The sequence below is a fragment of the Chenopodium album genome, chromosome 24 (assembly GCF_948465745.1).
Source record: "Chenopodium album chromosome 24, dcCheAlbu1.1, whole genome shotgun sequence".
NCBI classification, from domain to species: domain Eukaryota; kingdom Viridiplantae; phylum Streptophyta; class Magnoliopsida; order Caryophyllales; family Amaranthaceae; genus Chenopodium; species Chenopodium album.
In genome coordinates, this window is record NC_137857.1 from 7,052,961 (window position 1) to 7,125,049 (window position 72,089).

Consider the following 72,089-nt stretch of genomic DNA (forward strand, 5'->3'; position numbering starts at 1 on the left):
GATAAGCAACTGCACCTTACTTGGAACTCCCAACAATAATTTCTTTCTGCACCTCATCTTATTATCCAGCTAATACCCAAATAACCACAATATAATAGGCTACATTACTTATTATCCACACCCCTTTTACAATGGAAGTTTTTTTTGAAACCAAAGACATACAGAATACAAATTCATCAGTAGTACATATATAACACAAAAATATTAATTAATACCAAGCCAAAATTCTAACAAAATCATTAGCAATTCTATAATAGCAATGTTAAGCAATTCTCTAACAGCAATGTTAAATGACATACAATAAGAAATTCTCGACTGATAATAAATCAACAAGACCATGCTAATCAAACTATTTAAATTATACATTTGACAAGCACAAGCAATATTATATAGTTATGCATCAAAACAACCATAATGAGATAATATTGAGATGAAGATTTAATACAATAGCAGAAAAACACGTATTTAAATCATTAGCAATAGTATAACAGATTTGAATAGATTTGATTAGCATGGTAATCATGGTAATCATTAGCAATCTACAATGTGTAAATCATTTTATACATTGACAATCAAACCCAACATCAAACCCAATATTAATATGCAATTTGATTCAAGATTACAAGCAAAACCAAAATCAGAAGTACACAAAAGATATCAAGAAATTAGTAGCTTTCTCTATGCACTAATCCTAAGCTAAACTTGATTGTCTCCATAAACCCACGTGTAAACATCTTCAATCTACCACCTCTTCAACTTGTCACCACACGTGTATCTCCATCACCTGCCAGCACACCAAAAAGTGTTACTTTTTTGTAAAGAAAGAAGCAGCAAGAAAGCAAAAGGGCAAAAAAGGAAGAGAACTATTGCAGCAGAACAAAAAAAAAATTGTGGCAGGGGCAAATCCGTCCTCACACTGTTCATAAGGAAAATCCTAAAAGTAAAAACTCCCCACCCCAATTTGGCTTTTATAAAGGGTTATGGATTTCTATTTTTTTTAAAAAAATAAAGTTTTAATTAATATTCTTGGTCCAAGGGAGTGACCGGAGCCATGTAACGCATTAATGTAGACGAGAGTTAACATCAAGTTTTGAATGTAAATGTTATTATTCATTCAAGAATTTGTTATACGAGTAGTTTATTATTAAATGGTATTTATTTGTAATATTTTTTTGAAAATTTTGACAATTACCACCTTCTGTTATGTCCATTTTAGCAATTGCCACCTTCTATTTTTTTTTTTGAAAATTACCACCTTCTATTTTCAAAAAATCAAAAGTTACCACCTTCTTGCCCCCCAACTACCACGTGACGTCATTTTGGACCCATTCTTTCCCTTTCCTCCCTATTTCCCTCACATTTCTCATTCCTATTTGGATTCTCATCTCCCCTTTCACTTTTTTTCCCCCAAACCACCAATAATTGTTCGTCAATTTTGATTTGGAGGAGTGAATTGAAGTGTTTTTGATTGTTTAGGGGAAAAGAAGTGAAAGGGGGGATGAGAATCGAGTTAGGAATGAGAAATGTGAGGGAAATAGGGAGGAAAGGGAAAGAATGAGCCCAAAATGACGTTACGTGGTAGTTGAGGGGCAAGAAGGTGGTAACTTTTGATGTTTTTGAAAATAGAAGGTGGTAATTTTCAAAAAAAAAAAAATAGAAGTGATAATTGCTAAAATGGACATAACAGAAGGTGGTAATTGTCAAATTTTCCTTTTTTTTTTTTGAAATTTGAATTAGAACCCGACCGTTATGTGAGTTTGTGTTAAAAGGAAATTACATGTAAATAAGTAAAAATGGCAACAAAATTTAGAAGTTGGTCAAATTACTTCAGTTAGATTTCAAGTTGACTAAATTTTTTTAAAATTTAGAGTGTGTTAGAGTATTTCTATCAAAATTCACCACGTGCAATCTTCGTTACCATGTCTAAATTTTCAATACAATTAATCACTCACAAACATTTTTTTTGAAGGAATTAAACACTCATAAATTAATAACATTACTTTTTATCTATTCTTTAATAATTGTTTGAAATGTCTTTGCATCTTCTTGACAAAGCTCTATTAATATATAGTCATGAAGGTAACAAAATTTGATTGGTCCTCAAGATTTATGAAAAAAAAAAAAAAAAAATCTATCAAATTTACAACTAATGATATACCAACAAACACTTAATTCAACAAAATTAAGGTTGGTTTGTTTCAAAAAAATAAAAAAAAAATTTAAAAAAATTAAAAAAAAAATTAAAGGTTGGTTACATGAACAAAAAAAAATTATCTCATGTGGTTATATAATTACAAATACTTGTTTTAATTATCATTATTTACTTCTATCTACGCTAGTGCTATTGCAGCGTACTGGCAAAGCCAATTATTTATTATTATTATTATTATTTTTTAAGATAACATGATCCTACTAAACCGACCCCTCTCACATGTTAAGCTAACCAGCTCCACAGGTTAATACTTTAGATTAGGAGGGAGGGGGGGGGGGTTAGAAAATCCCCCTACTCCCAAGCATATGTAATTAGTGAGATTCGAACTCGTGATCTCAAAGTTACAAGGTGAGCTATCCACCAACTTTACCAAGCTTTGCTTTGTAAAAAGAGCCAATTAATTAAAGACCGTGCAAGGGAGACAATTGTCCCCGCCTTTTTTTAAAAATATTAAATTCAATTTTATACAATTTTTTTAAAAAAGAAAATAATTTATTTGATGAAGAAATGATTGTACACTAAAAAAATGAAACTCAAAGATGCAATTGTATAAAACATCTAAAAATTTCAATTACACCTGTGTGCATCATGCATGCACTATCCAATATCCAAAGATATTTTTGCTCATTTAATATTCTTTTTCTCATTTTAAAATATTTAAAAAAAATATCAAATGAGTAAAAAAAATCACCTTAAACACCTACCTCTATGTACATCTGAGTATATATATACTTCCTCCGCTTTATTAATATTGCAACGAGTATAAATTTCGCATCCCAAAACACGTTTTATATGCTAAATATTTATAATTGTATAAGAGTAAAAGTTATAAAAAGTTGATATTGTGAAACTATTTTAAGAGACGAATCTAACAAGATCCCACATGACGGTATTTTGTTTAACGTATACATCATATTGTATGATCAACACAAGAGTGAACAATAGTGCTAATTGTCCATTGTTGCAATATTATTGAAGTGGAGGAAGTATATATTTTTTTTGAAGCCTCCGAGTGTATATAAATAGTAACGATTAGTGTTGAGCCCATGAGAAAACCCACATGCGAGTAAAAGTATTGTCCCACATTGAAAGAGTGTAAATTGTGTGGAAGTGTATCCTACATTGAAGAAATAAGAAAATCGTGTCCACTTTATAAGGCTAAGGGGCTACTTCCCTCATCATGCCATATGGTTTTGAGTTGGAACCTCCTTGGTCGTATAAAGTGGACACTTATGGCGGGTGTGGCCCAGACTTTTTTATCAATTAGCTATATCAAATGAATATTTTTATTAATTCTTAATTTGTTGAGCCCATGAGTAAACCAACATGTGAATGGTGTGTTGTCCCACATTGGTTGAATTTATAAATTTGAGTTTGTATTGGGATGTGTATCCCACATTGAAAAAATAAAAATGTTATGTCCACTTTATAAGGGTTAAGGGGCTACTCCTCTCATTGCCATATGGTTTTGAGGTGTAACCTCCTTGATCGTGTAAAGTATACAGTTATGTTGAGTGTGGCCCAGGCCCGTTTACCATAATTCCATGTCGGTTTGGGCATATTTGAGAATAATAGCTAACTCTTTCTTTTCTCTTATCCTGTATCACTATTTTAATATTTTTACAATTAATATCTTCAATTGTTTAAAAATTATAGTGACACTCATGTATGTCACATTAAAAATAATGGCATTGGCGTGCAACACGTGGACTACGCCTACCTAATAAGTAAACTAATAAAATCCCACTAATAGACTTTATTAGATGGTGATATCCGACTCAAAGAACAACACTTTTTTTTTTTTTTTTAATAAATGTTGCTTAATTAGTCATTCTCAATGCGTGGTTAAAGGAATTGAATTAAGAATAGGGTGCAGAGTTTTTACCAAGGATGGCAAAGTCACCAAAGTCATTTAGCATGATAAACTAACGTGTTATGAATTTTAATTCCAATTGACACCATTTATTAGTATGCACAAATAGCTCATGTAGAGTAAACCTAGTGTTGTTTGTGAGTTGTGACAATGGATATAGATTATAAGTTTACTTGATGGAACTCAACCTGAAGAACTAGACATGGATGAATATCTTAGCTTAAAGTGTATGTATTTGAAGGATTGGTGTACGTGAATTATCGATCTATCGTTGTAGGTTGCTTTTAATTTAAAACTTTTATTTAATAAATACTAAACAATAAGCTAAGTTTTGTTTAAGGTGGATTTTCATTAATTCTATTAAAATCCGGTCATCAACTGATGGTAAACTTACTTTAATAATTTTTGTTATAACTTTAAGTCTTTAACCCATTAAAGGCTAATTTTTAATTTGTAATAATAATGAGTTGATTGTAGTTTAGTGTGTATTTTATCATAGATACATATTAATTACATAGGTTAATATGATTAATATAATATGTTATGTGTTTTTAAGTGGTAATTTTTATAGTATATAAGGATAATTTTAACTCGTACAAAGTATTACAATAAGTTAATAAAAGTCATAAAATCATAGATTGGTTCAAAAATTTGTGAATATCAAATAAAAATGTTTGATTGGTTCATAAAAAATAAACACTTGGTTATAAAATCATAGAGGTGTAGGCCAGGTTTAGATCTTACCTCAATTATTTGATCAATTCATCCATTTAAAAAAACAAGTTTCTGCCAATTATTCAATCATGCAGTTAAATAAATTATTTTTTAAGCTCAACTATTTAAAGGTAGGGCTACATTTAACGTTATTTTATTACATTATTGCATAGATGTGTTATTGTGTTACAAGTTGAAGTTTGAAAATTGATTGAGCATTATTTTTATTATTATCCCAATAATATATTATCTGTATCTCTATTTTAAATTATTTGTAATGATTAAACATTTTCTACACATATTTTATGTTACATTGTTACAAATAATTTAAAACAGATGTAATAAACGCCTATTAATAAGTGTGCAATAGATAGCTTAACATCTATTATATCCCATCATTCCCATGAACTTTACAATTAAGCAATGGAAACTCTACTTCAATACCCTCTCTTTATAATTTTTATTTCTACCTTATTTTTCACCTACGTCATAAAATCCATGCAAAAACCAACATCAAAATTACCTCCATGCCCTCCAAAACTACCCTTTATAGGCAACCTCCACTTACTCTCTTCCAAAAATACCCTCCCCCACCGCCGTCTCGCGGAGTTGTCTAAGAAGTACGGCCGAGTCATGATGCTACAACTCGGCCAAGTACCGACAATTATAGTCACATCCGCCTACATGGCTAGGGAGGTGATGAAGACTCATGACGCGGTGTTTTGTAACCGGCCTGAGCTCATGGTAGGTAAGGAAGTGTTCTATGATTGTAAGGACATTGGGTTGGCACCCTATGGTGAGTATTGGCGCCAAGTGAGGAAGATTTCGACGCTCGAGTTGTTCACCGTGAAGCGAGTCGAGTCGTTTAGGTTCATAAGGGAGGAGGAGACTATGAACATGTTGAAGGCAATTCGGAAGGAGGTTGGTTGTGCTGTTAATCTTAGCAACAAGTTCTTTGTCCTTGCTTGCGATGTTATGTGTAGGTAAATATACTAGCATGTGATAACTTTACTCGTTCCTTTTTATTGGTTACGCTTTTTTATTTTTATTTGTTCTTTTGAGTCGGTAATATTTCTATCTCATTTATTCTAATCTCACACTTTTATCCCTCCCTATCGTGAAAAATTCTACCATAGTCATTTAACTACAACAATTTTGAAAGTTGGACGTCTGTGATTTAATGATTTTGAATTATTTAAAACTTTTAAAATTAATTAAAATTCATTTTTTTTTCATTTAAATATTTGAAAATTAATTATTCTAAAATTGTAACGAGTTATTGTTTCAGAGCAACTTTTGGTACTAAAGGCAACGAGCAAGCAGCATTAAGAGCATATACAGCAGGAGTAACTGAAACTTGCACAGGATTTTGCCCAGCAGACGTCTACCCTTCAATTAATATTCTTAAAACAATTAGCAGGGGTAAATTTCAGAAGTTTACTAAGGAATCTGATAGAATTTTAGATCCTATAATTTCTGATCATCAATTTAAGAAGAAACAGGGCAAACATGAAGAAGATTTGGTTGATGTTCTTTTGAAATATCACAAGGACAACGTTGATGATCCCGACGATTTTTCCATGTCAACTGATAACATTAAGGGAGTTATCGTGGTAAGACGATCGTTTATTTTCTAAACTTAAATTAACTGTCTTAATGTTGCTTGTTTGTTATCGTTTTTTGTTTTTTTTAAAAAAAAAAAACCATAGTTGTTACTTTTTATGTCAAGACGTGATGTAAATAAGTTTGACTAATTTTATTGTCAATTTGTAATTTAAGTATAAAAATGAAATTAGCTCGTTGGTATACAGAGATTAAAAAGGCTTAAATGTGTGTGTTTATAGGAGCTTTTAGGAGGTGGAAGTGAGAATTCATCAGCAACGCTAGAATGGGCAATGTCCGAGTTGCTAAAGAACCCGAGAGTAATGGAGAAGGCACAAGCTGAGGTGCGACGAGTGTATGAAGAGAGTGGAGTAGTTGATGAGACGAAGCTCCATGAGCTCAAGTACTTGAAACATGTGGTAAGGGAGGCTTTAAGACTACATCCTCCTGTCCCTCTTTTGGTACCTAGAGAATCCATGGAGAGATGTCAAATTTATTCCTATGATATACCAGCCAAAACTCGAGTTGTGATCAATGCATGGGCTATTGGAAGAGATCCTGAATATTGGACCGACCCTGAAAAATTTAGTCCTGAAAGATTTGAAGATTGTTTGGTTGATTATAAAGGAAATAATTTCGAGCTAATTCCTTTTGGTGCCGGAAGGAGAAGGTGTCCCGGTATGACACTAGGGGTGGCTAACGTCGAGCTAGCATTAGCCGCATTGCTCTACCATTTTGATTGGAAGTTACCTAATGGAGCTCAACCTGAAGAGCTAGAGATGGATGAATCTTATGGCTTGACAATGAGAAGAAAAAACAATTTGTTTGCAATTCCTATTCCTTTTCATTAGTTGGTTTATCGTTACACGTACAAGATGATGTTGGAGTGTTTTCTATTAGACATGTTCATTAGAAATCAATATATCAATATCAATCAATATGTATTATTCTCTCGGAGTCCCTCCGTTTCATAATCTAGACATGTCTCATGTACTATTTTGGGCGTTTCAAAAAGATCTACCCATATTATTGAATATAATCTATTTTTAACTTAATTTTCTTGGAATTGATTGGTTGTGGTCGTTGTGGATTGATGACATGACTCTAAGTAAGGAAATCTCTACCTTGAATTATTCGATATAACCTGTGCTTTCCCAAAAAAAAAAACAAAAAAAAAACTTAAATAAGGTAATTTTTTCATTTCTATTATAGAAGAAAATAAGCTTATATCTCTAGCTCCTCTAGTTGGTTGTGGCCAACAACAAATAACGATTGTCCATGCTCCACGGGTTGTGGAGTATATATTCTTTAGCATTCTTCCTCTATCTCTTGGGTTCTCTTGTAAGTTGTAACCCCCGATATTAAAGTGAATGATTATATGGTGATTTAGTCAACTTCATTATTCCGATTTAGTCACCCTTACGATGTCTAGATTCATCCTCTTGAAACTCCATCCTTGCTTATAAAATTGGATGGATTATTCTTCATCTTTTATATATGGACATCATTCTACACAAAATACAAAGAGCTAAAGTGCTAAACACAATAATGTGCTAAAAAATTTTCTAGCCTTCTTAGGCATAGGTTTATATGGCTCTACCTCTCACCAATAAAAGTGTTTTTGAGTGAGAGTGGTGAGTAGCCTTCGAGAACATACCAGTGTACCACAATGTGCATCCCGGTTGTGCCGAAATTCGTTTTCAAAGTTACTGACGAAATATCAAGCCATACCATCTTCCTTTGATCAAACAAACACATTATTCATTATAGTTGCAGTCCTTAAAACACTTATTTTACAACAATTACTACCTTTTGTGGTTCTATACATGCTAATTAATGTAAAAGATATTAAGGTTTGAAGATTAAGTTTTGATTAATATATTTATTTATATGAGAGAGAGTGTACTCTATAATGATAAAAATAATGTTAAATGGAAAAATAATATTATAATCAGGAAAAATTGGTTTTAATAATGTCAACTTTAACTCATTCGTTTTTAGTTGATATAATTTTGAATTGTTATAATAATTTGAATGTTATGGTATATTTGCTTTTAGTCCCAAGTGATCAGTAACCTGTTAGCCCTGTTCACTTCACCTTAAAAAAAAATATTCAGTATACATAAATTTTGTTCAGTAAAAATAATTTCAGTTTAGCAAAAATAAATTTAGTTTTTAAATAAGTTCAATTCAGTATAAATAATTTATTTTCAGTAAAAATCAGTAACTGTACAGAAGAAATATAACAGAAAAACAGTAAAAATAATTTCAACTCATCAAAAATAATTTCAGTTCAGTATTATTAATTTAAGTTCAGCAAAAATAATTTCAATTAAGTAAAAATAATTTTATTTTATCAAAAACAAGGTGAAGTGTACAAGGCCTTAAAGATGTTTTTTTTTTGTTTAACTAGTTTAGATCCCGTGTCATGCATAGTAATTTTTAAAAATTAATATCGACTTTTATTATAATGGGTTATTTTACAAAAGTTTTAAAGATCTTTAAAAAAAATAAAATAAAAATTATGCACACTATTTTGATGTGAATTCTAATCAATAAATAAACAGCTATTTTTATTAGGGAAATATATGAATACTTTCTTGAAGTAAATCAAAGTAAGTCACAAATTATGTTAATTCTTTTTATTATAGTCATAAATTTTTGTGTGGAAAGGTAAATAAAATCGTTTTATTTCAAGTAATTATCTTTGTTATTAACATATATAAAAAAATATTATTTTTTGTATTGGATTATTTTATTACATTATAATATAATTGACTTTTTTTTTAAAAAAAATACTAAGGACATACCAGAAGATGACACGTGTCATTGATGGTGTGTCTTTTAGTATATAGTTATTATTGATTGATGATTGCTAGCATAGTGCCCGTGCGATGCACAGTTTATAAATCAAATATTAATTATTAATCCTGTAGGGAAAAAAAGCTAAGATAATTCAATTAGTAATGAAAGACTCATTTACTAATGGTTGATAAAAAAAGTAAAGGAATGTAATTTAAATAAGTTATTAATATTTTTTTTATAATTTTATTTTCCGATCTAGTTTTTTTTTTTTTTTTTTAAAAAAAAATATTTTTCATATTTATGAGATTGCATTTGTTATTTTATTAGTTGTACGTACTATATCATTTTCCCCGTATTTGTTTTAAAATATTAGATAAAAATCCTAATCTCAAAAGATAATATTTCGTATTTAATTAATATAACCATTAAAATTTCATTGGTCAATTATATTTATGTGGCACTTGAATTATTTATTGGTTATAACTATAATTTATAGTCCTACGTGGCACGTTAACTAATCTTAGGTGGCATAATCCTATTGTAGCGTTTTAAAAATATGAATCCTATGTGGCGCTCTAATAATATTTTCAAAATAAAAATCCTACGTGGCGCTCTAAAATCTCGGGAAAAAACTCCCCTTTATATATATTAGATTAGATTGATGAACTAGTTTCACCACGTGATTGATTCAAAAAAAAAAAACTGAAAAACACTATTTTTCTTTAATAAAAAAGAAACCAGCCCACCCAAGCCACTACCCCCCGAGGAAGCCCCAGTTAATCTCCGAGATTAACATTCCAAGTTAATCTCCTCTCACAACTTTATGCAATTTTTTCGTGCCACTTTACTATTTCACTTTTATTATTTAAAAATAAAAGGTAAAATAATATATTGTGAAAGGAGATTAACTTTTCATGTTAATCTCAGAGCTGAGATTAACTTGAATTCTCCCCTACCTCCCTGCTTCACCCACCAACTGTATGTTTGTATCCCCCCTCCACAACCCTCCACCACCGGAACCCCCTCCCACCCATCGAAACTGCCCCCTTCTCGCAACCACCCCGATTCCCACCCCCACCCCATTCCCCCCAGTTCCCACCCCAAAACCTCCTTTCTTCTATGCCCTAGCGTTTATATTTGTTCAATTCATTCCCCAACAAACATCTCAGTACACCCAAACTAACATATCACTATATCAGTATACCATCACTGTCTACAATAAAATCCTAAAGTTAGTCAATTAAAGTTCACATAAATTATTTTTGCATACAAGCAGTGGCGGATCCAGAAAAAAATATTTAACGGGGTCATAATACATTTAGTTAATTTTAATGGGGTCATTTGATATAAAAAATAATTAATTTTATTGAAAAATAATTAATTTTATTAAGAAAATTTCTTTTTTTTAGACTCAATTGGGGTCATGGGACCCCACTCAAGCGGCTTAAATCCGCCGCTGCATACAAGCCAAACTACTATTCCGTAGTGGCTTATTAATTATTACTACTCGTAGTAGACTAGTACTTCGTAGTAGTTAGTGAGTGTGACATGGCTGACATCCCAGTGTGAGACTAGTATATGTCGCTAGACTATGTATGTCCTTAGCCTAGCCTTTCAAAATATACGACTTTTTTTTTCCCAATCTTATCTAGAGAAATGACATAAGCGTAAGAATAATCATGAGGTTTATAATTTCACCGTTTCTATAAAAACTTTCTTGTTACTAGGAAGGTGTTAAGAATATGAGACCACGATAAACAGGCCTGGGCCACAGCTGCTACAAGTGTCCACTTAACGCGACTAACTTGACACGATTAAGGAGGTTCCACATCAAAATTATATGCAATGAGGGGAGTAATCCTTAGCCTTATAAGATGTATATAACTTTTTCATTTCTTCAATGTGATGTGCATCAGAATTTCTCTATTCTGGGTTTCATTGTTCTGGGTTTCATTGTTCTGGATTTCAGTGTTCAGAGAAAACCCACATGTGAGTGAGAGTGTTGTCCGATATTGAAAGAGTATAAAAAGTAAAGAGTATATATTGGGATATGTATCCCACATTGAAATTCTTGAGTGAAACCCAGAAACAGAGATATTCCAGGTCACGTGATATCGGCTAAAACGTACAAATTCATCGTTCCCTCCCGTATCTCCTCTAGCAACTAGGTGAGCTACCGTATTGCAATTTCTTTTGAAATGCGAAAATAAACACACATTAAACCAAGCTCTATCCTTTCTAATTTATCAATTATTTTATTATGTTCTAAGGAATTTTTTTTTTTTTTTAAAAAAAAGGTGTTTGGCGGTAAAATTTTTATTGTAGACGTGACACGTGTACTTCTAAAATAAACTTGGTGATTACTTTAGAATATATATAGTATAAGTATATAGTATATGATATGATTTTTTTATTATTATTAATTTTATCAACAATTTTTAAACTCAAATTAAGGAAATAATATTATGAAACAAACAAAAAATCCATCTTAATAGATTATTTATATTGCACACACACGCATTGGTGCGTCTCTTAGCTTATTGTAATAACATAAGAATCATACAATATTTTGTAACAGGCTTTTTTTTAAGGAATCGAAGTAGGAAGACTCCAATTGAACAGTATTAACTATTAAGTTGCGTCAAAAAAGAATAGTATTAACTAAAAAAAAATGACTTAGAGAACAAATGAAAAGAAAATTATGCAACTAAAAGTCTGAAACAACGCAAATCTAAGGGCTTGGTTGACATTGTTTTTTGTTTTCAATTTTCAGTTTTTTGAAAACCAAAAACAGGAAACAAAAAAAAAGGTGTTTTCACTTTTATGTTGTCAGTTTTCAAAATTATCCTGATTTTAATAAGTTTGACTACTTTTTAATGCATTATATGATATATATCATATGATTTTAAAAACAAAAAACCAAAAAACAGAAAACCACAGTTATGCCAAACGAACCCTAATACTTCGGGGGTTTTTTTATTTTTTTTTTCTTAAATTTTTTTTATTGCAACCGTAAAAGAAAAGAAACGGAAAGGAAAGTGTACTGTTTTTCCAATATTTGGTTAATGAAGGGAAGGGAAAGAAAATTTAGTATCTCTTTCCAATTGAACTCCTCCAATTTTGGGAGGAAAGGAATGAAAGCTAAAAATTTGTATGGAAGCTTTCCTCACACTTCCCTACTTCATTTGAATTCTTTTTTTTTTTTTTTTGACGGGTACTTCCTTTGAATTCTTATGTTATTAATTCAACCAAGTATGAGAACATGATTAAAATTCTTTCCTTTCTTTTCTTTTCCATCCAAATCCTTTCAATCAAAAAGGGTCCGTCTGAAATTTTATGTTTATCAAGCATATTTTATATCAGGAAAAATTAGTTAAAAAAAATCCCAATTTTTAGGGCCTGTTCTCTTACGTTGAAATTCAGTTCAGTTCAGTTCAGCTGAGTTCAGTTCAGTTCAGTTCAGTTCAGTTCAGTTCAGCTCAGTTCAGTTCAGTTCAGCTCCTAATATCCTTCTCTTATAAAATATTCATTTCATTTCAGTTCAATTCAGTTCAGTTCAGTTCAGCTCAGTTTAGTTCAGTTCAGCTCAGTTCAGTCAATGAGAACAGGCCCTTAGGCATTTGCTTTAAATAATCCCAACTTTGATAATTATTAAATAACCTGAACTTTAAGGGTCATCCTTTTTTCACATACCGCCGGAATCAAGAACAATATGTGAAAGGAGGGCACTTCTGTATATACAACTAACCCCTACATAAAGGCAAAGAATGTTGACTATAGGCGTGTTTGGCAAAAGTAATTGTGTGAATAACTGTTAACTGTCATAATAGTTGTTAGCAATGAATGTTTAAATTATTAGTAGGAGTATCAGCCTATCCGGTAAATTATTTGTTTTTTTGACAAGACGGTAAATTATTTGTTGAGTTTCTAAAGATTTATAAATTATAGAAAACTAATATTTTATTATTATACAATTATAATTATATTACTAGCCATTTTTTAATAACAACATTTAATGTGTGGTTTACAAAAGGTACACAATTTCTTGAATACTCTGAAATACATGTGAAAGGAGAGTTTTCAAATCTTAAATAAGTATTTCCATTTGCTTAATAAACAAAAAGTTCCATTCAAAAAAAAAAAAAATAAACAAAAAGTTACTCATAATGAAAATATACACAAATCTTTTTATTAAAATAAATAATTAAGGAATCCATTTTTTTTTATTTACTTTGAAATGAAGAATGGAAAACAAAATAATGTTTGACCATGTCATCTTTTCATATTTTCAATTTTGAAGGATGATTTATTTACAATTGTGCCATTTGATAAACAAATTTTGTTTATCAAATTGATAAACTTGAATTTTCCCTAATAAAAGTCAAACTAAGCAAAATAAATGTGAAAATAGGGAAGAAAGAGATAATAATAGTGTGATTGTAAGAAGATTATGTAATGATGGTATGGTGTGAGGTGAAGAAAGAGGAATCAATATATACCCTTATTTTGGGGGTAGTAGTTACACTAGAGGGGAGGGTGGGTAACTATTACCCTCATTATGAGAGTAATAATTCCTCCATCTCTCTCTTTTCCTCATGGCACAACTATCTTATTTTATTTGTAAGCACCATGTCTCCTATAACAACACTACCTTTAATTACTTTTGTTTTTTCAAGTTTGACTTTTATTATCCCTTTAATGTATTACCCTCAATCCAAGCATGCCCTAAGTTTGAATAATATTTAACAAGAGTACTTTTAAGTTTAAATAATACTGCCTCCGTTTCTTTTTACTTGACACGTTTTGACTTTAACATTATTCATCCACCTCCCTTTGACCGTATTTTGTGCTTTATACGTAATGAAAAATATAGTCATGTGGGATCTTGTTAGATTCGTAACGTGACTAAAGAAACGTGTCAACTAAAAAGAAACGGAGGAAGTAATATAAAAAATGAAATAAAAATATATGGGGTAAAAAGAGAAATAAAGTAGTATACTTGTCCCGTTAAAAAAAAAAGTAGACTTGTATACTTTACAATTAAGTAGGGAATAATGACATAAAATGCTTGAAAACTTTTGAAATATCTATTTCAAAAATAAGAAGTTATAACTAATGAATGTTTATTGCTTGTCCTCAAAAAAAGAATGTTAATTGCTAATAAATATTGAAAATGTCAAGGGATGTAGGGGTAAATTTTGTAAATATTTAATATATGGCGTTGTCAATATATTATTTCTTTGAGTTCTAATAATATCAATAATCAATCGATTATCTAAGGCCCTGTTTGATTCACCTTAATTTTGTTGAAGTGAAATTATTTTTACTGAACTGAACTTATTTTTACTGAACTGAACTTAATTTTACTAAAATGAACTTAATTTTACTGAACTGAAATTTTTTTTACTGAACTTAAATTATTTTTATTGAACTGAAATTATTTTTACTGATTTTCTATTATAATTCTTCTTTAAGAAAACTGAATTTTACTGAACTGAACTTATTTTTACTGAACTGAAATTATTTTTACTTAACTGAAATTAATTTTACTGAACTGAACTTATTTTTACTGAACTGAAATTATTTTTACTGAATATTATTTTTTTAAGGTGAATCAAACAAGGCCTAACTTAGAACTAAAAACGAAACCCGTGATAACACATGTCATCCATTGATTGAAGATTTTTTCCTCCAATTACCTTTTTATTTTTTTTTATTTATTTTTGTCTATCCTATGCAAAAAGTATTTATTGTCTAATATTCACTTTCCACTTTGGCGACCTACTACAATTTTTATATAGTAGTCATTTTTTAGTACAAAAAGCTATTTTTACCATACACACTCAAACAAAATATTTTTATATGTATATAATTTATATTAAGTTTTTTTATTATAAAAATGAGCATAAATAAATTGTATATTATATTAGGATACTATAATTCGTTTTTTAAGTAGAAAGTTAAATTAATATTGTACTCTCCTATAAATTAAGTAAAATCCGTACATTGCACGGGACTTTAATTAGTTATATATATATATTTTTTTGCAAGTTACCAGTTGTCAGATTCTCATCTTTGACTTTAAAAAAATTCAATGTTGACTAGTCACGTGTGGGTCCGAAAATGCTTGCCCAAAACGGAAAAACCGTACATAAGATAAGATCGTCGGGCCAAAAAATCAATTATTCCCTCCGTGTTTTAATAAGTGTTGCGATCAAATCCGGCCGTGTTTTAATAAGTGTTACACTTCCTTTTTTGGAAAAAAAGCTACATTAATATATCTCTCTTCTTTCATGGTCCCGCCCAAACTCACTACTACTTTTTTTTTATTATTATATCTTTTCTCTCACATTCAATACTTTTCAATAAACTATTAACCCCACTATCTTCCTTTTACAATTTTTAATACTCCAACCATCCCACTTACCTCTTATTTTATTTAAGTCAATTAATTTGCCTAAAACTACATTTCGGCCAAAATGTAACACTTAAAAAAACATGGAGGGAGTAGCTTAAAATAGTTTGGTCATGTATAGCTCACCCAAAAAATATATCCTTGGCCCAATCCATCTTTAGGTCGGATTTTTACGTTAAAAACCCACCTAAGGCCGCCCATCTAGCTTAATCATCTCTAAGGTCTTGTCGTTAATTCTTCAATCGCAATATCAGCGGTGAATTGCAATTTGCAAATAGCTCTATTTAAAAAGATGTGAATACATCAAAAATCATTAATCATGTTAACTTTGGAGCGGGGGAGTATGCATTGTACCGAGAATGAAGAAAAATATTACACCGTGAGTAATTGTTTTGATACTAAAACCAACCTTTTTCAACTCAATGTTGAAAATTTATGGACCTAAATACAACTATGTATGTGGAGTATATGGTTATAACTGTATTTATACGTCACTGCGGAGCCAGCGTGGAACAAGGGGGACAGTTGTCCGCCCACTTCCCAAAAAAAATTAGCTTTAAATACAGTATTTTGTGCGAAATGTAATAGATTATAGTAATTGGCGCAGCGGTTAGAGTTTAATTGATAGAGCAACGTGGTCTTGACTCTTGAGCTAAAGTTCAATTCATCTTATAGGCATTTTACTTTTTTTTTTTTTTTTTTTTTTTTTTTTTTTTTTTTTTTTTTTTTTTTTTTTTTGTTTAAAAAGAAACTTATAATTTTACTTCAATTTATTTCTGAATAATTACTTCATATAAGTATTTAAGTCATAGTAATTATAGTTTTGCATGAACATTAACTCAAATTACATACGATTGTAGTAGGTAATTATGACAAGTATTACAATTAAATAGTTATATTATTTATTGTTCGAAATTTCAAAAAATTATGAACCTCTAGTCAAATTTGTTTATGGAGGAAAATTTTGTATATGATGTTTGATTTTTTTGACTAAGTACTCCGTATTTATAATTTTGAGTATAAAATTACACTTTAACTTTTTAAGTATTTTTTGCTCCAATATTTTTGTCAAATAAGTGATGTTCATTTGTCCCCCCTTAAGAAAATTCCGGGCTCCGCTACTGTTATACGCTGTCATATACTTTTTCTGTTTTTTTTAATTGACATTGTTTGCCTTTTGCACTATTCACAGACTACACTTTGACTCGGTTATGTGACTTATAAATATAATAAAATATAGTTATGTGAGATTATTGAACTTATTTGAATCGTCTATATGTATATTAATGTCCACTTTTTATAATTTTATAGTGTTGATGATTATTGAAGTTATTAAGCGTTAAAAACATGCGTTGGCAAGCGTGATAATAGAAAGGTGTCAGTTAAAAACAGCAGAGGAAGTATTGTTTAGTCCAAATAAGGTGATCGAATTCGGTAATTATTATTGGTAGGCTTATTTACCTATTTTATAGGGTATGAGTTTAGTTTTATGTGTAGCAACCGTTGGACCTTTTCTACTACATGATGGTCAGATTAGGGAAGGAGTTTATATGAATAGACATCTAGGGTTATGGCCCTATAGTAGTATTATATCTCATCAATAGAGAAAACCCCACAGTGTGTATCTACTATAGAAGACACATAATGAAGAAGGACTTGATCAATTACCATAGAATCAGGTACGCTTCTGCAAATAAGATTTGTTGATTAATTATTTGATATGAATATTAAAGTATATTGTAGGAATTAATCCTACCACTCAATTAAGGCGAATAATAGTAATAGGAATCACATCACAAGATTCACAACTCACTATATATCTAGCTAGCTAGTTTACACTAAATTTGCAATTCGTTAGACTAGTCTACTATGCCACTTAAAGTCAAGACTAAGCTCCACAAATCCCATGTATATATAGAGTTGCCAGTAACTCAATAAAATCATACAATTCAATAATTTAAAGCTCTTAACACTACTACAAAATGGAGGCTCTTTGGTTAGTACCAATACTCTTCATCATTTCATACTTTATACTTTACATTTTTAAAAACCAAGCACCAAAAAATCTACCACCAGGACCTCCAAAGTTACCCTTAATAGGCAACCTTCATCAGCTAGTATCAAAAACCACTCTCCCCCAACGCCGCCTTGCCGAGTTAGCAAGTGTGCACGGCCCAATCATGCACCTCCGCCTAGGACAAGTTTCTACGGTAATCATTTCCTTGGCGGAGATGGCAAAAGAAGTGCTGAAAACTCATGATGCTTTACTTTGTAGTAGGCCTTCAATGTTACTGGGAGAAGTAGTGTTCTATAATTGTGGTGACATCGCCTTTTGCCCCTACGGGGATCATTGGCGCCAACTCCGTAAAATGGCCACCCTCGAGCTCTTTACCACCCGCCGTATCCAGGCGTTTCGGCCCATATGAGAGGAGGAGGTGGTGGATCTTGTCAAGTTTTTAGCTTCTAAGTCTGGCTGTGTGGTTAATCTTAGCAGCCGGATTTTTTCCCTCTTATTTGACATCACTTTAAGGTAATTTTTGTTAGAGTATGCCCTACTTCACTTTATTTTTACTCAATTTAAATTATTTTTGGTGAACCTAAATTATTAATACTGATTTGATATAAATTTTTTTTAAAAAAGAGATTTAAATCTAATAAATAACAATCAAATCAAATTAAAAAAAAAACTTTTAGCAGCTACGATCGTTAATGCAAATCATACATTTTTCATACCTTCTTTCATATTGCTGTGATTCACAACCTTTTTGACGAGGGGTTCTATCGATCGGTTGCAGTCGTGGAGAAATTTTTCGTCTAATTCATCTAATTGTAATTGAAGGATTTACATCTGTTTCGATCTTGAACAAACCTTTACCCATGAAACAACTTGTATCATACTAAACTCATATATAATACTAAAACAAAACTAAAACAAAGGCTACTATAGGGCACTGACTACACTCAAACCCAAGAGAGAAAAAGAGAGAAAACGGCTAGCTGATACTTTTTTTTTTTCTTGATAAACGGCTAGCTGATACTAATTATATATAATTATTTTTGCTAAATTGAAATTATTTTTACTATAAACTTATTTTTATTTTACAAAATTAAAATTATTTTATTAATTTTTTTAAAGGTGAAATAAAAGTAAAAGTTTTTTTTTTTTTTTTTGAAATACTATATTTTTGGCTATTTAAACAGTAAAAAAAAAATTTCTTAAACTACAAGTTTCATATTTGTTGGTTTTACGGAAAAAATGCTAAGGTAGATTATTCATTTTGAAAATTATCCTTCTATATTTGTGTTTTTTTTTTCTTGTTACATGTAGTGCTTGGATGTTCCGTAGTTATTTCAGTTTATAAATTAGCCGATATCTAATAATTATGTTGTGTAACAACAGATTAGGAATGAACAAGAAAGGCAAAGATGGTGAAGAGTTTAAAACACTTATAGGAGATATTACAGAGATTGGTTCTGGCCTTTTAATTGGTGACTTATATCCGTCATTGAAATTTATAAGCACCATTAGTGGGATGAAAGGGCAACTTCAAAGGATAGTCAAGAGAATTGATAATTTTGTTGATCCTATAATTGAAGAGCATTTGTCTAATAAAAAACAAGGTATATATTGAAGACCAAGATATGATTGATGCTCTTCTAAAATTTCATAAGGACAACGTACGTCTTAATACCGATTTTACTCTTACTACCAGCAACATCAAAGCAATAATATTGGTAAGTTGGACTAAACATCAATTGTTTGTTTGTTTGATATGTATAACTAAAAAGAATATTTGCAATATTTAACATTTGTGATTCTTATTTCTCTATTTTTTTTTGACAAAAGGGTCTAAAGTTCTAAACATCTTTATAATGTTTGTGCCATAGTACATCCCAATATTTCACTTGGTGTACATTTTAATATCTACTCCGTAGTAAAGATAGATTAATTTAAGATGATATTCTTTCAAAACTATGCAAAATTAATGAAATTCTCAAAAAATATTTAATTAAAATTACATATAGGAGTTATTTGCTGGTGGGAGCGAAACATCTTCAACAATGATCGAGTGGGCAATCTCTGAGTTATTAAAGAACCCTAGAGTAATGAAAAAGGCGCTAGATGAGGTGAGACAATTATTCAAAGGAACAGAAACCCTTATCAATGAGGTAAGTTTGGACAAGCTCAAGTATTTGAAGCTTGTAATCAAAGAAACTTTCAGGCTTCATCCTCCGCCTTTATTCATCCCAAGAGAGTCTATGGCAAGATGTGAAATCGGTGGTTATGAAATACCTTCTCAAACTCGAATTTACGTTAATGCATGGGCTATTGGAAGAAGTCCAACACATTGGATTGACCCAGAGAAATTTTATCCTGAAAGATTTGAAGAGTCTAAAATTGATTACAAGGGAATGCATTTTGAACTCATTCCATTTGGTTCCGGAAGGAGGATCTGCCCGGGAATGGGACTAAGTATTGCCATAATCGAGCTCGTGCTAGCCATGTTGCTCTACCATTTTGATTGGAAGTTACCAAATGGAACTAGACCCGAAGAATTGGACATGGATGAGACCTCTGGCATAGTGACAAGGAGGAAGAATGACTTGAAAGTAATTCCTATACTATCTACTTTCTCAGGTTTCAATTAATATAAACATCAAGTCAAGTAGCAAAAAGTGTGATCAATAATGATGAGGATGGAATTTTCCGTTTGAATACCATCATTATTTGATTATGAATAATGTTTTTATTATTGTAACGCATTATCTTTCAAATAAATGATCGTTCTTGTGATCAATTATATTGCTTGTAGTATTTAATGATGATTAAGGGTCTTTTGTTCCATGTTCCGAATCGATCTTATCTTTTTTTTTGGACTAAGTAAGTTTTCATGAATTCAAATCAAACAAAATAATAATGTTAACTAGAATTAATTGATCTTATGTCTAGTGTATCATCCCAAAACATTAACCTATCAAACTAATTAACTGTTGATATCTCTAAATTAATGTTTATTATGTCATATTTTTATAGTAACTAGTTTTTTAGCTGGGCAATGCCCCATGTTGTAATGTGTATTACAATAATTGTGAATGGTATTCATGTTATAACATGTATTACAATAATTGTGAAATGTATTCATGATTCAAATATTGCATTATGATGAACATTTATGATTCAATCCAATTTATATTATTGTTTTTTGGAAAATTCTCATTGGTAGCCTCGTACTTTTGCCTATTTTCATCGGTAGCCACTTTTTATATGAATTATCTTTTGCAGCCTCAAACTTTTAAATTTTACTTCTGTAGCCAATGTGTTTTTTTTCATAAAGATGTTTAGGGTCGAAATACTCATTTATAAATTGAAAAATTGTTAACAGGAATTAAAAACCTACAATAAGAATACTCTGGTTTCTTTTACATTTACAACAATTTAATTTTAGGTCTGCCAAAATTCATCAGCACAGGTACAAAATTGATTAATTTTAATTATATTGCTTGGAATATTTAAGTGAGGGTAAGGCAGTATGTTGGTGTATGGGAGAGGGAGTTAGAGGAGTGTTGTAGAGTGTCGTGTGTTAATTAATTTTCTTTATCATTGATTCGTCAGCTATTTTTTTATATTTATCATCACTCTTATTTATTTCCTTTCCATCCCATTTTCATATTTTTCAACAATAACTCCATTGTTCTCTCTATATGGCCAGTGGGTTTTTAAGATTAGCCATCTTTGTTGTTTCAATATTTTTTTTTTTTTTTGGTGCATGGAGTCATATTATAGAATTATAGTGAGGTAACATGACGTGGCGGCGTTTATCTACTTGGTACATTGTAAGGCAACAAGCCAACAATGAGATAGATTCATTTTATTTTTGCCTAATTTAACAACAAGCATACCGGTAAATATTAAGGGGCCGTTTGGTTGGGGTATTCAATAAAGCGAAAGGCATTTAATTACCATGAATTCCTTTTTTTTTTTTTTTTTTTTTTTTTTTTTTTTTTTTTTTTTGTGCATAAGAGGGGCAAGTCCTGGGAAAAAAAAAATAACAAAACATAAATTAAGGAGGGATAGAACAGGAAACGCTTTTCCTACTACATCATCATATATATAAAATACGATCAAACTCTAAGGTCGAGATTGATCAACTCTACTGTAGTTCTGGGACACTCCTTAGTTAGCTAACCAATCAGCTATGCGCACGCGATTCCTTCTCGGTACACATGTTTCACCTCTACTTGTTATCTTATGTCTTCTATAGCTTCCTTGCAACAGTTAATGATGTCAACATACTCACCCCCATATGCCTCATCACTAACAATAGCTTGCGCCATTACTTGGTGGTCAAGGTAGTTAGAAAAGTGGTCAAGGTAATAATTGAATCCCTTTGCTGTTGTTTGATAAGCAAATTAAATTATTACCTTGACCACTCACCCCTCCTATTACCCATTTCCCTCTATTTTAACCCTACCCCCCAAGGGATTCATTTAATACCCCAAAATCCTCTTCACCCAATCACCTTGACGACTTTTCTAATGTTCCCGTATGCAGAGCGTTCCCGTTTGATTGTTGATTATTGATAGGTGCGAAAGAAAGACATTCACATTAATATGTTTTTGAAAAAATTGAAAGCGACATCACTAGATATGCATCTTATCGACTTCAACTAATAGACGAATTTTCAATCGCAACGTTGTATCTACACGCTGTTGTGATCACAAACATACTACACACTGTTCTGATTGTCTTCATTGTATCAATGTGTATATTGAGGTCAAAATTTCAAGTCTCAAAATGATTTGTTCATGTTCGTTCCATTTTCGTTGCATTTTTTGTGACTCGGTAAACCAATTACCGCAATAACACTGTTTTTTTTTTTTTTTTTTTTTGAGGCGGCATTTCCCCAACAATACTAACATATCAAAATATCACTAACGTTAGTCAATTAAAGTTCACATTAAGTATTTTTGCGTTTAAGCAAAACTGCAAAACTACTAGTGACTAAGTGTGTTGAGCCCATGAGTAAATCCTCATATGAGTGATGTGTTGTCCCACATTGGTCGAGTTTATAAGTTTAAGTTTGTATTGAAATGTGTATCTCACATTAAAGAAATAAGAAAGTTGTGTCCACTTTATAAGGCTAAAGGGCTACTCCCCTCATTGCTATATGGTTTTGAGGTGGAACTTCCTTGGTTGTGTAAAGTGGACAATTGTATCGGGTATGGCCCAGGCCTGTTTATCAAAGTGAAACTAGTCTATGTCCCTAGCCTAGCCATTCAAATAACGAGTTTTTTTTTTTCCAATCTTATCTAGAAAAATGTTACTCAATAGAATAATCATGAGGTTTATATACTTCACCGTTTCTACTAAAATTTCTAGTCATAAATATTAACACGTAAGAATCAATGAATTATAGAGTACTTCGTAATAAGTTTTTTTTGAAGAAAAGGTAGTACTTCGTAATAAGTTTCACAAAGGGAGTAGGAAGAACGCTATTATTGTATAGTGTGGAGTTAGAACACATGAAATTGACTTAGAACAAACGAAAAGAAAATTATGCAACGAAAGGTCGAAAACAGTGCAACTTGAATACTTCCTCCATTCTTGTTTAGGGAATTTATTCTCACTCACGAAACAATCAAAAATTGACCATTGATTTTTTTTGCTGATGAGTTGGGTCTCAGTTTATTATTATTATTATTATTATTACTAGATATAAGCCCGTGCAATGCACGGTTTTAGTAAATCTTTTTATTAATTTGCTAGGGAGAGATTAAAAATATTTACGATCAAAGATTTACATCCATATATGTAAAAAAGATAATTATTAGTTTTTAAAATAATTTAAATTTTAATTGTTCAATATTCGCTATTTTTTCTTGGTGGCAAAATTTTTAAATCTTATTTGTCTCTTTTTATTAGGTGGCGAGTGAATTTTTTAATTCTAAAATAAATTATTAATCTAAAATTTCATTCGTCAAAATAATACCTTTTCTTATGTGGCGCGCCGAATGCTTTCGAAAAATGCCTATTTTATTTATATATATTAGATTATTATTATTATTATTATTATTATTATTATTATTATTATTATTAGGGAAAAATACACTTTAATAATCCCAACTATGAGCGATTTACCTACAATAATCCCAACTATCGTTTATTCTACAATAATCCCAACTATTAGGTCAGTTTTCCTCCAACAGTCCCAAAAACCGGTTACCTGCTGAAAGGGTAAACTTTTTTTATTTTTGTTTGTTAAATGACACATGTCAGTACACGAGTGGCCTAATATTACAATAAAAATTAAAAAAAAAAGAAGGAAAAAAAAAACAAAAACATCCCAGCCACCCCTAGCTCACCGGAAACCGCCCAAACCACCCAGCCACCGCGAAACCCTAACCCCACACCACCTAATCTCGACGGATGCTGGCTGCCCACCTCCACTAACCACCAAAACTAGCCGGCTGGCCCTCTACGACCCCACTAACCATCGCAGCAACACCCACGAAACTCCCTTATCTCTCCTTCTCGTGCCTCTTTCTCTCTCCTCCTCTGACGAACTACCACCAGCGCCACCAACCTAAATCGCCACCGCTGCCTGCCACTACTGCTCCCCCTCCTTCTGAACTTCTTCCTCCTCTAACCCCAAAAACCGGCAGTCACCCCTAAACCACCAATCGACCATTCACCTAACCCCCAGAACAACCAGCCACCGACACAACTATCGCTCCATTCGCAACCCGCACCGCAGCGACGAGACCCTCCCAAAACCACCAACCACGATAAGCAAGCAATTCGTCCTCCAATAATCACCCCTCCTTTCCCTCCTTCGTCGGAAAATCGAAAAAACCTTATTAGTTGGGGAGTTTCGCTAGCGGATCTAGGCGAAAAAGAGGATAAGGGGGGAGGTTAGGGTGGTTTCGCGAGCAAGGTGGTTGTTTTGGGTGGAGTGGAAGGGGGTAATGGAGGTTCTGGCGAGGTGGGGTAGTGGAATCTGGTTGGGCTAGGGGGATGGTGGTGGCTGGAATGGAGGAGAGGGGTTTTTTTTTATTTTTTCAGTTTTTTTAATTTTAATTTTAATTTTTAATTTTAATTTTTTTTTGAACCGCTTATGTGATGCCACGTGTCAAAGCAACCTGTTACATTAGGTTGATGACCGGTTAGGTCTGCTCTAGGAAAACTGGGTGCATAGTTGGGATTATTGTAGAATAAACAATAGTTGGGATTATTGTAGGTAAATCGCCCATAGTTGGGATTATTAAAGTGTATTTTTCCTTATTATTATTATCATCATCATCATCATCATCATCATCATCATCATTATGAGCTTAACACACAAATAAACTAAACAATAAAATTAGATGACATGTAATTAGCCATGGTATCAATGCAAGAAGATATATGAGCCTTGCAGACTCGGTTCCTAGCCTATGGACATTGTGTATACTACTATTGTAAAATAAGTGTTTTAAAGACTACAAAATTGTAATGAATAATATGTTTGTTTGATACTTTGATCAAAGATGGTGTTGCGACATTTTGTTAATAACTTTGAAAACGAATACCGGCACAATCAGAGTGCACATTGTATTGCTAGTACGTTCCAGTTATACATTACTCCCACTCAAAGGCACTTTTGGTGAGAGATGGAGCCATATAAACTTATGTCCAAAAGAATAAGAAATGTGTTTAGCTCTTTGTATTTTGTGTATTATGTACATCAAAGATCAAGAATAACCAAGTCAATTTTATAAGCAAGAATGGAGATCCAATAAATAAATCTAGACATCATATGGGTGATTAAATCAAAATAATGAAGTTGATTGAAATACCATAATCATCCACTTTGATGGGGAGTTACAAGGAAATTCAAGAGAAAGAAGAAGAATTCCAAGAGATTGACTTTAGGTATCAAAAAGTCTACTCCACACCCCATTTGTGGGCAATCGTCCTTAGCCACAACCCATTTGTGGAGTAAGCTGATTTCTTTCTAAAATAGACACCACAATCCACTTGTGGGCAAACGTTGTAGGCAACAACCTACTTATGGAGAAAACAGGTCAACTTCTAAAAACATGGTTTTTACTCTCTTTAATCCAACAACTACACCAATCAAAAGTAACTGGCCATTGAAAAAGTAAACCTTTGTTTATTCATTCTCACTATCGTTACTCCAGTGGTTGAGGTTAGTTCTTCTTCTTCTTAATCTTCTCTTCATCATGTTCGGAAAACTCAGACTTTGGTTTGTGCTTTTAATCTTCTGTCACATGATCTTTCGATCTTCCTTCCAACCGTCACCTCGGCGACGATGGTGATGTTCATGAGGCTGTTTCGCCTTCCAATGATGCTCAATTGGGTGATTCCCCTAAATCGAATTAAGTGAGGCTTCTTTATATTTATTGTTTTGGATTTTTAATGGGCTTTGTCCGAATTTTAATTTGTGGTGAATTTGGGGTGTTTTGTTGGTTTTTTTTTTCTTGGTAATTTGATTGTTTAAGTGATTTTTTATTTTTAATTTTTTTTTCTAGGTTTTCTTTGATGGGTTTTGTTCAATTTGTGATTTTGTATTGAATTTAACATTTTCTTTTTAATGTACATATATTAAAGAACACACTGTATAATGTAAAGAACATATAATTCAAACTCAAAGAATATATTATGCTCTCGTTCTTTATAAATGTCTATAATGTTCTTTTTCCTCCCATGTTCTTTAAAATATGCATAATGTTCTTTCCTGATGTACCATGCGCATAATGCATCCGAGTGTACTATAAAAATTTCACAAAACACAACTCGCCCTCCTTGATCAATTTATGTCGCCCTCTTTGATCTTTTGTCTTGTAGTGTAAGAAAACATATTCCGAATGATTGTTTAATAATGAGAAATATCTACAAGTTTAATTTAAGAAAGTAGTGATTAAAAAAGATAGATTTATTTATTTTTGCTTAATTTTCCAACAAATATATTGGTAATATTTAGTATTTTCTCAGTTTTTTTTTTTTTTTTAATATAAATACAACACATTTTCTTGACACATATTAAGAAGTAGTGGTTCAAAAAAAGATAAATTGACAAATTGTTCTTGACACAAATTCTAGAAAGTAGTGATTAAAAAGATAAACTGACAAATTAAACTAAAGAATTTAAATCGTAAGAATTTAACACTATTTTTTATTGGTGGTAAAATTATTTCGAATAATTTATTCGACCTATTCTCCTATCTTAAAGTGACGACAGAAGTACGTTATTTGTACCAACAATTCAAGAAGTTGATAAATGGGTCTGGGTCACACCCGTCATAATAGTCCACTTTATATGACCAAGGAACTTCCAACTCAAAACCATATGGTAATACGGGGAGTAGCTCTTAGCCTTATAAAGTGGACACAACTTATTTCTTTAATGTGAGATACAGTTTTTAACACTTTCTACACTCTTTATTGTGGGACAACACGTCACTCACATGTGAGTTTGCTCATGGGCTCAGCAATAGTCAACAAGATGCACACAGCACACCCCCAATTTGAGACACTTAAGTAGTTATTAGCTACTCCGTATTAATATTCTTTAAACAATTAGCAGGGGTAAATTTCAAAAGTTTACTAAGGAATCTGATAGAATTTTAGATCCCATAATTTCTGATCATCAATTTAAAAAGAAACAGGGCAAATATGAAGAAGATTTGGTTGATGTTCTTTTGAAATATCACACGGACAACGTAGATGATCCAAATGATTTTTCCATGTCTACTGATAACATTAAGGGAGTTATCGTGGTAAGTCGATGGTTTATTTTCTAAACTTAAATTAACTATCTTAATGCTGCTTATTTGTTATCGTATTTTGTTTCTTTGAAAAAAATAAATAAATAAAAACCATGCGTGGTACTTTTTATGTCAATTTTGAAAATTTTTGACGTGATTTAAATAAGTTTGACTATTGTCAATTTGTAATTTAAGTATAAAAATCAAATTAGCTCGTTGGTATACAGAGATTAAAAAGGCTTAAATGTGTGTTTATAGGAGCTTTTAGGAGGTGGAAGTGAGAATTCATCGGCAACGCTAGAATGGGCAATGTCCGAGTTGCTAAAGAACCCGAGAGTAATGGAGAAGGCACAAGCTGAGGTACGACGAGTGTATGAAGAGAGTGGAGTAGTTGATGAGACGAAGCTCCATGAGCTCAAGTACATGAAACATGTGGTAAGAGAAGCTTTAAGACTACATCCTCCCGTCCCTCTATTGGTACCTAGAGAATCCATGGAGAGATGTCAAATTTATTCCTATGATATACCAGCCAAAACTCGAGTTGTGATCAATGCATGGGCTATTGCAAGAGATCCTGAATATTGGACCGACCCTGAAAAATTTAGTCCTGAAAGATTTGAAAATTGTTTGGTTGATTATAAAGGAAATAATTTTGAGCTAATTCCTTTTGGTGCTGGAAGGAGAAGGTGTCCCGGTATGACACTAGGGGTGGCTAATGTCGAGCTAGCATTAGCCGCGTTGCTCTACCATTTTGATTGGAAGTTACCTAATGGAGCTCAACCTGAAGAGCTAGAGATGGATGAATCTTATGGCTTGACAATGAGAAGAAAAAACAAATTTGTTTGCAATTCCTATTCCTTTTCATTAGTTGGTTTATCGTTACACGTACAAGATGATGTTGGAGTTTTTTTTATTCGACATGTGTATTATTAATTATTTTATATTTTGTGTAACGATCATTATGTCGTCTGAGACATAAAGTTTAACAATCACGTGTTGGTAAACATAATATTACAATCAAAATAAAAAACTAGGTAGTTCAAGCAGTAGATGGCACTAACTTAGGGTCTGTTTACTGAAATGAGTTAAACTAAACTAAATTGAACTAATTGGAGCTAATTAACTAAACTAAACTGAATTGTTTATGAGAGAAGGAACTTAAAAACTGAATTGAACTGAACTAAACTATACTGATTGGAACTAATTAACTGAGCTGAAATCAAGTTGAAGAGAACATGCCCTTAATAGAGAAGGCTAGAGTTAAACTTGTCCACGTACATCACTATCTTTTGAGGTTCTATACAAAGTATACTAATATGACTAATGTTAAAGATACTAAGGTTTGATAATTACATTTTGTTTTGACAATTCCTTTGCTTTGTCTTATTCATCTTGTATTCTTTATTAATAGAGAAGGCTAGAGTTAAACTTGTCCACATCCATCACTAATCTTTTGTAGTTCTATACAAAGCACACTAACATGAATGGCTAATGTAAAAGATACTAAGGTTTGATAATTACATTTTGTTTTGATGATTCTTTTAATTTGTTTTCTCTTATTCATCTTATATTCTTTATTATAAGAAAGTTCAAAAAGTTGTTCGAGAACATATTAGGCCTACTCAATTAATTAAGTACTCCCCTCATCCCAATAAAACCATCACTCATACAAAGTATAATTTTATTCAGTGGTAGAAATTACCGGTCAATGTTACGAGTAATAAAATTAATCACAAGAGAATAATATATTTATATATATGAGTGTACATACTCTACAATCATAATCGAATAATGTTAAATAATGGAAATATAATTATGTTAATTTCCATTCTCATTATTGATTATACTTTTTGAACTCGATTACTGTTACAAATTAAAGTAGTATTGAAAATTCCTATAAATTGAGCCAGTTCATAGGAAAACAAAAAGACCATCATTTGAAACTAGAGAAAGGACAAAGCAAAGGAGTTACTTGTAAGTCATTCTTGCTCCTCCCTACTACGCCAAAGGTCTCTTCCATGTCCAATTCTTCGGGTGTAGTCCCATTAGGTAACTTCAAATCAAAATGGTAAAGCAACATGGCTAACACGAGCTCGATTGTGGCGATACTTAGTCCAATTCCCGGACAAATCCTTCTTCCGGCCCCAAATGGAATCAACTCAAAATGTGTACCCTTGTAATCAATTGAAGACTCTTCAAATCTTTTAGGATTAAATTTTTCCGTGTCTTTCCAATGTTTTGGATTTCTTCCAATAGCCCATGCGTTAACATAAATTCGAGTTTTCGCAGGAATTTCATAACCATCAATTTCACATCTCGCTAAGGATTCTTTTGGAAACAAGCAAGGGAGAGGAGGATGAAGCCTTAAAGTTTCTTTGATTATAAGCTTCAAATGCTTAATTTTATCTAGACTTGTCTCATTGATTATTATCGTCTCATCATTTCTTCCCAATACTTGTCTCACTTCATCTTGTGCCCTTTTCATTTCAGTAGGGTTTTTTAACAACTCAGAGATTGCCCATTCGATTGTTGTTGAAGCTGTTTCGCTCCCACCAGCAAATAACTCCTGCATAGTTTTAATTTGTAATTATATGATCATAATCAGCACTAGACATTAAATTTAATATGGTGATTATATGAAGATTATGATCTTAATATATATACTTAATTCCTCTATTTCTTTATCCTTGCAACAGTTTGACTTTTACACTATTCATACGAACAATTTAACTAGATGATTTATAGTTAAACAAAAATATAGTCATGTAGAATCTTGTTAGACTTGTCTCGGTTTACACTATTTAAATATCAAATGTTTATAATTTTTACATATGTCTAATTAAAGATATAAGCAACTGAAATAATGCATCTGTATGCATGAAAGAGAAGTGTTCGTTGCAAGTATTAAAAAAAACAAAGAAAGTACTAGACAATAGACATAAAGTGTGTGTACTACTTATTGGTAAATTAAACAAGGGTAGTACGTACAAGTTTTAGTTATGTTAACTTTAACACCTTATAAATTGATGATGCATGTAATTAAGCAATCAATATTAATTTTGGTGTTTAGAGAGCCGTAAGATCAAACGAGTGTTGAGAATCACCGACCTGAGCTATCCCTCACTCTCATCATGTAAGCAATCAACACAGTATGTAGAACGTACGACGGCTTACCATAACTATGGCCTTGATATTGTTGGTAGTGAGAGAAAATTTGGTGTTAAGATATTGGTTGTCCTCGTGAAATTTTAGAAGAACATCAATAATGTCTTCTTGTTCTTCTTTAATACCATGCATTTTGTTAGACACATGCTCTTCAATTATAGGATCCATTAATTTGTCAACTCTCTTGACTATCTCTTGAAGTTTCCCTTTCATCCCACTAATGGTACTTACAAACTTCATTGACGGATATAGGTCACCAATTGAAAAGCCGGAGACGATCTCCGCCATATCTCCGATAAGTGTTTTAAACTCTTCTCCATCTTTGCCTTTTTTGTTCATTTCTAATCTGGTGTTATATGCATGACTTATGAGAATTCGGCTACTACATTCAAATCATGGTATCATGCATTCAACGTATGTAACATGTAATCAAACAAGCAAATAATGTCACATAATTAAACAAAAATGATTAACAATTACAGCTGAATTGAATTGTATCAGTTTGGACAAATAAAGTTTCCCTTTTGGAGTATACAAACGTCAATTTGGGTAAATAATTAAAATGGAGAGAGTATTAACCCCACTTGCAAATATTATTAAGTAGTGCTTCCTCCGTGTTGGACTTTTTACTAATATAGTCATAGAGTAATAAAAATACGAGTATATTTTATCATAAAATATGTTACGGAGTATTAGATTGGAATTAATACTAGGAAATTTTGACAATTACCACCTTTTGTTTTGTCCATTTTAGCAATTATTTACCACCTTCTATTTTTTTTTTTTTTGAAAATTACCACCTTCTATTTTCAAAACCATCAAAAGTTACCACTTTCTTGCCCCCCAACTAGCACGTGACGTCATTTTGGGCCAATTCTTTCCCTTCCCTCCCTATTTCCTTCGCATTTCTCATTTCTATTTGGATTCTCATCTCCCCTTTCACTTTTTTTTCCCCAAACCACCAATAATTGTCCGTCAATTTTGATTTGGAGGAGTGAATTGAAGAGTTTCTGAATTTTTAGGGGAAAAGAAGTGAATGAGAAGGTAAGAATCGAGTTATGGAAGAGAAATGGGAGAGAAATAGGGAGGAAAGGGAAAGAATGAGCCCAAAATGATGTCACGTGATAGTTGGGAGGCAAGAAGGTGGTAACTTTTGATGTTTTTGAAAATAAAAGGTGTAATTTTCAAAAAGAAAAATAAAAGGTGGTAATTGCTAAAATGGACATAACAGAAGGTGGTAATTGTCAAAATTTCCTTAATACTACGTATAAAGTTTCATTTCATTTTGGTTAAAATATAATATTTATTAATAATTAATTTTATAAAAATAAAGTCAAACTAGCTAATATATTGACATGTGTGCAAAGTTAGTTATGTCATTGACATAGAAAGTATACCTCTTGTTCGATTTACTCGCAAAAAATTCCATTTTGAGGTGGTTCAAATTACTCGCAACAATTTTTTTTCCTTTTTAGTATGTTTTTGAGTGGTAATTGACCAATATACCCTTACTTTTTTTTAAACAACCTTATTAAATTACAAATCTGATTATATTATATTAAAACCCAAGCTTAATTAATTAAACCCTCATCCCCTTTAATTTTCTCTCTCCTCCTCCAACCCTATTTTCATGGTGGCTTTGTTTTGTTAAGAGCGGCGGCGTCATAAGATCAGAGGCGTCGTGGGTTTGAATCGTGGGTCGGGTTGCTGGTGGTCGGGTGTCCTGGGTTTTGGTTTCGTGGGAAGGTGTCGTTGGTTTCGTGAGTTGGTGGATCGATGTTGCTAGCCTGGGTTCGTGGTTGCAGATCGACGGTGCTGGGTTTGTGGTTGCAGATCGGCGGTGCTGGGTTCGTGGATTGCTGCTGGGTGCGTAGGGTGGTGGTGGTGGGTCGACGGGCTCCTGGCCTTCTGGGTTCGTGGGGTGGCTGGGTTCTGGGACTGGACCAGATGAATTGGATATGGATGAGACCTTTGGCATAGTAGCAAGGAGGAAGAATGACTTGCAAGTAATTCCTCTACTATATACTCTCTCAGGTTTCAAATGATCGATGAGCAATGACAACACTGGTACGTGGTATATAAACATCAAGTGGCAAAATGTATGATCAATATTGAGAATATATAAATGGAAATTTATTTAAGGATATTTTGATTTTTACCACCTTCCAATAACGACTTTGTCGAATTTACCACCTCCATAAAAAAAGATTTACTTTACCACCTCATAAAAAAATAAAACATCAGTTTTACCACCAATCACCTCCAACTAACGGATTCCGTCCATAAATCCGTTAGTGCGGCCTACTTTGCACACGTGTCGCTATATTATTGGGTAAGTTTTAAAAAAAATTAAAAAAAAAACAAAAAAAAAATTAAAAACAAAAAAAAATTAAAAAAAAAAAAATTAAATCCGGCAGCCCCACCTCCCCTACCCAATTCCGGCCACCATCTCCGATTCCGACCACCCCCTCCCTTTCCCTCCCCGTTTCCGACCAGCCCTTCCCTCTCCCTCCCCGATTCGGACCACCCCATCCCTCTCCCTCCCCGATTCCGACCACCCCTTCCCTCTCCCTCCCCAATTCCGACCACCCCTTCCCTCTCCCTCCCCGATTCGGACCACCCCATCCCTCTCCCTCCCCGATTCCGACCAGCCCTTCCCTCTCCCTCCCCGATTCGGACCACCCCATCCCTCTCCCTCCCCGATTCCGACCACCCCCTCCCTCTCCCTCCCCGTTTCCGACCAGCCCTTCCCTCTCCCTCCCCGATTCGGACCACCCCATCCTTCTCCCTCCCCGTTTCCGACCAGCCCCTCCCTTCCCCTGCCCGTTTACAACCAGCCCCTCCCTTCCCCTAGCCACCACCTAACAGCTACGACCAACCCCACCACTATCCAAACCCAGACGCGAAACCACCGCGACCCGAAACCACCACCACCCAGACGCGAAACCCACACGAAATTCCGACCAACCGAGGTAGTTGATTTCGTTGCTGGTTGGTTGACATGGAAGATCGGGGAAGATGAAGAAGAAACGTTCAAAATGTGGGCCCTACTAACGGATTCATGGATGGAATCCGTTAGTTGGTGGTAAAATCGATTTTTTGGAAATTTTGGTGGTGGTAAAGTAAATTTTTTTTTTTATGGAGGTGGTAAATTCGACAAAGTCGTTATTGGAAGGTGGTAAAAATCAAAATATCCTTTATTTAATTAATTTTCCATTTGAATTTCATTATATGATTATTGTTATTACTACCTTCGTTACATATTTATGTGCAACTTTTGGCTAATATTTGTAAGACATAAATAATTCTAAAGTTGCACATAATATGTAAAGAAGTTAATATGATGTATTTTCTTTCAAAATAAATGATCTTGTGATCAATTGTATTACTTGTAATATTTACATGTAAGTTTAACCAGTAAGGGTTATCTTTTGTTTAAATTATCTAATTTTCTTATGTTTTATTTTTGTAATACAAAAGTTACTTTAATTCACATACTTCAACAAACTAATGGTTATTTTTTAAATAAAAAAGTTACTTCAATTCACATACTTCAATAAACTAATGGTTATTGACCTTATTTAATTTTTTAGTAAAATTTGATCAATCCATAACCATTATAAAAATGCAAAAGTTGCTACTATTCCTTATGAATAGTGTTTTTTGGTGCTATTACATAGGTGCCCCTGAATTCATTGAATTGCCGATTTTGCCCTTGCTTTCTCACCTACTTCCTCACCTTCTTCCCCTCTGTCTTTCCATCTCAGAAGAAAAAAGGTCAGATTTAGGGGAAACAATGAGAGAGAACCTAGAGAGAGAAAACTAAAACTTCAGCAACTCAAGACCACCGATCATCCCTTTCGACGATGGGGCTTCGATTCTTCTCAGAATTTCGATCGTCACATTCATCAGGTCCGATCTCCTTTCTTTTTCTCGATTTTGTTTCAAATTTTTGGGGTTTACTTGTTCGATTGTCGTGGATTTTTGCATATATGTTAATGTTGTTTTCGAATTTTTTGGATTGAATCTTTGTGGGTGTATTTGTGTGTAGGAAAAAGAAGAATTTCTTGAAAAACCCAGTTCTTTATTTTACAATTTTCGTTGATTCAAGCATGATGATGAACTGGGTATTTCTTTTTTTAGTCAATTTTTTTTTTTCCTTAACAGAAATTAAAAGTGAATGGAATTGAAATAGAACATAAAAAAAAAAGATTCTTAGTAGTTAGGAAATTGGGGTTTAATTTTAATTTAGTGGTGAATAAGTTAGTAATTTCCCCTAATTTGATTTTAAACAGAAGGAAAGAAAGAGGAATTGACATGGAAGAACAGGGCTTGGAAGGTGGTCAACCTGTAGATCAGTCGAGACATCCATCTGGGATCATCCCTACTCTGCAGTATTCTTGAGGTAAGATCTCTATCCTTTAATTTTTATAATCATCTAATATCAATTTTGACAATCTTTTCACAGTAATCCTTTTTTGTGCTACGTTTCTTCGTTAAGCTTCTTAATTAATTTTCTCAAATTCGATTAATAACTTGAACTATTTTAAAATGAAGGAGTGGTGATGAAACCCTCAAGGATTTTTGCCCTTTTGATCTTAAAGGGAAAAAGAGGAAAGAAACTGTGATGAACGGCGCCGGAGGTAATGGTGTTGGGGAAGTTCCTGCCATCAATTTGATGAAACTCAGAAACTTATAAGGTATTTTCTCTCCTTCAATTTGATGTGGTTGAATAGAAATATGTAAAAATTGCTCATTTCTAGAAGATTAGGCTGTAATTTTTTTCTTGGACTTTTGCTCAACAACTTTAATTTAGATGTTTGTTTTTTAATCATCAAAAATCATTTCTCGATCTAGCATTTCATTGTTAATCGAATTAGAGAAATTGAAGCAGCTCACATGTACTTTTTCAATTGATCAGCTGTATAGATGTAAAGTAGGGATATTAGAGGATATGATAAAGCAAATTTCAGTATATTGCTTGATTTTTAGTTTTAAGCTACTAATTACATAACCAAGCTTATTTTTTTACATTTAATTTATTTCATGTGTTTATTGTTTGTATTTCTCATCCATCAGACCAAAATAAATCCTTCTTAAAAAAATATATGGTCAAAGTTAATAAATAAACCATGCAAATGTCAAAATGTTCCTCCATATATACAAATAATTAAAGAACGGAGGAATTGAAGTATATATATCATTCAGTTAATAATAAAGCATGATACGAGTATTATGATAATTTTTATTTTCATCGCATAAATATGATGTTGATTATGATTCATGATCTTTCAATTTTCTTTTTATTGTGTGGACATAATACAATACCCAAAAAAGACGACTCTACAATTTATTCGTGGTTAGTGGTTGTATGAATTATGATATTTATCCAGTAGCTAATTTTAGATGTTTGTTTGGTTTGGGTGCGATTCGTCCCGGGTAAGGCACTGAAGGAGGGGTTGTGATATTCAGGATTTCTCAGCTTGGGAAAGTAGTGATGATTGTGTTTTGAATTGTGTTATCTTATCACATAATGTTTCTGTGGTTTCGAATTGTGGTATCTTATCTTTGTATGGTTAGTAAGGTAGTGATGATTAAATTTTGATTTGTGTTATCTTGTTACATGACGTTTCATTGGTTTCAAATTCTATTCTCTTATCTTTGTTATTTGTGTAGTGTTTAAGCTCAATCGCTCTTTCAATTGTTGTGACTGTAGTTTTAGAATGGTTTTCATGATTCCATATAGTATATTTCTGTTTGTTAATGGCTTTCTTTTTTTACTTTTAGAATTTATGACAAATGGTTACTCTTTGTAATGTGAATTTGAATTTTTCTTTATCTTTCCAATGCTCTGTAAGCCTTTTGCTGTCTTCTTTATGCGGTATTTGTTATAGTTGTTTATAATCTGGTGGCAAGCATGGTCTATGTATTATAAGGCTTGCACTTGCATATTTTTTTTAAAATGTGTTTCTGGAACGTGTTTTTTGTTGTAATTATCTTCTACAATCCTGAGCATTGCTATCTATAAATTATTGCTTACCAAGTACTCTCATCAAATGCAGATTTCTGGTGGAAATCATGGCTGGGCCATTAATTCAATCAACTAACATCCCTGCTTCATTTGCATTAAATGGCCAATTTCAAAGATCTGGGCCATTTATTTCATATTCTTAGTAATTTTGTCAATTTTGTTTATGTCATTTGATGAATATGATGATCTTACATAAAATGGGTACTTAGATTTGTTACTTATTACTTTGTAAGTTAAAAAAGCTACTCACAAATAAGGAATGATAAAAAGATAAAGGCTACATTTAATCGTTTGTTGTTAAATTATGGCCAATTTTAATTTTTGTAAAAGATTGATAGAATTTTCTTTACATTTTTGAAAATGGCAACTTCGAGGAACAAAACATGTTTTTCTTACTATTTTGATAAAAAATCTGAAGTACACAATCTGAACCAATTTCAGCATTTGAACTCTAAAAATGACAAAACCAACAACGTTAGATCAGCTGCCAGAAGATGTAGATGACTTGATTGACCTCAACTTGCTGTTCTCAACCCCATTCATTGTTGAAGAAACCTTGCAGCAGGATCCCGAGGACACTGCAGACAAAAAAGCCGTGAGTCTATAATGCTTTATTGCATTATGTATTATTGCTCTTAGTTTTTGGGATTATTTATCATATAATTTCTTTTCTTTAGTATCTAAACCTTTCACAATTTAGTGAGTTGCTATTCACTTTTAGTTCTTGACTGTGTGTGTGTGTGTCTATGCTCGTGCCTGCGTGGCTGCATGTACTGATATTTGTGCTGTGCTGAACTGCTGATCCTATATGGAATATGTATTTCCCATCCATTTTCATTCACAGAAATTTTAGTGCAATATACTAAATTAGCCATGAGTACACGTAGTTAACACTATCTACATTTGTAGATTGATCTTGCTTGTATTATGCTTTTTTCTAATTTACCTTGAGTTTAGATAAGTTCAAAGTATTAACTCATAAGTTATGCTAAATTCTGATGAGAGCTTCCTACTGCTTATTCCAACATCTCAATTTGAAACAAAATCCATTATAAAATTAGATTACAAGTATGAACCGAACTACAAAAATTCCGTGAACAAGGAAGCCACAGAAGCTGCCAGAAATGTAAAGAGAAATGCCACATCCTAAGCCCATAATCATTACGATTGATTCACCTTCACCTCCAATTGCACCTCCAATCTGATGATGTAGTATTAATAAGTGTGCAGGTTTTAGTAGTATCGCTATATAGGTTCCTCGATTGACTGATAAATGCTTAACCCTTTGTTTCTTGTAATTTTGCTATTTTTGTTTTGAATTTGTTATGGTGGATTGAATTGATTCTCTGCTGATGCTGTCTTTAGTATTACTGGACTCTTGGAAAGCAAGGGTTCCTCTTGGTTATCTCTTACTCCTTAAATTTGCTTTGGGTTTTGTATTATAATGCTTATTTTTCTATCAATTGTGTGCATTTTTGTATTAGTTGTTGAAGTCTGGACATTTAGCTAGGTGTAAATTACAAAATAAACTTGATCATATTCTACATTCAAAGAATAAACCAAAAATTGGGGCAAACAAACAATCTAAATCAAAATAAGGCTTGTCTATGGGTAGTATCAGTTTATATTTATGAAAATGAAGAAGATGTGAAAGAAAGAGCTAACACATGGTAATATTAGTTTATATTTTATGAAAATCAACAGAATTTGAATTGCAACTGCTCTATAACTGTCAAGGTTTTCTTTGAGTTTTGATCAGATGAAAAGCTGCTATTAGTGGGTAGATACTGGGAAAACACTAACCACCTTTATCATTTTCCATGATTACCTTTTGTTGCCATTGGTCATTACTTTCTGAAGCTTTGTTAAATTAATTTATAATCTGTTTTCTCGGAGAATGAAGATAATGTGCTTGCTTGTTAATCAGTTGGGGACGGTGGGTAAAAAGCGCTTCGACAATTACAAGCTGAAGAAGATGAAGAGGAAAGGTTTCAAGTAGACTTGAAGAAAGCTTTACACAGTTCTTTTCATTTATCATTTCTTAATTTGCTTTGATGCTATTTTTAAATTGATTTGTTGACATAGTTTTTTGCTGGTTTTGATTTATTGTTCACAGAAATAATGAAATAATGATTTAAAGTGCGAGAATGCAGCGATGGAGACAACATTGATGAGAAGAAGAGGAGTTGCAGTTGAGAAGGATGGCAATCCAGCCAAAAGCTAAGATGAATTTTGGCTGCCTTACCAGAAAATATCTGTTGATATGGGTCTTTGGTTATGATTTTGTGACATCTGATAATTGCCAAAATAGCAAGATTTTCTTCTTTGCATGGTTAGCTCTTTGCCTGATTTCTTTTTTTCGGTTGCATATTTTCTTCAATTATTCAATTATTGAATGTGCATCTTTTAATAAATTATATGAAATATATATTGACTAATTATTAGTCAAATTAAATTATGATGATACTGAAATTTTTGCCCCTGGTGATGCTGATTCTGTTTCATACTGAAAATATATGAGTTGCTGCTATTATATGTATATAGATGAACTTTGGAGCTTGGACTTGGATTGATTTTTGAATGTCTGGTTTATTAGTGCTAGCAATTTCCTGGATCATAGTGTTAAGCTATTATTAATCAAGAATTGAGTAGAGTCAAGTGATTGGATGCCCTGGTTTCCATCAGCTCATTACCTAGGTCATCCTGGGTTCAAGGCTCCTGTCCCCTTCTCCCTGGACATTATTTCTTAGTAGCCACCTTTTTTTATTTATTTTTTTTTAGGAGGAAAAGTAGTAGCCACCTTCTACAGGCCACCTCGAGAGGGTAATTGTGCACCTGATCTGGAAAAACAGTTTTAGGCTATCAAATACTGCATAGTTTGTTCACTTGTGCTGGTTTTATTTCATATGATCGATTTGTCTCAGAAAAACCTATGTTTGTACTCAGCAGCTTCATTATTAGGTTTTATATATGCTCAAGCTTTGTTATGACATACATTGCCATTTCTTCTAGAAATTGTCTATTTGCCAAATCAATTAGGTAACTAATAAGGATAGAAATAGTTGCCTTAGTGACAATTAGTACACCTTATTCTTTTTATTGATTGTCGGATAGCAAAATTTCAGAGTGGTTTGTATCTTAAAGAGGTAATACTAAAATATAGCTTATTGGTAGATGGTGTCCTGATTAGCCGATTATTGAGTAATGACTGAAATGTATGGTATTTTTGTTTTATCTTTTTATTACTGGAATGCAATTTTTGATGAAGTGTATGGTATGCTACATTTTTACAGGTAAGGAAACATTGTTGCAGAGATGTCGAGAGCTGGAAAACATCCAAGATAAAAGCAATAGATAGTGCTAATCTAGAACAGATTTGTAAAATCGATGTCTTCTATTTAAACTCCCTTGCTAGATTATCAAGAATATCATAATGAGTCATTAAAGAACTCATAATTGTACCTCAAAAAATATTGTTGATCTTACATTAGTGTCACAGTTTCTTAATTTAAATGTTTTACTAACTACTTGGGGGTGTTATATGTATAGTTATCTAACCATAGAATACATCTCTATTTTAAATAAATAATAACTAGGAGGGTTTTAAAAATATTGCTCTTTTTTTTCTGTAACAAAAATGGATGATGTTTTTAAAAACTTCTGAGAAATAATTAGGGGTTTTTTAAGCTTTGGATGATCTAATGTGATGGTGTGTTCTATGTATTCCCCATTACTAATTTTCCCTTAATTTACGTGTTCGAAAATCATTTTGATTACATGTTGAATAAGTTATTCGGTATAGATTTTGGGAATCATATTGGCCATGATCAAGAGTTTACTTCTTAGTCAAAATTGACATAAATTTAACAAAAAAGAAACTTTAGCTAAATCACATGCAAATAATAGTCCCCATAGACCAACACAAGTCCTTCCGGCGCATTTTGTCATCACTCATGCGCACCCCAAGAAAACTCCCAAGACTACTCCCAGCCAAGCATGCTTAACTATGGATTATTATTAGAATATGGGCTTCCTAAAAGGAAGATGCATCTTGTTGATATGAGTAGTATATCAAACTCCTTTAAAGCAATCATGAGGGGTATTACAACTATTATATGTCCATATGTCTAACTGAGCAACTTTGTTTAAGTCAAAATCAACTAAACTTTCTAAATATATTTTCAAGATTATATATGTTTATGTTTTTTTGGGTTAAAATAAGAGTATTTTTTGAGTTAATAACACCCACAATTCCTTCTATAGTTAATAAGGTCCACATTTCTTTTTTGAGATAAAAAGCAGTTTTTATATATAAAACATATGCATGTTTACATAATTTAATACATTGCATGTAATAACAAAATAGGCCATATTATATCTCCCACTAAGGCCTTGTTCTCATCAGATTATTTTCAGTTCAATTCAGCTCTAATAAGTTCAGTTCAATTCAGTTCAGCTCCTAATTTCATTCTCTCATAAAATATTCATTTTAGTTCAGTTCAATTCAGTTCAGCTCTACTACGTTCAGTTCAGTTCAGTTCATCTCAGTCAATGAGAACAGACTCTTAGTACACTTTTTCAAAAATGTATACTTTCTTTTTTGCACTAAATTTAATGATTTGGCCACTTGTACTCATAAGGCATAACCCAATAGCCAATAGTCCATTGACCTAACATATTCATAATCTTTATTTATGACCAACAATACACAATCCATGTTCAACCAATAAAGACTCCAACTCCAACTAATATTGATAAAGAGGATCCTAACTAATAACATTTTGATACATTTAACTTTAAATCTATATACACTAAGCATACTTGACCCATTTAAAACAGTGTAAGTAATTTAAGTCGGAGCCCAAACACAACCACGAATATCAGAAAAACAAACACAGCCGCGAATTGTACTTATCTTGCCGTCGGAGGGGCACGCGCAACGCGCGTGCTCCAACGACTAGTAATATTAAATATAAGTTTTTTTGTGTAAAAAGAGCCACAAAGATGAGGTGAGACGAATATTGCAAGGAAATTAGACAATGATTAATAAAGCAAGTCTAGATAAGCTCAAGTATATGAAGCTCTTAATCAAAGAAACTTTAAGGCTTCATCCTCCTTTCCCTTGATTGACCCCAAGAGAGTCCTTAGCAAGATGTGAAATTGATGGTTATGAAATATCTTCTAAAACCTGAATTTTCATTAATGCATGGGCTATTGGAAGAAATCCAAAACATTGGACAAACGCAGAAGAATTTAATCCCGAAAGATTTGAAGAATCTTTGATTGATTACAAGGGAATGCATTTCGAGCTAATTCCATTTGGCTCCGGAAGGAGGATCTGCCCAGGAATGGGACTAAGTATTGCCACAATCGAGCTCGTGCTAGCCATGTTGCTTTACCATTTTGATTGGAAGTTACCTAATGGGACTAGACCCGAAGAATTGGACATGGATGAGACTTTTGTCATAGTAGGGAGGAGGAAGAACGACTTGCAAGTAATTCCTTTGCTATACACTTTCTCGGGTTTCAAATGACATGGTGCACTTTTTGTTGCTATATAAATAAACCATATATCTTGGCTTTATAAGCAAATGGCAATAGTCTGGTACGAAATATAACGTACTTTCTTTCAAAAAAGTGATCTTGTATGTGATCAATTCTATTACTTGTAATATATATTTACATGTAAGTTTAATTATTAAGGGTCTTTCAAGTTATCAAATTCACACAAAATAATAATGTTGACGGGATCGGAATTAATTTCATGTCTTGTATATCTTCCCTAAAACATTATCCTATTTAACTAAGTTAGCTGTTTGATCTACTAAATTTATTTTTATCATGATGTATTTTTATGACAAAACCATAACCTATTGTGCCGCATGTATTGTGTATTGTGTAATTTATTAGGAATAAAAGAAGATAACTACTTCACATACTTCAACAAACTAATGGTACGTGACATTAATTAACTTTTTTTTAGTAAGATTGATCAATAATATATAGTGTTGAGTATCACCCTCAAAACTTTAACAAACTAAGCTAATTAGCAGCATCCATGCATCAAATAAATATACGAAGTACATTATACTATATATAATTATCTACTATTATTATATATATAGATATTAGTATTACCGAGTAACCTCTAACCAAGTAACTACGATCACACGGTGTGAGTAACCACATACAAAACTTAACACTCATCTTACAAAAAATCTACATGTTTTTATTCAAATTACGTCACTTGCCATAATGAACTTACAAAATTCCAAATATTCCTATAGATTATCCCAAAAAGAATTACTCCCACATGTTTATGTATCTATATTTGTCTTATAACTCATATTGTCATCACTTGCCACTCCTACGTTAGAGATGGTAATCAATATCTATCTACTCCCATATACTCATTTAATACTTTTTTTTGTTACATATATTTAATACTTAAACCAAAAAAAGGAACTATATATACTCCCACTTGGCCAAATGTACGTTAATATAAACAACAGTTCCATTAAAACTCATAAAATCAATTAATCATACAAATAAAACACTAAAATGGAGCATTTTTGGTTGGTATCACTACTCTTCATCCTTTCATTCTTTATACTTCTCAACTTTATCAAAAAACAATCACCTAAAAATCTACCACCAGGACCTCCAAAGCTACCTTTGATAGGCAACCTTCATCAGCTAGCATCAAAAACAACCCTCCCCCACCGCCGCCTTGCCGAGTTAGCAAGTGTGCACGGCCCAATCATGCACCTCCGCCTAGGGGAAGTGTCTACGGTAATCATTTCCTCGGCGGAGATGGCCAAAGAAGTGATGAAAACTCATGATGCTTTACTTTGTAGTAGGCCTTCAATGTTATTGCCACAAGTAGTGTTTTATAACTCTAGTGACATCGCTCTTTGCCCTTACGGGGACTACTGGCGCCAAGTTCGTAAGATCGCCACCCTCGAGCTCTTTACCGCCCGCCGTGTTCAGATGTTTCGGCCCATAAGAGAGGAGGAGGTGGTGGATCTTGTCAAGTTTTTAGCTTCTAAGTCTGGATCAGTGGTTAATGTTAGTAACAAGATATTTTCTATCTTGTTTAACATTACTTTAAGGTACGTTTGTCTATTATGAATGTGTTTATACTTTATAGCGTGTTTGGTAAATGATTTTTCAGTACGTATAGTAACAATTATTTAGTGTTTTTTTTTTTTTTTTTTTTTTTTGACAAGAGCAATTATTTAGTTTTTAAAGGTAAAAAAAGAGTTAGATTAGCTTGCTTTTTCTTCAAAAATCTAAATCTAAAGCTAGATAAATTAGCTGAATTATTTATTCTCAAATTTTCTCTATATATACTCTTTATTTATTTATTTAATTTGTTTATTTTGAATGAATCTCTTTATCAGCTCTCCAAACCTTGTCTTATTTGTGAATGAAATTATCTAAAAAATAATTAAAAAATTAATGTGTCTATAATTATTTAATTGAACTTATTTTGTCCGATCTTGCATTAATAACTTACATATAAACATTTTGTTTTTCACAAAGTCTTATACTTCGTATGTGGTGGGCCACACCGTGTGGCCATCCATTATAAGGCCGGGGTTACATCGTTAATGTAATAGAGATTACTTCATTAATATTACTTGATCAGTATTACGTAAAGGGGTTACTTTGTTAGTGTAATGGGAGTTACTTGTTTAGTATTATAGGGGTTACTTAGTCAGTATTACAAGGGTTACTTGGTTAGTGTAATAAGGGTTATTTGATCAGTTTCGTGAGTATAATAGGGATTACTTCATGAGTATAATAGGGATTACTTGGTTAGCATTATAGGGGTTATTCGATCAGTGTTATAAATGTTACTTTGTTTTTTCATAAGTGGTCACACAGTGAGGCCAGCCACACATAAAACTAATTTTTTTGGTTTGAGATAAGTTAAAATACATATACAATCAAAGATTAGATGTATATCTATATGACGATCTTAAGTTCTTAACCGTACGTAAATAAATCATTCGATTCTCGCTCTAGAGGCATATTATATATATTTGGATTTGACGTCAAAGTAGTTAACCGTTCATTTTGTCTTGTATGTGAATAAATTGATTGATACTTTGCAATTATTATTTGATACTTTTATTTTTATTTTTTTTTTTTAAAAAAAAAAAACCAATTTGATACTTTGATAGTAATAGTTAATAGCTAAGTTAGGTCTAATATTCAACATCATCATATGTATTTGGATATTGGCTTGGTGTAAAAAAAATCGTACATAAAAGGAATAAATATAATCACAAAAATATTTAAGTACGTAAATCGGATACCCTACAATTATTCAAATAGTATAATGAAATACTTTGTAGTATTTGCTGTCTGTGGAATAATCTAACATGGACAAACATCGTGCAACATGATATTTGTATACGAAGTAATTAAATATATGAGGATTTTTCAAAGATATGGAGTACGGGCTTGTTCTCATACGATTATTTTCAGTTCAGTTCAGCTCAGTTCTAATAAGTTTAGTTCAGTTTAGTCCAGCTCCTAATTTCCTTCTCTTATAAAATATTTAGTTCAGTTTAGTTCAGCTTTAATAAGTTCAGTTTAGTTCAGCTCGGTTCAGTCAATGAGAACAGGCACTACATCATACACAACTTTTATTTTTTAAAACATAATACACTTTTTTATTTGAATTGTTTTTTACAATTATATGTAGAATAATTATGGTCATTTAAAAATTTTATTATATTTGTCTCGAAATACACTTTAGTAATATAAGTGTTCTAAAATTTTTGCAACAATAATACCTAAAATATACTAAAAGATTTCCTCAAACGTTAAGACTAATAAAAAATGAAGGAAGTACTTGTTAATTACTTAATTGTTTTTTTTTTGAAAAATTATTACTTAATTGTTATCACTGTGTTGATTGTCTAATTAATTACATACACAAATATACTTATTTGTTTTATAATTTTATTACATATTAATTAAATTAAGCATTTACGTAGATTTATTTCAATAATACTAGCCGATTTCTCATAAGTTTTATATCATCAGAATAGGAATGAACAAGAAAGGCAAAGATGGAGACGAGTTTAAAACACTAATAGCAGATATGGCAGCAACATCATCTGGCTTTTCAATTGGTGACCTATATCCATCTTTGAAATTTATAAGTACACTAAGTGGAATGAAAGGGCAACTTCAAGATATAGTCAAGAGGATTGACAAATTGATGGATCCTATAATTGAAGAACATATTACTAAGAAAAAACAAGGTATTCAAGCCCAAGATGAAGACTTGATTGATGTTCTTCTTAAATTTCACAAAGATAACCTATGTCTTGACACCGATTTTTCTCTTACTACCAACAACATCAAGGCCATAGTTTTGGTAAGTTCAACTTTATTAATTGCTTACATCGATTGCTTTTTTATATGTATAAGTTGTAAAGGTCTTTACAACTAGAAGAAGGGAGCAAGTAATATATATTATAAGATGTCACACACATTTCAATGTTTATTATTATATATACTACCTCCGTTAATGGTTATCTGCAACTTTAGGGTATTATTTGTGAGATATAAAATATTTCAAAGTTGCAGATAACAATTAACGGAGGTAGTAATAAAGATTACATGAATTATTAAAAAAATTATGCAGGAGTTGTTTGGTGCTGCGAGTGAAACATCTTCAACACTAATCGAGTGGGCAGTCTCAGAGTTGTTAAATAATCCTATAAAGATGGAAAAAGCACAAGATGAGGTGAGGCGAGTATTGCAAGGAAATGAGACAATGATTAATGAGGCAAGTCTAGATAAACTCAAGTATTTGAAGCTCGTAATCAAAGAAACTTTAAGGCTTCATCCTCCTTTCCCTTGCTTGGTCCCAAGAGAGTCCTTAGCAAGATGTGAAATTGATGGTTATGAAATACCTGCAAAAACCCGAATTTTCATTAATGCATGGGCTATTGGAAGAAACCCAAAACATTGGACAAACCCAAAAGAGTTTAATCCCGAAAGATTTGAGGAATCTTCAATTGATTACAAGGGTATGCATTTTGAGCTAATTCCATTTGGCTCTGGAAGGAGGGTGTGCCCAGGAATGGGACTAAGTATTGCCACGATCGAGCTCGTGCTAGCCATGTTGCTTTATCATTTTGATTGGAAGTTACCCAATGGGACTGGACCTGAAGAATTGGACATGGATGAGACTTTTGGCATTGTAGGGAGGAGGAAGAATGACTTGCAAGTAATTCCTTTGCTGTACACTTTCTCAGGTTACAAATGATGGTTTTTTCGTAGCTATATTAACTAGCTTGAGTTTATAATAATCAAGTAGCAAAAAGTATGATCAATAATGAGAATGAAAATCAATTTAATTTGTTTTCCATTTGAATTATGCATGCACTCGATCTCTTTTAAGAAATGATCGTGTTTGTGATGAATTTTTATTACTTTGTATTTTGTAATAGTATTATCGTCTTGCTGTGTCTTTTATTCACTAAGAGCATGTTTCTTTCAACTTACTTCATTTCCCCTTATTAAAAAAAATTCATTTCATAACCAAACAAATAATAATAATAATAATAATAATAATAATAATAATAATAATAACAATATTGAAAGATTGGTTCTCATGTCGATCATGTAAAAACCCTAACAATATTAAGCTTTGAATCCTAGTAAAAACCCTAACGAAATTAAGCTTTGAATCATCTACCAGTGCTACGAGCCTACAATATGGATAGTATATGGGGAATTAGTTTTGAAGTCGACATATATAAGGAATACTTTTTGGTTTTAATATAATTTATAAAAATCGCTTCTATTATTAAGTTGGGGCCGAAAATTACCCATTTTCACTTTGTCAATTGCAGGTAAATACGAGTACTTTTTTTTAATCTTAATTTATGCAATGATAATTCGTTTATAAAAGAGTCATGACACTTATAATAGAATTCAAAACTAGCAACTATAAAATAAAACTGGATTGAATAGTACTATTTGTGCAAAATCATAATGTTGCTCGAACAAATCTAACATTGATGAATATTCTCTTATCCATCGTTGTTTGATATAGTCTTTCAAGTTTCAAGATGAAATCCTTCAATTTATGGTAGTTATGAAATCGAACAAATTTTAATACAATTGATTATGGGTAAATTGCTTTACTCAAATCACTTTAAACTAGTCCATCAACATAGAGTTATAGACTCAATTGTAAATTTTGGTGTAAATAGAACTGATAGTCCATCAACATATGGGGTTATAGACTCATTCGTAAATTTTGGTATAAAGAGAATCGATGTAGAAGAGATTCGATTCCATACCTTGTTCATGTAAGTAACGACCTGTTCTGATTAACTAAGCTGAGCTGAACTGAACTTAACTAAACTAAACTTATTCGAGCTGAATTGAAGTGAATATTTTATGAGAGAATGAAATTAAGATAAGAAATGAACTGAACTGAAAATAATAAGCCGAAGAGAACAATTGTGAGATCAATTCTATTTGTTTGACATTTCTCACATTTCTCTAACTATATTAGTGAATAGAGAAACTTTGAAAGACCTTGCAACTATTCTTCCGACGGCAGCAAAGGCGGCATATCATCGCGCCACCTTCAACAACACCGAAAACCACCCAAAAACGCCGTATTAACACCCACAAACGCCGCCTCAAAAGCTAGAGTTTGCGAGGAGAGAGAAAATCGATGGGAAAACAAAAGGGTGAAAGTGCTAGAACTAAAGCTCGTGCTTCTAGCAGCAGGTAAAACCCATCAAATTCTTTGTTCATTCTTTCTGATTTCTCCATAATTATTCTGAATTGGGTATATTTACTCCGAATTTGTTGATGGGTTTCTTTAATTTGGTGGTTTGTAATCGATTTTTGTTGAAAAATTTTCAGTCTTGCTGCTTCGTTGGTGCCAACGAATTCTGCCCCAATTGGGTTTGGAGGTTATGTGGGGAGTTCTCGGGTTGATTCTGTACATGGGGATGAATCCACTTCATTCGCGGTATAATTTTCGGGTTTTTTTTCAATAGTTTGTGTTGTTGTTATAGCTATTTTGGATTTTTGATTTCATGTTATGATAATTGAATTGTTGTGGGTTTTAGTAGAATGCCTAATGTTATAGTGGGAAAATGTTTGTGTTTGAATTTGTTAATTTGGGTTTATGTAGTTGTGGTTTGTGGTATTGAGATTTTTGTGGTGTTTGAATGTAGGGTATTGATGGTGAGATGGTACAATACTTGAAAAGACTTGCTCGAAAAGATCCCGTCACAAAGGTAATTACAATCGAATTCAAATTGGATGTTGATAACTAAAATTGACTTATTACTGCTGTCATCTGAGAGCAAACACTGAAAACCTACTAATGTTGCAAATTAGCCTGATTAGGGATTTGATCATGCTGATTCTCTGAGCAATTGTGAATTTGGGTTTTAGAATTTGGTTGATTGTTTGGAATTTGGGTAAAATATGATGATTGCTTACTGTGCCAACTTATGGGGTGTAAATTTTTATGCGATGGCGTGTTCAATATCATCGATTGCAATAGTTCTTTGGATTTTCTGTTAGATTTGGAACATATGCACAAGTTATTGTCTACACCTAATGACGTTATGATATCTTTTTGCAGTATCTCTTTCCCACTGCTGTGACATTAACTGACTAACATGCAGAAGCCATAACCTAGTGCTTGCTTTATCGTGAAAACATTCATTGCTTGGTCTTGCATATTACACTATGAAATTTAAATCAATGAACAGATTGAACACTGGTCCTCTTTGTTTTTTTTTTTTTTTTTTTTTTTTTTTTTTTTTTTTTTTTACTGTCCTTGACAAGTTATTTATTTATTTTTTCTTTCCAAATATATTTAGCGTATGGTGATGTATAGAAATGCAGTGATCACTTTAGGCATAATGAATTCAAAATTATAGAATTACCTGAGGTTTTCTGTTGTGCCTTGTTAGTACATGGTTTACATAATGCATCTGTTTATCTTTTGTATCACATGCTTAAATGATCTTCTATGCTTTCCTAATATCTTAGCTTTGTCTTAAATGGATCTATCATCCTCAGTGTTTCTATTTTTATAGGAACCTGGAAATTATGTGTGGTTCTCACACATACTTTCTATTCATATGAGGTTGCAGTCTTTCATTTAAGAACTATTCTACTTACTCTTTGATCATGGCTGAGTTGCTATCTCTTAATTCCTGTTTGTTCCCTCATTTTGATTGTTTCCGCTACAATAGCTGTCATGGACCTCTGCCAGTTAGTATAGTGGAGTACCTGATTCTTAAATATTTGTGAAAATATATTCTGGGTTGCTCTCTTTGAAGATATCTTGTCTTTTTCAACAGCTGCGACAAAATTTTTTGTCACTACCCAATTATGCTTGAGTTGAAAATTAGTTGATTCAAGTTTTTGGGTCTTGATTTGGATTTCTATATTCTAATTTGCCTTTATTTATGCAGCTGAAAACATTAAATTCTTTATCAGCCCTGCTGAAGAACAAGTCTGGGAAGGATGTATTACCAATAATTCCACAATGGGTATGTGTTCTCCATTCTTTTGCTTTTCTGTGTCCTAATACTTCTCTTAGAGTCACTTCTTGAACCTGAACATCTTCTATCTGTTAGCTTGTTCATTGTTTATCAATTCATTCCTTAATTAAGTCTATGTTGCTTACACACTTCTGTTTTTGTTTAACTTAGTTATAGTTTTAGGGAGGTGTGGGCTGTGGGAGGCGGATAATGTCAGCTTTGGCTCTTGTCACTTGGTTTGGCCAAAGTAGTCATTGAGATTTTGTTTTTGTTTAAATGATGAAGGTCAACCTTATGACAGTGGTGAGAGTTCAAGGCAGTCTAGCTTTGTGATATAAAGCTGGTATATATACAATTTGGCTGAGTTCTATTTATAATTTTCCTGAAAGTTAGATGGTAGTCAATTTTTATTTCTTCCTGACCTGTACTTTGTTATCCAGGGTTTTGAATACAGGAGGCTTTTGATGGACTACAACAGAGAAGTTCGACGGGCAACTCATGACACAATGACAAGCCTTGTTGCTGCTGCTGGGTTAGTCCTTGTTTCTTTCAGACTTTTCTGTATTGTTCTTTGGTTTCAACTTTTTAGTCACTTAGAAAGAGAAGGGGGGAAGAGTTTGTAATGGGGAAGACACAAAGTAGGGCTAATAAAGAAACACATGCTTCAAGTTATATGATTGAAATCGCTTTATTGGTTTTTTCTGCTCCCACGGAAGGAGACTGAATTAATTAACTTGATTGTTTCCCAATGCCTGATTGTCGATGTCTAGGCATAGGAGGCTGATAAAAGCCTTTAGGTGAGAATAACAATTTACTCCCTTTCTGCAGACGGGATTTGGCTCTGCATCTTAAGTCATTGATGGGACCATGGTGGTTTGCTCAGTTCGATTCTGTTTCTGAAGTTTCTCAAGCCGCTAAGCGATCATTACAGGTTTGTAGTGTATTTTTCACTAGTAGGATTCATGATTGGACAAATGACTTGCTTCTTGAGTGTCATACTTGATGATAATGAATTTTGTTGATCGAGTCCTACGTTATATTATTTTTAGTTAGCAAAAACTTTATCTGGAAATTAACGTTGTCGAGGGGACCTACTTTTGAGACACGATAAATTTGATGCATTGATTTCCGTGAATAAATTAAATTAAGTTTGAAATCCTGGCAGCTTTACTTATAAATATTCATTGCTCAAAGAAGTGAGCTTGATTTGGGCTTAATCGAGCCGAGCTTGACTGCATACTTAAATCGCTATTCATGTTCTATGCATTGTATATATGTATTTCTTATCTTTTGCATGTATGTACTTAAGGCTCATACCAAACTTTATTTTTTACTTAATCTGAAAATATCTACAATTTAGATTGTATGCGTGTTAGCTGGTAAGCATGACTATAATTCAGTTGGACAGGCTAAAATCTGATATCATTTTGTTATGGAAACAGGCTGCCTTTCCAACCCAGGAGAAAAGACTAGAGGCACTGATATTTTGCGCTTCTGAGGTATTTGAGTATTTGGAAGAGAATTTAAAGCTTACACAGCAGGGTATGGCTGATCTTGCTGCCGCTTCAGATGAGTTAGCAGATATGCACCAAAGGGTATGTGCTTGTCAGCTGTTAACTTTTTGATGGCAATTGATACTTCATAACTGTATGTACCTACATTGTCATGAGTTTGTTTTTGTCGGTGACTATTTGTTGGATCAAAAGGACAGTAGCTTAAGATGCTATATAGAATGATTGTATATGCTCTATGGCTCTTTAAATTACATACATTACAGCCTTCAATTCTGTAATTCTCTATACTGCCTGCATATGTTATTGCCTGGATTTTTCTTCGTTTTCTTTTCTTTTTATTTTGAATCATTAATAACATTGTCCATCTGCCTGGTTTCCTTGCTTCCATTGACTCTATCAGGTTATATCGTCATCATTACTAGCTCTTGCTACACTACTAGATGTATTGATTGGCGTTCAATCAGAGAAACCTGCTATTGAAGACTCAAATATTCAATCAACAAAGGTTTCAAAAGCTCGAGATATGGCTATTTCTTCTGCCAAGACTTTGTTCGTGTCTCATCATTATTTTCTAGACTTTCTCAAATCTGAGAGCCCTGCTGTTCGCTCAGCTACATATGCAGTACTCAGAAGTTTCGTCAAGAATATGTGTGAAGTTTTTAGTGAAGAAGATGTTAAAGGTCTTGCTACTCCAATACTTGGTGCCTTCCAAGAAAAGGACCCATCTTGTCATACAGCGTTGTGGGAAACGTTTTTGCTGTTTACCAGAAGATTTTCTGGGAGTTGGTCATACATTAACTTTCAAAAAATCTTTTCAAATCGCTTTTGGCAGTTCCTGAAAAATGGCTGCTTTGGATCACAGCAGGTGTCATACCCTGCTTTGGTACTTCTCCTAGATGCTTTGCCAGCTGAGGTAACTGGGGGACAGAAGTACTTTGTTGACTTCTTCCAAAACCTATGGGCAGGAAGGAATGCATCTCACCCTAGTAATGCTGATCGCTTAGCATTTTTTGTGGCCCTTAAAGAATGTCTTCTTTGGGTCTTGCGTAATTGTGGAAGGTATGTATTTTTATATGATATAAAACAAATGTGTTGGAGGTTTTAGCTTTTCGTTTGTCATTATTGGATTTCTGCATTGTTGGAGGGGTATAATCTATAAAGCGCAGAAGTGTGTAGCCACCATGTTTTTGGAGTACTGTTAAACTTTCAGATAAAGGAACATTTATATTAGCAAAGCACTTGAGTTACATCTGAGAGGTTTTGTGCTCCTGATTTGTCTGTAGTGTGTTTCCAAATGTTTTGTAGCTCTGAACTTGTATCAATAAAAGTCAAAAAGGAAAGAATAAAGAAATGATGACTTTTACATATTTGAATGATGTGATTTATATTAGGGAGCCAGTCTTGTTAACATTCAAACCTGCCTTTCTTTCTCCTCATGCTCAAATCCTTTTAGTATTAGTCACTCCCTTGGCGGGTACTTTACTAAAACCTCACCACAGAAGGGGGGGAAAAAAAAACCTTAGGTGCAAGTTTTGTCTTCCTTTGAACTCCAGATATCTTCCTTCAAACACTAGATGCACACATAAAGGTAAAACAGGCAGCCAGGCTCTGGTTGGTGTCAAATATTGTGGCAGACACTAATACAATTCAATCCGCGCTTCATAGACAAACTTGGGATTTGCGATCCCATATAAGATCGATTTAGGATATGGTCTCCTTTGGTTGGTGGTTAGGATGGTCGGAAGAAACATTGAAATACTATAGGGCTTGTAGAATTGAATTTATTTGGTGTCGTAAAATGATTTGAAATATAAAACTTATCCAGCAGCTCTGTACCTCTGGTTCTATCCAATTCATGCAAATTTAAGAAGATTACAAGTGAGGATGATTAAATAAAGGATATATATATATTATTGTTGGAGGGAGGGAGAAAAAGTGGGGAAATGGGAAACGTAAATGGGTGCAGGGTGCCTGGCAACAGGCACTGCTACCTTACTATCATTCTACCCATGCTCATGACTGTAACATGATGAAGACAAACGAAGCCGCATTGGGCATTTATTTACTGAGGTTTTTTTGTTCCGTGAGTCCCCAGGATCATACCTTTCCTTTTCTTTCCCTCAAATAGAGCAAGGTTTTTTAAATAATGTCATTCCAAAAATTAGATTATTCGTTAATTGTATGGTGTTTTCTGCTTGTATATCTTGGAGTTGAGTGTTGCAACATCAGAGAGGGTTCCGTGAAAGTATCTTATGGTAAGTGTTTGCAATTTTATATAAGTGGACAGTTTAATTCTTGCTCTGCTTAGGACTCATGGGAGAGAGATGGGGGAGAGGGATTGTGTGGGTGAAAGAATGTTTTCTGCCGCCTTCTGACCTTCTGATGCAGCTCCCATATAGGATGCTAGGTATATCTGTTGGCTGGGCTGACAATTTCATGGTATACTTCTGGTCATATAAAACCTGGTGCCTTCATGTGGCTCCACAAGGCTAAGTTTAGGAAACTAGAAGGATGTTAGGTATATGTTACTTATGAATATGAACTGTTATATCATTATCTAATACGAAGTACTCCCTCCGTCCCCAAATGATTTTTGCATTTGACTTTTCACGGTCTCCAAGATGTGTCTTAAAACGTCAATATCTCTATTTTCATGTGAGTAAAAATTATAAAAACTTGTTATTAAATAAAATACATAACGTGACGAATCCAACAAGATCCCACATGAATATTAATCTCTTATAGATTAACGGGAATTTATGGTCAAAGTTTTCAAAGTTTGACCCAAATATTAGAAATGGGAAAATCATTTGGGGGATGGGAGTAATTGGCATGAGGGTTCCTTGGATATTCAATTCTTGTCCAGATTCTTCTAGTGTCTTATATATTCTTTTCTATTCTTACCAGATATTGTAGTGGAGGCGATGCAATATACAATTTCCGTATGTCTCTTGTTGATAATGTACTTTTGAAGTTATTGTGGCACGATTTCTTGGTCTACTCTGAGGCAAGGCATGGAGATGTCAGCACTTCCAGTACTAATAAAGATGCTTTTTCAGAGACTTCTAGATTGTCAGACAAAAGTCAACTGGAGGTTAAACAAGGGCAGTTGCATGATCTGGGGTGCTGCATAATTGATGTCCTTTCTGCTATCTACTCTTTGGAATGCAAACTGCTCAATCCATTTTGTGAAGCATTTCAGGGCTGCTGCCTTGAGACATTTCAACAAACAGAGCTTGTAAAGGAAGCTTCTGGGAACATAGGAAGAGCCATAAAATTTTTGGTATTGGTGGAGAAGTATGCAGTTTTAAGAAATGAAAGTTGGCCCTTGGATTATCTGGTTGGGCCTATGCTGGAAAGGTCTCTTCCATTGATTATATCCCATGTAAGTTCCATGTTGGCTTCTATTTCATGACTCTTATTGTGTTGGACTTGTTACAATTATGTTTTGTTGTGGGTTTGGAGGGGCCAAACAAAAAAAATTGCTATGGAGTAATGTTTTTATGGCAATCGTATGATGCATTTGGTTATAGTTTAGTGTGCTTATCCCTTTGAGACCAGCTTACGTGGTTAGTTGTGGGATAGAATAAACTTATTTAACGTCATTCTGAGCGAGCAGAAACCCAAAATAATAATAAAGTGTAATCTTTGCTAATGTGGGAGGACAACATGACCTGTTTTGTACTCAACATTTGCTATTAAGCTATTACAAATAATCTTTTTTGATTAAAATAAAAAAATGAAGTGCAACTTTGCAACACCTCATCTTTCATCAGTGATAATGAATTTGAGACCCTGATGCAAGAGTCCTAATTGTTCTCTCCTGTCCAAATTCACTTGCCTTTTCCAATTGCGATAGAAGGTCAAAAGGCTTATGTAATGAAAGCATGTTTTTTTTTGCTAGCCCCCCCCCCCCCCCCCCCCCCCTCTTTTTTTTTGTTGGTCAACTGAGAACACTTAATGACAACTGGCATCATAGGGGTATGCAGGAAAAAAAAAGTTTCTACAGTGGATGTGGCATACTGTAGGGATTGGCCAGCTAGGCCGTGAAGGATTTGATGCAGATAAGTCAAATGTTTGTATTATATTGGGTGCCGATACTTAGAATCTTCAGATAGTTGTAGAAAACTAGAAATTAAGAGGACTGCAAAAGAATTGTTTCAATACACACGCAAAAATATTAATGAATAATTCTACTCATAAGTTCTAGTGAATATTTTCTTGATGATGGCCGGATAACTGTGACTCTGTTCTAGAGATGAAGATTGGACATGAGTTGTTTCACATTGCAAGTTATTTATCGTAGATTGCATGCATTGATCCAGATATCTGGCAACTATTGATTTTGTGGTTTTTATATCTTTTCAGTCCGTACTTTTATGAAACAACTTCCTTGCATTGTAATAGACTAATGAGTAATGTCATATTTATTGACCCTTTGGTGGGAGCCTTTTTGAGAAATTTGTTCAAGGTATCATATGGTTTAGCAGCTTTTGCTCATGATCCGTTTTTGTGCTTTTGAAATCAGGAATCTGTTGAGGTGGTTAAGTTTCTCTCAGTTGTGGTTTCAATCTTTGGGCCAAGGAAAATAGTATTGAGACTTGTTCCAACTGAAGGAATTGTTGATGGCAGTGCCACTGGTCAGGATGATAGAGAAGCAAGCAAGTTTCTGAGAGTTTTTGAGGAGACATTTGTCTCTTGGTGTTTCAGTGGAAGTGAAAGTGCCATAGATGCTCGCTTGGATCTTTTGCTTGCATTGCTGGATAATAAATGTTTTAAACAGCAGTGGAACATTATCATCAAATATGCTAGCAACATGTACCATTCTGCAGCGTTCCATATTGGAAGGTTTTCAATCCTTGTTGAAAAGGCTAGAAAGCTGACAAAAAGGCTGTCAAAACTTGGTGATGATCCAATCTCTCATATCACAAATTGGCAACATGAACTGCTGGATTCAATTGCTGTTACTATGATGCAGAATGCTCCAACCTCTACAGATTTTGATTTGCAGTTTATACGGTATGGTTCATCTCCTGTTTTTTCCTTTATACACTGGTCGGTGGCCAACAGTTTCTTCACTCCCTAGTTTGGTTTAATCAAGCTATTACCTTTTTTTTTTTTTTGAAGAAAAGCTATTATTAATTTATGAGGATAACATTCTGTACATTGCCATGTCTTTTTTAATTTTATTATTATGGGAAATTCTCAATGGTAGCCATATAAAATTTGCGCATTCCCATTGGTAGCAAATTTTTTTCAAAAATCTCTTAAATAGCATTGACTTTATAACTTTTCTCTAATCTAGCTATATGTTAGAAAGTTTAACATACTCAACCTTTGATGATAAATCATGGTTCTACCCTAAACACCACTGCCACCTTCGCCACTCTCCTTTCCAACCCCTACTAACGATAACACCCAGCCACCCTTTCCCTCCCCGAAAACACCCAGCCACCTCTCTCCCTCCCCTTACCGCCCCTCCCACCACCAATTAAACAATCAATCGTTACCAAATTCAATATTTATGTATTAGCTTTGACCATAATTTTTAACATAATAAAAACATATTTTATCATAAAATATGTTGTTAGATAGGTATTACCGTATTAATATAAATTTTCATAATGTAATTTTAAAAATTATTTTCATCTCCGTTACAGGTTATGTGCAACGATTAGACATTTTCACTCTCTGCTTTATGTCAAATTGTTGCACATAACCTGTAACGGAGGTAGTATATATAAATAAAGTCAAACTAGTGCATTGGCATGTGTGCAAAGTTGATTGTGTCATGGGACAGAGGGAGTAGTAGTGTGTGTTAATACTTATAGTTCTGGTGCTTTTTTTATGCTACCTCTGACTTGTTATTGTATATCTCAGGGCCGTACTTGGTGGTAAATCAGAGGAGGATGATACTTCTTTTCTGTCTAAGAATGCCGTCGTTCAGATATACACAGAAGCATTTGGAAAGCTTGTAGCTTATGCTATGGAGTCTCCTTTTACATGCGTAAGGAAATTTGGTTCTTTATCTTGTTCTCTTATAAAGTCCACTACATCAGAGATTCAGAATTCTGCAGACGTGGTTAGGATGGCTTACACTTCTCTAGAAGTTCTCAGAAGTACCCTTTTTAGCTTGAAATCATATTGCGAGGAAAGTGAGTTGCTTCTTGGTATTGGAGGCATTATCTTTGTGATTGATTGGGAATATGATGTATCAAGAGCATCAGACACTAAGCACATTGGTGCTTCGGCGAAAAGTATCATGCCCAGGCAAGAGTTTGGTAAAGTGATGCATGCTTTCCGTACAAGTACGAGTAAACAATTTTGGAGAAGCCTTGTGTCACAAAGTCGGATGACACTAGGAAATTCTCTTATACAGTTTATTAGGTCTGCCATTTTTGAGCAGGATGTATTTGATGCTGGCATGATCACATCTCTAGGCTGCAAATGGATGATTGAAGTTAGCAATCATCTTTGTCTGAACCAATTGGAGGAGCAGAAGTTAATAGAGCTGCTTCTTAAAGTTGATGAATCATGGCCTTTGTGGGTCACTCCAGATAACAGTAATAATGAGAGAAAGCATGCCTTTAAAGTCGAGGGTGTTTTAACTGATATACATGTAAGTGGAATCTCCGTATTCCTTTTAAGTTCTGAATACTATGAGCTAATGTGCTTTATTTACTATATTACTAGTATTATTTTTCAAGTTAGTTTATGTGTTTTAAGTATTCACCAAGTCCTTAGATCTGTAGTCTATTAATATTCATGATATCAAGAAGTACAGACCATATTATTTATCTCTTGGTGTATCTCAATGTGCCTAGGAGGGGTCTGGTTATACACATACTAAATTAAGAATCATTTTGGTTATGGAATAGGTTTATGCTACAGGAATTAATTTATTAGGTGTAAGCTCAGCATCTCATTTTCCTGGGCCATCCCTGTAGCACAAATGCAAGGAGCCAATTGTTACAATATTGTTAGATTCCATTTTGTAATAGCTGCTCTAGGTCCGAGCCCTTAAACATATTCCTCTTATATTAATACCCATACGTATCTTCTATTGCCTTCTATAGCATTTAGGCTTGTAAGGTTTTCTTTGGTTTGCAATAAGTTGACATGCGAACTTTAGTTCTATGGAATTGAGAAAGATACAATGTTTGGTTGATTTACTCCGACGGAAATTGAAGCTCCATCTCCATATTTGACCAGCTTTTGACATAAGATGGGAAGTTGCTTTTTTAAGTAAAATAAAATATATAAAGTTTGTATGTGTTTGTTTTATTTTGTGTGGTGGAGGTGGCTAAATCTGGATTCTTATGCTCTTTGACTTCCTTCATAAACAAAAGCATCCTTTTGACCATCAAAATAGGCACATGTATCTTGAACCTTTGTTGCATTGATTTTGTATTTTGCAGGTGATTCCCTGGAAATTGTATTTGCCAACCAGAGAAAACTGTTTCCATGGGACTTATTTTTGCAATGCTTCTAATTTTTTATTCCTTCATTCTTTGAAAATTGTGGTGTGAGAGATAGAGTGAACACATTACCAAAAAGGCAAAAATGGTTATGTAGAAATTAATATGAAACTTCTAATTTAGGGAAATTTAGCAAACTTTAAAGAACGTAGAAAGTATGAATAATCTACTTACATGAATTAGTTTATAATGTAAGCTCTTGATGAATCTTACAATGCTGAAATCGAAGTTCCTTTTCTTGACTATTAAAAAAATTGCTTGTCATATACTTTCATAGTTGTCTTAATTTTCCGTTCCTGCAGCTTATGGCACAAGTACTGATATCTAGATTTGGTTATGTAGCTAGGATATTCACAATTTGAATTTTTTTTACATGCAGATTTTGCAGAGCCAGGTGTTTGTTGCTCTAGTTGATAAGCTTATCTCAGAAATGGGTATTAACAAAGTGGTTGTTGGCTCTGATCTACAAGCTTTAGCTGCAGAGGAGAGAGGAGGCAATGGGCTAGTTTCTTCTCAGCATGAATTTTCCCGAGCTTGGGTTGTTGCTGAAATGCTTTGTAATTGGAAGTGGCCTAATGGCAGTGCTTTAGATACTCTTTTGCCTTCTTTAAGTTCTCACGCTAAAAGTGAAAGTGATGGTAGCCTAATTTGCTTATTTGACTCCACTGTAAATATTTTGCTTGAGGGTGCTCTTGTATGCGGAACAAAAAGTCAGTTGAGTTTTTTCAATACCTGGCCACCTTCAAGTAAAGATCTCAGTGATATTGAAGAGCCTTTTTTGAGAGCCCTGGTGACTTTACTTTTTACACTATTGAATGAAGGCATATGGAACCAAGAAAAAGCTGTTGGCCTATGGGAATTGCTTCTAAACAAGCTTTATGTAGGTCAAGAAGCAAATATGAACTGTTTGAGGATTCTTCCGCCCCTGGTTTCTGTTCTCGCACACTTCTTGTTTCATAATAAAGGATCCAGTGATTTGGTTAAAGATTCCTTGCCCGATTCTTTTAGAGAAACTATTGTTCGGGACTGGCTTGAAAAGACTCTGACATTCCCATCCCTGATTTCATGGACATCTGGTGAAGGTAAGTCAATAGGTTTGGAGGCACTCAACATTTACCATCATGTAAACATTTAAAACTGTTGAAATGATTGCAAAATTGTATACTGTATCTATCTTCAAGCTTGGCTGGCTGTCACAGGGTGGTGGGTTTAGGATTTGGTCCTCTGTATAATCCTATTTTACAATTTCTATTTCTTGGTACCTACTGTATATTATCTTTTGTTTCTTCTCTTTAATCTTGATTAGCCTGATAAACCATTTTGGGTACTTGCAGAGATGGAGGAATGGTTCCAGTTGGTTCTGTCATGCTATCCTTTAAGCACAACAGCTGATGTAGGTCATTTAAAATTGGATGCTAGTTCCTTGGAGCGAAAACTTTTACTTGATGTTTTCCATAAGCAAAGGCATGATGCTAACTCATTAGTTGTCACTAATGAGCTGCCAGTCGTGTCATTACTGCTTTCACGCTTGATGGTTATTGCAGTAGGGTACTGTTGGGAGGAATTTGATGAAGAAGATTGGAAATTTGTATTATCTAACTTGAGGCACTGGATAGAGTTGGTAGTTACAACAATGGAGGAGGCTGCTGAGTGCTTGGATCTTGAAACTGGAAATGAATCTGGTGATAACTTAGATCTTGTGATAAGCAAGGTTAACAAGATCACGCAAAATTTGGATACATCTCTTATGAATATTGCAACCAATGCCCTTTATGCATTTTCATTAGTCATGGAACTTGTTGGATGTAATGCATTGGAAAAAGCTGAAAAGTTAACAGTCTTAAGGATAGATGCATGCCATCAAACTATTGATCTGGTCCAGGAGGGTGTTTTGCGGATATTTTTTTCAGTTGGCATTGCAGAAGCTATTTCAAGTTTGCTTTCATGCCAGAGTTTGTCTACAATAGCAAAGAGCCATCATATTTATCCTCACTTTTGGAATTTAGTATCTTCGATTGCATTGAAGTCCTCCACACATTCTAGAGAACAAGCTTTTAAGGCAGTTGAGCTTTGGGGTCTAAGAACAGGTGCTATTAGCTCTTTGATGGCCATCCTGTTCTCCCCCAAACCAGTATCTGTCCTGCAGCTTACTTCTTTTGTTCTCCTTTCAAGTCAGCCATTCTCTAGTTGGGCCTTGGTGGACGATCATATTTCAGACTCATCAAGTTCTACTGTTGATGTCGAAGCCCGTGATCTTGATTTGTCTTCTGAGAATAATTTTACTCTGAGGGAGGGGCTACATTGCCTGATACACAAACTACCACTTGATGTACTAGATATGGATTTGGAAGCACAAGAAAGGGTAAGGCTGGTTGTTCTCAGTAATGATTTCTTGGTCCTATTGATTTACTACCTAGTGGCTAAAAACTTGTCCAACCTTAACAATCAATGATCATTTATGTCAAATGTGCAGGTGCACGTTTTCCTTGCTTGGTGTCTAATTTTGAGCTATCTAGTGTCTTTACCATCTTCTTCCTCCAATAGGGAGAAATTGGTTCAACAGATACAGGAGTCTGCTTCTTCAGCAATATTGGACTGTCTTTTCCAACATATCCCTGTTGAATTATGTACAGCACATGGCTTAAAGAAGAGAGACTTAGAAACCCCACCCGAGCTTGTGAATATTGCAACTTCGGCAACACGTGCTATAAGTACGGGGTCTATAATCTTTGCAGTAGAATCACTTTGGCCTATTGGACCAGAAAAAATGGCATCACTTGCAGCTGCAATATTTGGTTTAATGCTTCGTGTTCTCCCTGCTTACGTTCGGGTTTGGTTCAATGATTTACGTGATCGTTATTCGTCATCTGCAATTGAGTCTTTCACAAAAACATGGTGCAGCCCACATTTGATGGTAGATGAATTATCTCAGGTTAGCATCTTCAGTATCTTGTAATTCATGGACTATCTTTACTCAGTTACTCATATTTTGCCAAGTTTTTAATTTAGAGGTTTTTAGGCGATGCATAACCAAACTCCGCATCTCTATGATAACCCTCTCTAATTGAGTTGTGAAGCCGATCTCTAATTTCTGTTCTCCCATTAATGATGCAGATAAAGAAATCTGATTTCGTAGACGAATGTTTTTCTGTTAGTGTAAGCAAATCAGCCAATGAAGTCATTGCTACCTATACCAAGGATGAGACCAGTATGGATTTGGTCATCCGTCTTCCTGCTTCCTACCCATTAAGGTCTGTGGATGTGGAGTGTACAAGGAGTCTTGGCATAAGTGAAGTAAAGCAAAGAAAATGGCTGTTATCCATGATGGCATTTGTTCGTAATCAGGTAAACCATAAGTTCTTGTTTTGATGATCTGGAATTTTTTTATACTGACTGCCTGACTGGTCATGTATTTGTGCACATACGACCTCCGTTTTTTAGTTGCTTCATTTCTTTAGCCACACTTGCTAACGTACAATGTCAATCACTAATATCTTTAATCATCTATAGGCAAAACTTGCAGTGATTTGATATTAATAAAAACACACATGACTATGTTTTTCTTTTTTGTAAATCACAAAAGGTAGTTAAAGTCGATTATGTTCAGTGGCAAAAAAAAAAAAAAAATGTAGCAACTTAACAAGAATGGAGATAGTATGAGTTATCCAAAGTCGTGCGCTTACATTTGAAATAGAGGAGGCAGTCCTTATATATTCTGCTAGCTTTACTGTGGAAAAACAAAGAGTTGGGCGTTTATGATAGGAAAATATGGGCAATATGTTACTGACACTCATTCATTAATTGCCACACATTATCTACATCTTTATTACTTTGCAAAAAGAATACCTTACGCTTAATGCAAATGAATTGGTACACAAAACTACTCATAATGTTGCATGGCCTCCATCTCTTTACCCATTGATCATTTGAAAATTATACAGCTGCTCGGCGCTTCTTTTAAGTTAGAACTGTTCTGTTTCTATAACAGATATAAAATGCTAGAATGTGTATGCATGACAACATATCTTTAAGAAATACATGAGCTTTCTGTTCATTATTTGCTTCAACAGTTCTACATGATGAAAGACATTAAGAAAGTATTATAATATTGGCAAAGATTTTAAAAAAGGACAAAAGATGATATTTTATATAGCTTACCTACATACTATATACAGTATAAAATAATTTGAGATGAATACCAAAGTGTTTATTTAATTTGTGTATCATTATATGTAATACGTACGTCTTTAACTTTTATAAAACTTCCATGTTTCTATAGGCAGTGATGGGGCTAACTGGCACTTTATTAACTTGTTGCTTATTTCAGAATGGTGCTTTAGCTGAGGCTATACGGATATGGAAGAGTAACTTTGACAAGGAATTTGAAGGAGTTGAAGAGTGCCCCATCTGTTACAGTGTGATTCATACTACCAACCACAGTCTTCCGCGTCTTGCTTGCAAAACTTGCAAGCACAAATTCCATGCTGCATGCCTCTATAAATGGTTTTCAACCTCCCACAAGTCAACATGCCCACTGTGTCAGTCTCCCTTCTGATCAATTGAGCACTAATATTTTGATGCTGGCCGCTTGATCTATCATGAGGTTCTATCTATTTTGATCGACCAAAGTCAGGCATGTAAGACAATAGGCTGTGTTGGTTGAGGCAATTAAATAGTATATGAAGCAGCTGGGAAAAGTTGCAACCTCATGTAAATATGCCCTGCTAATTCATGCTTTACAAGCATATGGACGAGGAATGTTCAAAGCTTCACACTTATGGCCAACTTTATGAAGGTATCGCATCTGGACATATTTTAATCCACAAGCCATTTTTCTTTCGTTTTGAAAATGTTTTGATCTGGTATTTACTACTATTATCCGTTTTTTTATTTTTTTAAATTTTAAATATAAGGACTTAAGATTTTTTTTTTTTTTATTGATTTTGGCTTGAGCAATGCTAAGCTGCTGGGGATTTATCTGTTAAACTGGATTTGTCTTGATAACTCAAACTAGAGAAATACTAAACCTTGCATACTTTCACTCTAGAACTCCCGTAGTGCTGTGGCTAACTCTAAAATAAACAGAACCTATGATTGTATACTTGTGTATGTCTTACCTTTTTAGAGGAAACAACTACAAGTTGGTCCCTTACTAAAATTTTACTGATACTCCCTCCTTTTATGCAACCGAGTCCAAGTTTGATTTGTCATTGAGGCAAGGCAAATGAGGTTAATTATAAACGTTATGCAGATTTAGTGATTTTTTAGGGGTCAATTAGGTTGGGGTAGGAGTTTTGGTGGGCAAAGAGTGGTCAATCCATTACCAAATTTGGAGAATGCAAAGAGGAATATTTATGACAAACATTTAAACAAAATCAGATGTACGGCTATAAAGTTACCTTAAAATGATCAAAAGTTACCCTGTAACGAATGAGAATTAACCAGTATGTACCCTGATAAAAATGAAAGTTATTTATGCTTTATTGTTAAAAGTTACCCAATGTATAGTAATATTACTGTGCATCGGATGTATATTTTTCATTTTTAGATTCACCAGACAAGTGTTAAATAGACCTGTTTGAATCACAAAATCGGCTAATATTGCTGATTGCTGGGGCTGATTGAATTGTATGAATAAACTGGGAATTCTGTTACTTGAACTTTCTCGCGTAAATTCTTTTTACAGGATGGTGAATCATGAACTGCTGTTGGTGTAGCTTCAAGTTCTAGGTGACTCTTAACTCATTTAGGAAATTTTGATGATATGATTCTCTATTTCAAAGTTTATGCAATTTGTGCTGTAGTGTCATCCTGTATTTTTGTTTTGGGTGAAAGTCTAGAAAAGAAGATGCAGTGTTGCGCGTTGACATAACCTGAAGATGCTGTACTGTTCGTAGCGTGTTTCTTTTCTGGGGCTGTTGCAGGGACAACATTTTACTAGGTGTTTAAATCACCGATATTCTATTTTCTTGGCTAATTGATTCAGTTGAATTTAACATGTTAAAAATTTTCGTATAACCTTCGGCTGCTGTTCTATCATCTCTGTTTTATACTGAAGGAGAGTTATTTTTGTATCGTAAAATCAGAGGGGTTTTTGTCATAATTGACATGAGTTGGTTGTAATCATGCGTACAATGTAAAAGGTTAATATGAATTGATCTACTTTACTTAGGCCCCGTTCTCTTCACCTTATTTTTGCTGAACTGAAATACGTACATTTTGATATGAGAGTAAAATAAACAATAATAGTGAAGTTATTATACGAAGTATATTCCAATAAGTACAAGTTGAAACTCGAAATCTGCTACACTGTAGCAAGTCACATGAACTTTCAAACCTCTACCAGAAGATTATACTCTGTAATAATGATATGATGACTCATTTAATGTACGAGTGATAAATTAGAAATGAACTGTTACAACTTATAATCAGCTAGTCAAATAAGCTTTTATAATTGACTTTACCCAACTAGCCGCATAGGGCATTGGTATGTTAATAAATACCAGTATATTTTTGTAATTTTTTTTTTTTTTTTTAGACACCAGTATATTTTTGTAATTAGTTGTAAACAAATCTAAAGAGTTTCTTTGCAACTGAGAAAGTAAAGTAAAACTAAAAGTCTTGGGGAAATTTCCGTTTGTTGGCAAGACATGTAATAAGTAGCTTTTCTCTTTTCAGAGTTGAGATGTAACATGTAACAGATACTATGAAGATTGGCAATCAACATCATTCTCATTATTCCAAATCAAAATAAAGTAAAACATAATTTTAAAAATATTTTTAAATCAACATACTAGTAAAACTCCAATAAAATTCAACATGTTTTTTTTTTGTTTTTGTTATATATTTATCGATAAAGTATTAGATTTCGTTTTCATTTATATATACAAAGATATCAAAAATAACAGAAAATTAGCGAAATAATACGGATAGAATACAAGATCGAGAGAGCTATGTTTACACTGTACAATGCACGCTAATATTACCCGAAATCACCATACTAAATGATGTTGATAGTTTTTTTGAAGATATTTAGGTTCATGGAAGTTGTCATGTGTTTCCCAACTTTGTATAAAGACGAAAGATGATTAAGTAATTTCATCAATGTGTGATAACAACACTTTACCTAATCCAACTTATGAATTTTGAGTTATGTCAATTTAGCTAAATTAGTGGGCCTTTTAATTCGGATATCTTAAGGCATATGCCAATGTTTGTCCCCATTTACTCACCTAGTTCATAGGCTATAATGCTATACTATGATCTTTGAGACAAACACTATTGACTATACTATACATACCCCAAGTTAGCAAGCTACAAGTACGTTTTTTCTTTTTTGGATTATAAGCGATAAGTAGCATTTTATCTAAGAGGTAGAAATTATCATATTAATACAAAAATATTCTTCTATTTATAATTTAAATCTAATATCTTTAAATCCATATTACTATAAAGTGTTGATATTATCAATTTATCATACATAAGATTCAACAATTGTGTTGTAATAATAACTTTTAAACGGAATTTATTTATTTATTTATTTATTTATTTATTTCAAATCTGCAAACTTAAAGCCTTTTATTCGATAAGACCGTTTTAGCCGATAATCCAATGAGCGATCATAATCCAATAAATCAAAATCAATAAGTAAACTACAATCTATAAAGCAAAATGTAAGGCCATAATAACAAATTTGACAATATCACACGGTACCAAAGTTATGGTAACTATCAAATCTAATAAAATGTACTAGTAAATAGTGATTACATGCTTCAATAACACGTAGAGGGCCAATATATCCAATTAGGTGAAACAAAGAGATTTTAGTTTCGTTCTCTTTCAATCGTTGTCATCGAATCAAAGTTTGCACTTATTATAAGATCTCAATATGATCATTATGTGTTTTTCTTTTACCCAATCGTTGTCACCACAACATAGTTTTATTTGTATTGCAGCATGATGCTTATCAAGTTTTAATTAGGAGTTCATGTTTTATCCTTTTAATTAGGAGTTCATGTTTTATCCTTGTTGTGTAGTTCCTTTTATTTTTCATATACAAGTCTTGGAAAAACTTGCAAACGATATAAAGTCCTATTATAGAACAAATTAAAGAGGTATTATGTATGAGACATAAAAAAAAAAATTCCTTTGTTGCAATTAAAAATTAACGAATCGGAGGTAATATTATATTTTATAGTTTTTGAAATATTCTTAGTATCTCACAATGCTCACGATGAGAATTGATTTTCGATTTCGAAGATCGTTGTAATTAGTCATTATATGAGAAAAAACAAGTTTATAGCTTATCATCTTGATTTTTTTTATTTATTATTTTTTTATATAAATAATGGCAAAACTGTAAATAAATTAAAAAGAAAATATTTATTAAATATGGGCCCACAATTATTAATATAATTACAAAAATGCCGTGATAACTTGATATTTTTTGATATATTTACGATTATGTCACTTGATAAACGAATTTTGTTTATTAAGGTGATAAACTAGGCTCTCTCTCAAAATATTGCAACGAATTAAAGCTAATTGGATTATAAATTAAAATGAGGTAAAATAAAATAAGTGGAAGAGGTAAGAAAATGTGTACAATTTTTATTTTATTTTAAGATGGATGAAAATAGAGTAAGGGGTTGAGAGTGAGACATGTGGCAACATATGAAAGTTGATGTTTGGTATATGTATCGTGTGTAGAGTGACAGTGACTAGAGTCTCGTTTATCAAAACTTGTGCTAAAAAACTTGTAGAGTTTAATGTTGTATAGATTCATAAATAAAGTCAATGCCTAGAATTGGAAACTTAGGGTAGGAAATGGAAGATATTTTCACATTACATTTTATAAAAACATAGACTTTAACATGGATCTAACATTGCTATATGAATGTGTGAGACTAAAATTGGAAAGATTATCATTTTTTTTTTTTGAAAAAACAAAAATGATTTTCATAATAAAATATTCCAAATTAAACAATCTCATATAGGAGTTTATAGTAGTAGAACTATAAGAGATAGACCTTATTTGTTAGCAAGATGCTACTTGATAGTTACGTTGTTATTCCGTAGTTGTTTGTATGAGTTGATTATATGAGCTGATTCGACTAAATTCTTACGTTATAACCGTTTATACTATAAAAGTGTTCAGTAAATACATATTAGTTGATAGCTATTTTGTCATGTAAAATAACTAATAGGAATATATGTATAATACGGAGTATTAGTTTGTGTAAACTTGGTAATCATGGAAATAAATTTAATCATCTTTAAGAAAGAAGAGTAATTTCCTCCCACATTTCAGATAAATATCTCTTATATAAAAATAAATAAATAAATCCATATATAATACGGAGTATTGGCTTTTCAAAGTGCGTTTTGTACTCAAAACACTCTTCAAATCCTCTCTCGGTCAAATACTCACATTAGAGGTTTAACTGTTTGAGTTAGTCCATCCTCTCTTTTATCCTTAAACCTTCATCACCAAACACGCCTATCCTGGCCTCTTAGCTACAGAATTCCCTTAAAGACAAAGTGTTGTTACTATTATCACTGTCTTTTTACCAACAATCTTTGATTAATAAATTACAGGTCTATGTATATTAATAATTGATTAATGTGATGTTTTTTATTAAAAAAAAAAAAAAAAAAAACCTTATTAATGAGATGTAATGACTCATCTCAATTCATTCCAAGTAGCTAATTGTACAATCTATTAGAGTATGAATTAAGGATTATATAATATCTTTCTATCATTGCATTGAGAATTAAAATGTTACAAACTACTTTTGCATATACTCCCTCTTTATTCAATAAGCATTCAACTTTGACATATAATATATGCTTTCTATCTCAAAAATTCACCCTATCATGATAGTTGCTCATGGTGAACATGAATTTGGTTGGTTTTTGGGGCCCAATTAAGGAGGTGAAATATTATTGGTTATGGTATCAAATCAAATCAAATAGCTTTTTTGAGAAAATCAAATCAAATATATAGCTAAGAAGCACAATTCTAATTTTCTTGAATTGTAAGTGTCTTAACAACCTGTCTAATTATTTGCAACCTCTAAAAATGGATTAAGGGGGACCTCTAAATATATAAATATGATTCAATTTCACTGCTAGCCTATCATTTCATTTGGAAGACTTTTTCCCAATTTAATTGATCCCTTTATTCTTATTCTACTAACTTTGTGTTGATATTTTCTTCCTGTTGCGATTCTCGGCATGATATTTTTGCGTTATTTGTACTCTATTAATAACAAACTATTTCCTTAGAATATAACAAACTATTTGTTCTTTTTTAGTTCGTCTTGTCAAAAAAAAAAAAAAAAAAAAAAAAAAAAAAAAAAAAAAAAAAAACATTATGTATGTTTAATAAAGTATAAATGGAGTAGAGATAACATCTATAAAATATCACTATAGTACGTAGTACTTTGGACAAAGAGTTCTATAAATAAAAAGTAAGATTACAACATAAACTAAGTAAAGAAAGCAAGATTACACGATATAAGTTTAGATAGGAACAAACGAAAGTTTACTGAGTGTCACAAATTATTTATTCCAACCAGAAGGAGTATGGCCTTGTTTGGCAAGTGGCTGTTGGCGGTTGGCTGGTTTACTTGGCTTGTTTGACCAGCTGGTATGTTTGGCTGTTTATAATGGCTTTTGAAATTAGCTGTTTAAGCTGGCTGTTTATAAAAGTATTTGGTAAATTAATTGTTGGTTGTTGGCTGTTTATTAGATAACTTGTGGGCCAACAAGCCAAAAGCTAACAAAAAAAAGCTACTCAAAGCAGTTTTTTCATTTTGGCTTAAAAGCTAGTTTTTTCACTGGCTAAAAAGCCAATTACCAAACATATTTTTTGACTATTTAACTACATAAAAAAGCCAAAAGTCAAAAGTTAACCAAAAAGCCACCAAAGCCATTTACCAAACATGGTCTATATCAAATTATCAGTAAAGACGTACGTACACGGTGTTTAGTACCTGTGTAGGGAAAACGGGGGACTGCATGTGCATGCCAATTTTTGATGAAAGATAGGAAAAGCCATAGTAAAAGCTGTCGTTGAAATGACAAAATCCAAATGCGTCACATGGAAAATGATTTTTCAAACTAGTGACCCAGAATTTTAAGGCCATAAATAAGTAATCAAAGTCCTATCAGAATTTGCCCTCTTCTAGAATTTTACAACTATGGATTAGAATTTAATTTTGAAGATAGACTCGAATCTAGAAAATTGGTACTTGTATATTATTTGATCAAATTATCATCTGAACTTCACATAGTCTACAACCCTTCAATAATATCTAAGGGTCTGTTCACATTTACTGAACTGAGCTGAACTAAATTAAACTGGACTGGACTGATTAAAGCTGAACTGAACTAAACTGATCTGATTGGAGCTGAACTGAACTGATCTGATTGGAGCTGAACTGAACTGAATTGAACTGAGCTGAACTGATTGGAGCTGAATTGAACCGAGTAGAGCTGAAATGAATATTTTATGAGAGAAGGAAATTAGGAGCTGAACTGAATATTTTATGAGAGAAGGAAATTAGGAGCTGAACTGAACTGAACTGATTGGAGCTGAAATGAAATGAATTGAGCTGAATTGAACTGAAATTAAGCTGAAGGGAATAGGTCCTAAGAGTATGACAATTTTTTTTGTACTAAAAGTTCGTATGAATGAATTTACAAGATATATTTTCGTCAATCAACAACTTTGTACCATCTACAAAATAATAAAGATCAATACGAGTACTTTGAACAAAGTACAAAATATGAGTATTATATTATTTAGAAAATAAGACAACTTTTGGACAATCATTTATAACATAGTTTTAATTAAGCAAGGTTTGATTTAGTGTTTGTATTTCACAATCTTTAGATTATGGGATCAAATTTAACCTCTTGAATTGAAAGGCATGCACTTTAAATTTTAGAATGATTCTTTACCCTTTTCCCTCACTCAACTCCCAAAGACCCTAGCCAGCTAACTCAAAATGGGTTAACCTATGACATGTTTCGGTCCGAGCAGACCCTTCTCCCCTTATGTACCTACCCTAAAAAAATGTTTGACAAATTTCTAATCCCTAATCATCTTAAAATATTACTTGTATTGTTGTACAAAATGTACACTTGTACATGCTATGTGACTAGCTATAATAAATAAGGAGTACTCTTTTGGATCAAGATAATTAAAACTAAAATTTTAAGGGTCAAATATCAAAAAGAATTTCAAAATAGATCATCTTCTGGATAAAGAAATATTAGTACATAATTTAATCAATGACTTAGATTATACACATTGGTCCAACTTTCATATTTCCAAAGTGTTACCAAAGCCGCAAATTTATACCAACAAAATGAAGTAATTTGTACGTACAATACCATGTAGGTTTAAATGGTTTCTGTTGGAAGTTTAGTCATATCTCGACAACTCAATTGGTCTTTCTCCTAATTTCCTCTTTGACAAGCCAAAGACTTTCCAAGTGTATGGTTTATATTTGTATGTATGAGATTATAGGGCGGTTTTGTACAACTAACATTTTTTAGTGGTTTTGACTTAAGTCTTTCTACCTTTGATGGGCTGCCTTATCCATTTTTAGGTGACATTTTATTACTCTACCTAACTATTTTGTGACTTGGTGTTTATTGGACCTTTTAAATTCTTCACCTAAGCTAAGAAAGATTAGTTTCAAATTTAGTTGGAATTTCAACCTTGAAAAAGGATGTTACTCCTTGTGTTGAAACATGAATGTTACCAATTACAATAGATTGTGATGTTTGTTTTATTACTCTCTTTGATTCGCTGATTCTTTACAAATTTATATAAAGTAAACGAAGATTGAAATAAAAAATCAGGTGTTTCTATATTGGAAGTTGGGTTAGCACACTCTATGATGAATATACATTATTGCGAATCATGATGAGCCGTATTGTG

General features: G+C 32.9%; 4 protein-coding genes, 1 long non-coding RNA gene and 3 pseudogenes across 10 annotated transcripts; 7 read left to right on the forward strand and 1 right to left on the reverse strand.

The window, feature by feature from the left end:
* The first annotated feature begins 5,222 nt into the window (after positions 1-5,222).
* Positions 5,223-7,252, forward strand: LOC145612445 (desmethyl-deoxy-podophyllotoxin synthase-like). The gene is made up of 3 exons (XM_081667814.1): positions 5,223-5,782; positions 6,088-6,412; positions 6,644-7,252. Exons 1-3 carry the CDS (start codon positions 5,223-5,225, stop codon positions 7,250-7,252), a joined length of 1,494 nt encoding a protein of 497 aa, XP_081523940.1.
* Positions 7,253-17,603: 10,351 nt separating this feature from the next.
* Positions 17,604-28,323, forward strand: LOC145610470 (cytochrome P450 71D9-like; annotated as a pseudogene).
* Positions 19,264-23,400, forward strand: LOC145612653 (melianol synthase CYP71BQ17-like). The gene is made up of 3 exons (XM_081667979.1): positions 19,264-19,356; positions 19,648-20,240; positions 23,331-23,400. The coding sequence occupies exons 1-3, from the start codon at positions 19,264-19,266 to the stop codon at positions 23,398-23,400; spliced, it is 756 nt and encodes a 251-aa protein (XP_081524105.1).
* Positions 28,324-29,158: 835 nt separating the features above from the next.
* LOC145612364 (desmethyl-deoxy-podophyllotoxin synthase-like) lies at positions 29,159-31,353 on the reverse strand. Its single transcript, XM_081667740.1, has 2 exons — positions 30,565-31,353; positions 29,159-29,956 (listed from the first exon to the last, which is right to left on the reverse strand). Exons 1-2 carry the CDS (start codon positions 30,892-30,894, stop codon positions 29,324-29,326), a joined length of 963 nt encoding a protein of 320 aa, XP_081523866.1. The 5' UTR covers positions 30,895-31,353; the 3' UTR covers positions 29,159-29,323.
* A 2,946-nt stretch (positions 31,354-34,299) lies between these two features.
* LOC145611395 (uncharacterized) lies at positions 34,300-40,113 on the forward strand. 4 transcript variants are annotated; one of them, XR_014106376.1, is made up of 7 exons: positions 34,300-34,467; positions 34,607-34,682; positions 34,851-34,960; positions 35,113-35,255; positions 36,618-37,181; positions 38,514-38,918; positions 39,880-40,113. It is a non-coding gene; the product is annotated as an uncharacterized LOC145611395 (long non-coding RNA). The 4 variants fall into 4 exon arrangements; XR_014106377.1 differs by lacking the exon at positions 34,607-34,682 and having other exon boundaries at positions 38,514-38,574; positions 38,703-38,918; XR_014106374.1 differs by lacking the exon at positions 34,607-34,682.
* A 1,477-nt stretch (positions 40,114-41,590) lies between these two features.
* LOC145610471 (desmethyl-deoxy-podophyllotoxin synthase pseudogene) lies at positions 41,591-42,120 on the forward strand (annotated as a pseudogene).
* Positions 42,121-43,147: 1,027 nt separating this feature from the next.
* LOC145610472 (ibogamine 10-hydroxylase pseudogene) lies at positions 43,148-46,880 on the forward strand (annotated as a pseudogene). Its single transcript, XR_014106285.1, has 3 exons — positions 43,148-43,698; positions 45,647-45,983; positions 46,254-46,880. The product of XR_014106285.1 is annotated as an ibogamine 10-hydroxylase pseudogene (transcript).
* A 1,278-nt stretch (positions 46,881-48,158) lies between these two features.
* Positions 48,159-65,305, forward strand: LOC145611310 (E3 ubiquitin-protein ligase listerin-like). 2 transcript variants are annotated; one of them, XM_081666630.1, is made up of 17 exons: positions 48,159-48,361; positions 48,500-48,608; positions 48,817-48,879; positions 50,074-50,151; positions 50,583-50,674; positions 50,971-51,073; positions 51,585-51,737; positions 52,057-52,715; positions 54,564-55,041; positions 56,185-56,675; positions 57,537-58,275; positions 59,514-60,216; positions 60,469-61,496; positions 61,608-62,066; positions 62,249-62,479; positions 63,462-63,929; positions 64,821-65,305. In XM_081666630.1, exons 1-16 carry the CDS (start codon positions 48,306-48,308, stop codon positions 63,687-63,689), a joined length of 5,670 nt encoding a protein of 1,889 aa, XP_081522756.1. In that variant the 5' UTR covers positions 48,159-48,305; the 3' UTR covers positions 63,690-63,929; positions 64,821-65,305. The 2 variants fall into 2 exon arrangements, with proteins under 2 accessions (XP_081522756.1, XP_081522757.1); XM_081666631.1 differs by lacking the exons at positions 48,159-48,361; positions 48,500-48,608; positions 48,817-48,879 and adding an exon at positions 50,428-50,485.
* The last annotated feature ends 6,784 nt before the right edge of the window (positions 65,306-72,089 follow it).

What these genes read in the sequence shown, in the direction of transcription:
- LOC145612653 (XM_081667979.1), top strand. Translation starts at nt 19,264, where the DNA reads ATGATTGATGCTCTTCTAAAATTTCATAAGGACAACGTACGTCTTAAT. An exon ending in ACATCAAAGCAATAATATTG is followed by an intron (nt 19,357 to 19,647) that starts GTAAGTTGGACT and finishes AATTACATATAG; the next exon opens with GAGTTATTTGCTGGTGGGAG. An exon ending in AATGACTTGAAAGTAATTCC is followed by an intron (nt 20,241 to 23,330) that starts TATACTATCTAC and finishes TATTATTATTAT; the next exon opens with TACTAGATATAAGCCCGTGC.
- LOC145612445 (XM_081667814.1), top strand. Translation starts at nt 5,223, where the DNA reads ATGGAAACTCTACTTCAATACCCTCTCTTTATAATTTTTATTTCTACC. An exon ending in GCTTGCGATGTTATGTGTAG is followed by an intron (nt 5,783 to 6,087) that starts GTAAATATACTA and finishes TTATTGTTTCAG; the next exon opens with AGCAACTTTTGGTACTAAAG. An exon ending in ACATTAAGGGAGTTATCGTG is followed by an intron (nt 6,413 to 6,643) that starts GTAAGACGATCG and finishes GTGTGTTTATAG; the next exon opens with GAGCTTTTAGGAGGTGGAAG.
- LOC145612364 (XM_081667740.1), bottom strand. Translation starts at nt 30,894, where the DNA reads ATGAACAAAAAAGGCAAAGATGGAGAAGAGTTTAAAACACTTATCGGA. An exon ending in ATATCAAGGCCATAGTTATG is followed by an intron (nt 29,957 to 30,564) that starts GTAAGCCGTCGT and finishes AAAACTATGCAG; the next exon opens with GAGTTATTTGCTGGTGGGAG.
- LOC145611310 (XM_081666630.1), top strand. Translation starts at nt 48,306, where the DNA reads ATGGGAAAACAAAAGGGTGAAAGTGCTAGAACTAAAGCTCGTGCTTCT. An exon ending in TTTGATTTGCAGTTTATACG is followed by an intron (nt 56,676 to 57,536) that starts GTATGGTTCATC and finishes TGTATATCTCAG; the next exon opens with GGCCGTACTTGGTGGTAAAT. An exon ending in TGGTAGATGAATTATCTCAG is followed by an intron (nt 62,067 to 62,248) that starts GTTAGCATCTTC and finishes TTAATGATGCAG; the next exon opens with ATAAAGAAATCTGATTTCGT.